The following is a 61,917-nucleotide window of genomic DNA, read 5'->3' as shown; positions in this document are numbered from 1 at the left end:
GGCTTGTCGGCAGTTCTTCCCCACCCAGAGTGGAGACACACGGCGCTGTAGGATGGGCCACGGCGAAGGAGAGCAGGGACACCGCGGGTGTCGCGCGTTATTAACGAAGAAGGGCGTCAGCCCAGTCGACGCGTGTACCGCGTTTGTTCAGAGCGAACTCGCCCAGTGGCAGAAACGAGCTCCAGCTGGAGAACGACGTCGCGTAGCTTCGAAGGACGTCTTCGAGGACGCGATTTACGCGCTCAGTCTGGCCGTCCGTTTCCGGATGGGCTGCTGTGGACATCATTAGATTCGAGCCCAGTAGCTCGAAGAGCTTTGACCAGAAGGCCGACGTGAAGCGCGGGTCGCGGTCGGAGACGATAGATTCGGGAAGGCCATGATGACGGAAGACAGCATCGAGGAAGTGCACCGCGGTATCTGCCGCGGTGATCGCATCCGACACCGGAATCAGGTGAACCATTTTGCTTAAGCGGTCTACGAATACCAAGACACCTGATCGTCCTTTAGCATCGGGTGGGAGCCCGAAGATGAAGTCCATCGACACCGAGCGCCAGGCCTCGGTGGCCACTGGTAGAGGACGCAAGGGAGCCTGCGAAGACGAGGCAGGTTTCACGCGCTGGCAGGTCTCGCAGGTGCACACCCACTTACGCACCCATTTGTACAGGTGTGGCCAATAAAAGTCGCGTGACACAGCGGCAAATGTCTTCTCGCGACCGAGATGAGCGCCCAGCGGGGCATCATGAAACTCATGGATAATCCGTGAGCGCAGATCGGGGTCGTTAGGGACAACGACACGTGGGGCATCGAAGTTGTCGATGTTGTACGCCAGCAACTCGTCCTCGAGACGATATCGGTGGATTTTGTTTCGTACAGAGCGGGAAAGGGCTCCCAGTGTGTCGGCGCTGGGAGAGCGCAGATGCTTCAGGATACTGGAGCACGTCGAGTCATGTTCGTAAGCAGCTCGGATCTCGTCGCGAAGTGGTATTACCGGGGAGACGCTCGTCAGGTTGACGCCTGACGCCTCGCACGTGGCACACTCGTCTATATCGTCTTCATCCAGCAAAGCTTGTCGACCCAATGCACCGCGTGGGTCGTAGTCGGGACGCCGAGACAAAGCGTCGGCGAGAATGTTGTTCTTGCCGGGCTTGTAGTGGACAACGAAGTTGTACTCAGAGAAGAACGAAAGCCAGCGGGCCATCCGCTGGGAGAGATGAGGACTCTTCATCGCTGTCCTCAGCGATGCATGATCGGTGTACACCGCGAAGGTATCCTCACCCAACAAGTACACTCTGAACTTGATCAGAGCGTAGCGCATTGCTAGGAGCTCTGCGTCGTGAACAGGGTAGTTGCGCTCCGCCGGCTTCATCTGCCTAGACTGGTAGCTTACGACACGCTCTCGATCTTCTTCATCGAATTGCATCAGCGGACAGCCGATGGCAAAATCGCTCGCGTCGCAGACGACGTGAAAAGGCTTCGAGTCATCCGGGAGCGCGAGGATTTGGGCCTCGGCGAGACTCTTCTTCACCGAGTCGAAGGCGGCTTGATGTGCGGAAGTCCACGACCACGACACATCTTTCTTCAACAACGAAGAGAGCGGCTGGATCAATCCGGCATAATTCTTCGTGTACTTGTGGAGATAATTTGCGAGACCCAGCCACTGACGCAGTTCAGTGGGATTTTGTGGCGTAGGCCACGCACATATCGACGACACTTTCTCGGGGTCGGCGCGGACGCCGTTCTTGCTCGCAAAGCAGCCAAGCACCGGAATCTCCGGCGCGCAGAATATACACTTCTTCAAGTTGGCATACAGCTTGTTTTCACGCATCACTTGGAAGACTTGCCTCAGATGCTTCAAGTGGACTTCAAGCGCGCTGAGGCCTCCCTCAGCGCGACTGTGTACGAAGATGTCATCGAAATAACTCGGTGCGAAGTCGCGGAGCGGGCGCAGCACATGGGATACCATGCGATTGAACGTGGCGGGAGCATTTTTCAACCCTTGCGGCATAACAAGCCACTCCCAGAGCATACCACTGGGAGTGCTTACCGCTGTGAGCGGTATATCGCTCAGCCTCATAAGGATTTGGTAGAACCAATCGGTCAAGTCGATGGCGCTGAAGACCTCACTACCCGACATTGCGTCGAGCACCATGTCCTTCCGAGGAATCGGCGTCTGGGCAGGGATGGTAGCGTCGTTCAGCTTGTTGAAGGCATGGACGATGCGCCATCCGCCCGTGGCTTTCTTAGCACAGAAGGTCGGACTGGCGTGCGGCGATGTGCTCTCACGCACATGACCCGCCTTGCGGCGGCTCTCGAAGAAGTCATCGATAGCTTGGACCTGATCTCGCGGGAGCGACCACTGCCGCGTCACACAATACTTCGAGCCAGGCACGAGATCGATCTCGTGGCGAATTCCTCGGTCAGCTGGCAACTCAGCTGGGAACTTATCCGGAAATACATCTTCATATTCGCGGGCGGTCTCGTAGACTAGATTGCCGGATTCGCGTAGCGCGTCCCAAGACTGCGCTGCGAAGCGCTCCTCGCGGGTCGACTTCGGCTCAGCGCTCTTTGGGCGCGAGGGAGCGTCGCCGTCACTGACTGCATTCACTTCGAGCGACGCCGAATCGGCGTCGGTGATCAGGCAAACCTGTTCGATTTCATCGTCCTTTGAGGCCGCGAAGGAAGTTCTTCCAGGAGAGACCTGGAAGTCGAGTGATCGACCCTGCCTCGCCAGGGCGGGTTTGCAAGCTCGCGTGTTCGTCGGCGGCCAGAGGTACCTTCCCACATACTCAAGCACGCAGACCGACTCCGTCGGTGAGCTGTCACTTGGTACGGGCTCTCGGCGAGGTTTCAGCCGACGCCGCTTCGACTTCCTCTTTTGCCGCCTCGAGTGCGAACTCGAGGATGATGAGTCGCTCTCGCTGGACGAGATGTCACCCCCCTCTAGCGGGAGCCCCTGCTCGACCACCGGCTCAATTGACGGGAGACCCTGCTCGACCGCCATTTCGTTCGTCTGCGGGAGCCCCTGCTCGACCGCCATCTCATTCGTCTGCGGGAGCCCCTGCTCGACCGCCGTCTCGTACATCTGTGGGAGCTCCTGCTCGACCGCCAGTTGGTCTTCATACCCGCGTCGCCGCGGGGACTCGTCAGTTAACAGCACTGCGCAAGCCGTGCAGAGAGGGCCATCGCTCACTCTGTGCACAACGTGCGTCGTGGATGACCGGCCCACGACGGTGACGTGAGGTCAATCCTTCTGGGCGACCAGGAGGTGCGTGAACACCTCGCTCACACCATAATCACTGCGGCGCTTGACCGACCGGGCCAACCAGTCAATCTCTGGTTGATAGCGCGTCAGCCACGGCATACCCAGGATGCAGTCAAACGCGTAATTCATCTCAATGACGAGGAAGTCGTCGTTGCTTCGGAAACCGTCGAACGTGTACGGAAGGGTAATCTCGCGCCGCGCGACGCGGCGTGATTTCCCATCGGCCAACTTGACAGCGACCTCCCCGCTACCTTTGCGGACAGTGATGTCCGACGGGAGTATCGACAAGCACGACGCGCGGAAGAAGTCGTTGGTGGCTCCTGAATCAAGGAGCACTCGCAGTGGTCGCCGGGCACCGGCGACATGAAGACTGACAATGATCAATCTTGAATCGCTCGGCGTGGTGGTGGGCATGAAAGAGTGCATGCAGCACAGGGGGCTAGGAGGTTGGGTTGCCACCGGGGAACCCTGACCTCCATTCCAGCTAGTAGGGCGCCCCGCACCTACTGACCCTGACCGTTTTTTTGGCTGGTCAGAACTCACGGGCTCGGCATCGACATGCGCAAGCACTAAAGCTGGCGCGCGGCACTCCGCCGCGCGATGACCGACCTTCCGACAGCGGAAGCAGGTGAGAGAACGATTGTTCCGAGCACCGCTCCGACGCGCTGCATAACGCTGACGATTGCTCGTCGCATCGATAGCGTCGATGTCCATGGGCTCGGGCGCAGAATCCCGAGTAGCGCGTGAGCGTATGACGCCGCAACCACGTAGTCCTCGCGTAGGGCGAGGGCGAATGCTCTTTGAGCGTAGAGGGGTCCGATCTTGTAAGGCAGTAGCGCGTCATGCCTTCGCGCATACCGAGCACGAATACATGAGCCTGAGAGGCCATATCGATCGGCTTAGACACGATGCACGACGCGAGGTGTCGTGTCTTCTGGACGTAGTCGCGCATAGTCATCGTGCCTTGCCGAAGGGCATGGAAGTCTGCCCGATTCGGGATTCATCTTGCGGCGGCTCGAACGCGAGCCGAAGGTCACTCTGGAGGGTATCCAGAGTGGGGAAGACGTTGGTATCGACAACCAACTTGCCGAGAGCCCATTCTTGGCTTTCCCAGACAGCCGCGAGAGGAGGAAATGGACCTTTGCGGAAGGCGCCTCGATCAACCTCGAGGCGATGGCGATGTCGATCTCTCGAAACCAGCGATTCAGCGGAAGTCGATCTTCTCCGGCACCGGAGTAGGTGGACGTCTCTAGCTTCACGACGTCATTCGTGGAGATACGCGAGGGAGTTGACACTCGCCGATTCGCATCGGCGAGCTCGCGTTCCATGAATTCTTGTGTCGCAACGCGCTGCTCGTCGGGCGTCGCTGAGCGCAGCAGCGACGTGACGACGGCTTTTCCGGACACCGCCGCAAGGCGGTGGAGAGCTTCCCACTCGATCCGAGTGAGATGGAGAAAGGCAGCGTGGTCGAGGTCTTGGCTCATGTCGAACTTGGTCGTTGGAAGGACTACAAAGTGCTACCAGGTGTAATGGGCCAGGTATTTACTCCGTTACTTGCTTACACTATAGTGTTGAGGAAGCTCGCAATAGGACAACTGAGTCTTAGGTTTAAGGAAAAATCAACTCTGACTTTATTTTAGGACCAAGGCCACAGCCCTGGTCACTCAAATACACGTCATAGTCCAATTGGCTAATAATGGGTCTGGCTCCCCATATATCAGTCAATGGCATGACAGCATTTCAGCACACGCTAGTCGTGTGCTGATGCACCTACTTTTGTAAAGAAATCTACCTACTTATGTAACGGAGGGGCCCATTACAGCCATCGCTCCCGAAGTGTACAAGTGTTCACTTCTCCCGGTTGATAACTGGATCATGCCGTGCAAGCCACGGCATGCCTAATATCAAGTCAAACTTATCGCCCAGCTCTAGAACGATAAGATCCTCCACAAACACCGGTGGTTGCACGAGAAGCGCGCGCGTACTACGCGCTTCTCCGTTCTTACCGTGGCACCTGTTGCCAATCGCACCTTCAAAACACTTCGACGTATTTTAACTTTCTCGAAGCTCAGCTTCTGGAGACTTCCCAGTCGAGCAAAGCTGTTCGACGAACCTGAGTCACCTAAAGCACGAAGCGATCCAGCTCTCTGCGACGTCACTTTCCGGATGACAAGATTTAGCTTGCCATCTTGCTTCTTGCAGCGAGAAACCCTCTCGCTGGGGGCTGCAGTCCTCATTGTCGCGTGTCCGCTGTAGCCACGCGCGACCGCAAACCAGTAGGGCGCCCCATGCCTACTGGTTCTGCACGTAGTTTTATTGTACGCGGCAATGCCCTGCATTGCCACGTTGGCCCCTGGCCGAGTACATAGGCGCTGTGCACTCACGCGCAAAGTGTCCGGTGAACCCATCGGTAACACCACACTTGTCCCCTAATAGCCCGTTGGCGTCCAACAGCAGAAGCATTCGAGAGGTCCAGATCCTATGGACCTCTCACTCTCATCTTCGGGCGTGCCATCCTCGGCACGCTCGCATGTAGCTTAGTCTGCTTCAGGCTAAACTCCTCTTGCTTCTCAGGAGCAATCGCAGCTTCGAGAGTACTTGGGTACTCTCGATCTTAACCGACCCATCCTTCAATCGATTCATGAACGTTACGATCTTTGTCGCCTCTTCGATCGGATTGGTCACGATGTAGGAGACTAAGTATCGCGCACGTTGTGCCCGTAAACATTAACGCCATGCTTACTTTGCTCCAGGTCGAGAAACTCCGCTCGCGACCAATACTCATTCTGAGAGAGATCAAATGCTTGTCTGAACCCCTCTTTGGATATCGCATACGTGCTAAAGCACGTATGATCTGTGAGCCGGCCATACGCCCAGCTCCTCGCTCGTCCGCCAAGACATGACATGGCGAACGCAACCTTCGACGATTCGTCAGTGATATGACGAGCCGTAATGGCAGTGACTTCGACAATCTATTGGAGAAGAGGCTAGCCCACTTTCCCCACATAAATTCTTACTTGCAGTTTCAACAGCTGCATGCGGGGTGTCGTCCAGGGCGACACTGTCGTAGCAGCAGCGGCATCGCCCTGCTCACTCACGATGTATCCCAGTGCAACACCGTTTTGCTCTGTCGGTGACAGCGTACGTAGCATTGTCGCTACGGCTGCCTCTCCCATGACTGTTGACAGTCTTTGGAGAGCTCTTACTCTGGATCCACCAGATGGGTACAGTCTGCACGCACAATGTGCGTGGCAGAAGCACTTGGGCTACGCATGGACGGATAACCGTCCATGGGTAGGATCTACGCCCCGTGTTTGTATTCCATACAAGCTCTTCAGTAAGTCGGCCATTGGACGGACTACAAAGTACTACCAGGTGTAATGGGCCTACTCTATGCCCACTACTTTGGCTTAAACGTCAGCGCACGTGTATGAGTAAGGGTAAGATGCGTTTCACTTAGATTTAATAAACGTTTGTCCGAAAGTACAGATTTACTTAAATAGGAAAGCAATGCCGATTTCTGGTAAAATTGAGAGCTGTTTATTTGTTTTTGATTCAGTTTTCCCCCTAATATACTATTCTAAATGAAAGGTATTTGCCAATGAAAGGTTGACAGAATCCTGCAATTCTAATTGGCTGAAGATATCGACTTTCAACCAATGAATGCATGCAGACCAATAGTCTGCCAAATGTAATCATTGGTGTGAGATACACCAATGGCTGTAGCCACATCTACATGTAGCCACTTGCGTAACCCCGTTACACGAGTCAAGGAGAAAAGCAGGACATGAAGATCAAGAAGTGATGGAAAACTTTGACCAGGGCTGGGAGCGAACGCAGGAGGAGGTTGATTAAGCAATTCAAAAGAGAAATGTGTACGCGGATCGGTTCTACCAACGCGATAACGAGTAGTGGTAGCTCGGGGTGATGCAGTTACCGGTACACCGTAAAATGAACGAGTCACTCCGTGCGAGGCTGGTCATTTTTCTCCGCAATTTCTTATAGCTTTTCGGAAGCAGGGTTGCAGTGGTCGCTTGTTAAGAAGCGTGGGCGGATTCCATCAAAAACGTGAGCTTGCCGACGAGCTGAACAACGTCAAATTGGTTGCGGTGGGTTTCGGCGATCAATTGACGCAAACCCAGCCTGAAGTGTATCGCTGACAGTGTCCACCGGACGCTTTTACCTTGTTCTTTAAGTCTGGCGCTCAGATTATTTCGTCGACTTCGCTGCTTTTCTTCTCTTTCGAGAGCGTATCAGAGCTGTCACCGCCGGACAAATCTGCTTCATTTTGGCCACTGCTAGTAGAGGTTTCAACGTTTAACTGAACCCCGAACGTGCTCCCCAAGCGTACAGAGGGAGTACTTAGACTCCGAACTCCATCCAAACTCTGGTCGTACTATATACTTTAAAGTGTATTGAATTTGTATGTGGCTCACACTAAAAATACGGCACACAAGTTCTCTCAAAATTACGCACTTTCAGATCCGCAATCAGCGAGAAAGCTTGCTTCGTGGTGAGGGTTTTATTCACTAATGTCGTTACGACTATGTTCCTGTTGACATTAGACGTACGAGGTGCTCGAGGAGGCACCACTGTGATCGCAGCTTCATTGATACCTGCTACGTCGCAATTGACAGCGGGGTATCGGTCTAATTCTCAACGCAGCTCACGATGAAACTTTGGTCGGTACTCAAGCTGGTGATATTTTCCCGGTTCGGCTAGTATTCAGCGCGTCTGCACGCCAGATTACTGTCCGAAAGCCACTCGAAAGCTGTCATTCAGGAAGTATACGCTCCAACGTGTCGGACCGCTTCTTTATCAACTCTTGAGAGTGCGCCACTCTTATCTGGGATGCATCGGATTACAGCGTTGCTACCCGCTGCTCCATCGGCAATGACATCCCTCTATTATTCTCTCATTTCAGGCTGGGCTGACGGATGTACTCGGTCTCATATCAGTACTTCGGTGAGTTCGCGTGGCCGATTGATTATGTGCACACTGGTGGGGTCGCAACACTTGTCTTAAGTCACAATCGGCGCTTCATCGTGTCAGCTGGAGTCGAAAGTGGAGTGCTTCGCGCAGCTCTACGCTTCCGGCGAGGAAGCCAATGACATCCCCGCAGTATGCACAGACCTTGAGCACCTAGAAAAGGCCATGAAAGCACTGATTGAATATAACACCGGTAGATAAGTACTATGAATACGCTTCGTAGCCGCTCAGACTTCTTATTTACTACATTATTTGCCATTGGAGGGTAGTGATGTATGTAAAACTAAGAAGCTGTACTTCGTTTTAATAATGAAGCCAACAATTTCCAGCATCGCGCAGCAATAAATTAATTGCTACGCGTTAATACCTCATCAGCTTAGCATGCATTCATGCATTATACTTTCCCTTCATCGAAGTGTCTACGCCAATTTTCACCAACAAAGACAAGATCTCGAACCAGTCAGTGCGCTCCGCTTAAGAGTTACAACATTTCCGCTCGTTGAGAAAGCGCGCTCGGATGGGACACTAGTCGCCACTGTGCCAAGCCACTTTCGCGCTAGGTTGCTCATATTGGAATACACGTTTTTGTGTACTCTCCACCATTGAAATGGATCCGTATCACTAACAACGGACTTCTTGACATCGGCAAGATACAATTTTAGCTCGTCAGCGCAGGCGATTTCCAAATTTGACGATCGTGGCTCAGCTTCATCTGGTCCATACATTTAGTCACGCATATTGAAGATAGCCCCTTGTGCTGGAAGCACCGGTGTAGTATGGCGCTGATTCGTCTCAAACCGGAACGGTGTGCTCTGTTCGCTATCAGCAAGATCCACCGCCGCACGCACAACGTTCTCACACGCCTGGGGGGCATCAGCTGGGCTTAAATGTGGCATTCGTTTTGTAACTCGAGGGTCCAAAAACGATATCCAAGTGAGATTGCTATTCTCAATTACACCGAATTGCTTTTTGAATAACTCTAGTAAAATCTTGCGACACTTGTTTATCATAAGAATAACTTCTTCGACGTATCTTTCATCACCTGCAGCGGCCCCGTGCGAAGAGAACAAGTCATCCCGACTTAGTCATTTCCGTATGCCAGATAGAGCTGGAAGAACCAACGAAATGGTTGGATAATTCTGACCACCCAGTTCTGAAATGACCTCTGAAAATGGATGGAGGAGAGTTGCTAGACACTTGATTGTCAGCCATTCAGCCGTCTTTGGCCTTCGCAGCTTCGCTTCCATGTCTTTGAACGCCTTGCGACCCTCTAAAGACTTGATGTGAGTAAAAAAAGCCACAAGCGCAGGCTCCAAGTCGATAAAGCGCTGGATCATCAGCAAACAGCTATTCCATCGCGTCGGGCAATCTACCTGTAGATTAACTGTTTTGTGATGTTTTATACCAAATTCCCGAACTTGAATTGCACCAAGACGATTACGACCCTTCGGCGATTTCCTGAAGTACACGGCTAGTGCTCGAAAGCATTGCACAATTCCGCGCACAATATCCATTTCATTTCGCTGGAGTGATGATATCGTTTCGTCTCGATATTGGTCCATGTCGCTGATAGCAAGCTCCCGTAGGTTCGTCATGGCTACTCGATCATCTTTAGACAGCTGTTCATCTTCTTCATTATCAGGAATGTTTTCGTCACTTTCCAATTCTACGTCGTCACTCCATAGAGGGGGTTGGCAGCTTCTTGGGCTTGCCTTCCCCTTAATCAGTGCACCAGCAACAACAAGATGAAGCGAGTGAGCGACGTATGCCATGCCAGTAGTTCCAAGAAGCTCAGCTGCTTTCACAATATTTGAGCCACTATCCCGGAGAAAGAGCGTGCAATAATCCTTTGAAAGAGACCCGTCTTCCATCATTGCAGAGTGCTGCAGCAATCGACTTTCCATCATGTATGCCGGGAAGCTCCCGCACCTCCAGAGTCCAGTTTTTCGAGCTGAAAACATTCTTTACGTAATGGATTGTGAGCGAAATGTAGCTACGCGCATTACGAGCAGTCCAAATATCACTCGTAAGTGAAAAGTAAGTGCAGCCCGTAGCTATATCATCTTGAATCCGTGTACGGAGATCAGCTGCAAGAATTAATATTTTGTGGCGGATCTGTGTGCGCTTGGGCAAATCCAATTTGACACGAGCGAGATCGTGAGTTATGTAGTAAACAAAAGCAATGAAGCCTTCGTCCTCGACGATAACAAATGGTCGGAAATGACATGCAATCCACTTGGCAAGAAGTCTGTTCACATGCTTTTGCTGATCTTTTGTAATCGGACGAATTGGAATCTTCTTTCCAGATTCGGCACACTGCGCACGAAAGCTCTTTTGGCTGTGGCTACCTGCGCTGACATGGTACCTAGCTTTCCCGCGCTCTTTATCCAAAATAAAAGCTGCGAGATCTCGAGAATGGTACTGCTCCATGTGCTCCTTAGCATAGCTTTTACCAACCCTAAAGTCCACAATCGACTTACACTTCAAGCAGTAGGCGTTTTTTGCGTCCGCGTTTGTAAGTTTCTCGTCAGAGACGCTGCAATCGTCTTTTGCGAGCAGCCGAATAAACTTCCAATGCTCTATCTTCTTTTGTCTCTTCATGACAAAGAGCCGCAACCCAGTCTCGCGAATGATGTCCCTCTCCAGCTCAGTGAAGTCGACTTGAACAGAAGGTTGAGGTGCCGGTGTCGAGCTCTGAGTAGAGGTCAAACGACTGTCAGCGTCATCTCCAGTCGCGTTGAACAAAAGCCGTCGCGGATGCCTGCGTGCAGATATGGGCAAAGATGGCGGACGCTCCTGTCGACGCCCTGGACGCTGAGGCGTCCGCCGAAGCTGCTGGCTATGCATCAGATAATAAAGTATAGCTGAGCTGCGATCATTTTCTCGAGATGTTAATCATTGTTTTTGTATGCCCAAACACCAATCGTATTTGGAGCTCAGTGGGGGCAAAGGGAGGGAGGAGGGAGCTCGGAGGGAGTTCGAGCCAAGCTCGAATAGCAGAGTACCACAGTAGTTCACGAACGTTCCCGCACGGAACGTTGGCACCACTAACTGCTAGACAAATCATCACCGACTACAGTGCCCAACTCGGTGAATGCCTCACCAATACATCCCGAATGGTGAGTTACACGTCACAACGTAATGACAGCTCTGCGCCCAAAGCTTCGCAGTACTGCGCCGCAGTCTGCGGAGATACATTGAGGGGTCACACGTGAGTGATTTTGCTTGTTTCTAGGCTGTCAAAGTCCGATGCAGCCGGCTTTAGAGACAAGAAAAATAAACGGGGGTATTTCTGGATATTTGCAAATTTCTTCGTTCTCATTGCTGTAGGAGTGGCTGTCACGGACGCGGTCCCCCAGTGGCCTTTAAACGAGATCGCTTTAATTTGTAGGCTGATCGAATGCTATTTAGCTTGTTCTTGAAATGTTTGACGGACGCCACCTGGGGCTCACCATTGCCCCATGTATGCTCAGCTAAAGCGCGTTGATGAAGCATATTGATAGTATCCATCCACATGTCTCGGATCGCCTTCGTGTCTGAGGCTTTCAAAGCAAACTTGTCCAGAATCAGCTTGTACTTATAGCGAGCCTCAACTGCCAGACCAGCAAGCTCAACAATCCAGCGCATACTTGTTCCTTGTTTGGTTTTTTCAGCAGCGGATTTTGAGCCTTTACAGGCCTTCTTGTTAGAGAGTTGTGCAGTGATGCCATCAGCTGCGCTTCACTTGGCTGAGGTGGGCTTACCCTTCTTGACCTTCCTGCTGTCTGAACAGCTAGCGACTGCATTATTGGTCCTGGAGCTAGTTTTGTTCGTTGCATTGTTGGTTCTGGGTGATGCATGGGAACCTTGACGCCCATTTTGAGTGTCATTGCTAGGCACTTGAGCTGGCGTAGTTAGCTGTGCAGAAATACATCAGCTTCGCGCTCTCTTTGGTGGTGAATCGTGAGCAAGCGTATATTGCAATGCGCCTTCTAGGTCGTGTATTACCTGCGAGCTTTCTTCCTAGAGCTGTTCTTTCATAGTGTGCGTAATAGGACGGCAACCCGAGCGATGGCGGGGGCTGGGAGGCTCCTGCTATGTGCACTCTACTCACATGATATTCGTCAGCTTGGTCAATGAGTAGAGAGGCAACCGTCGGTGATCACTGCAGCGATACAATGTCTGTTACGAGCTGTACTCGAGATGTGAAAGTTGCCATATCAGAAAGAACCTTTTAAACATAATGTTGCAGTGTGTAGTATCATAGGTGTTGTCAATAAAAGCTGGCTGGCCGATTTTTGGGTACATGTAGTTGCAAGTTGCAACTTGCAACTTCTCCTACCAGTTTTTTTTCTGTGTACCAAGAAGTCAGTGATCGATAATCTATCATTTTTTTATCTGGACAACAAAAAACGCTATTAATAATAGGGTGGTCGCGTTTCGTTTGACTGGAGTAAAGTATGGTAAAGGTAAATATATTGACACACTCCATGGCCAGTGACCAAAAAAAGTGGCAGTGAGTCACTGCCAATTTTAGATTAGATTTGCTGCGATTATGTGCGAATTGTCTCAGCTAAGTACGAATAGAAGCTCAAAGTCTTTCAAAAAGGATCCCGGGTAAGTGTGATATTTAGACAAAATCAAGTGGCAATCTGACGACGCAAGTTTCAACCACAGATAAAGTGTTTTAAAGGGCAGGAATACATGTACCTCGAACAGCAAAAACGCACCCGTACAATTTGCACATTGAAAATGTTTGAAAATATTATCGAGGGTGCCAAATCGTATCAAATAGTAGCTATTATTAGGGTTCTTCTGTCCGTTGTTCGGGTAAAGCGCTCGTGTGGTTGGAAAGTATGTTTGACTGGCCAATCAAATTAAATCTTCGCTTCCACTTTCTTGAAAAAGTGGAAGGCCAGTGAAGGTTAGTTATGATTGGTGGAAAACCATTACTTTCCAACCGTGATAACCCCTAATAAGACAGATAATATTAAGATCAATACTGAATCCCTAAACAGCAAAAACGGGGTACGCATTGTCATTGGCCCCTTTCAGCAAAACGTTGGAACCTCTAACCTGGAAGTTTTTTTCTAGGTTCGAGGGAAAACACTTTCAGCATACCACTTTTTTCTCCTCCAACCGCAAAAAAAGTCACTAAAAGTTCCAAGTAAACCTCGGTTCAGTGCCAAAGTTTTAGGGAGCGGAAGAGGTCCCTGAAACGTGGAACTTGTGAGACTGGATAGATTCTCCGTGGCACTCATTTTCACTCCCCCCCCTTCAGCCTGCGCATGGATAGCGGAGAGCCCGAGGCAGAGCCCCTGGGCTCTGCGGAACCTGCGTCTGTGCGAGCTCTAGAGCCTGCGATCTCTGACTTCAAGCGCAACTGGACCGACATCACGATCCTTGCTCTGGTGCGCGCGTGGCGCGCTGTGTACAGAAGTGGTCGAGCCAAGGACGAGAAGACGACGATGTTTAACGAGCGCATTTTCGTTGCTTACCAAGCTGCCGTCCCGTCGACTTAGCGTTCAAAGAAGGCAATAGAAGATAAACTCCAAGGACTGCTCAAGCACGTCTATTGCACGCAGAAGAGCTAAGCCAGCGCCGCCAGCAACATGATGAGCACATGACGCTATTGCGAGCTTTCTTGGACAAGCTCTAACGCATTTTGCCACGTTACGAGCGACGAAATGCCCACCACTGCTTTAGTTTTTCTCGTAAGTTGTTAGTCATAGCTGGCTCGAGCTCCGTTTGAGGCTGTGGGAATTTTCTTTCGTACTCCTGCAATACACTCTTTACTTCTTCTTCATCGATAGCGACAGTATCACTGTAGTCCATTAGGAAGTTTTGAATGATGCACAAAGCGTACACAATGTCTGGAGCAATCTCCGTGTCCAAATCGACCCCCCGGAGCAAAATGCGCCACCTACATTTGAGCTGTCCAAACGCACATTCTACACGGTAACGTGCGCGAGTAAGATGCTCGTTGAGGTCTTTGCAAAGTTCATCTTCTGTCTCCGCCAGCTCAAATGTTGTCACTAAGAAATTGGTATTTTGATAGCCAGAATCTCCTAGCAAAAACGGTGGCAGATTTACATGGGTGTCATCTCCAGTCGGTATCGCCACACTTGCCGCAGCCGCAGACACACTGGGAAACACCCGACCCAATGTGCTGTTGCGAAACACACGACTGTCACCTACGCGTCCTGGCCACTTGCAATCCAGGTCGCAAAACCTCCCCCTCCAATCGACAACGGCTTGCAATACTACACTATACCAGCATTTTCGATTGTAATACATGTCTCCATCATCGCTAGGTCGAGCAATAGGTATATGTGATCCATCAATACAGCCCACAATCTGTGGCACACCACACAACTCAGTAAAATGGGAAGCACATTGTACCAAAGGGGGGAAAGCTACTAAATCCGTGAGCTCTTGGCATACAATGGACGACACCTCGCGCACGATACCGGAGACTGTAGATGCAGCAGTCCGACGTTCATGGGCCGCGACCTCTTAGAATATATAGCCAGAATGATTGTGGAGAGCACGCAGCACCTCCAGGGGAAGATTTGCTGAACGCATGGGAAAAACAAAGCTTGGAACTTTTTTTTTTCAGGTTCCAGGTTATATTTTTGCTGAAAGGGGCCATTGGGTGTAGACCTGGAAAGCACGACTACTATGTACAAGTAGTACTTAGACGTGGGAACAAGCATCAATGAGTTAGCTATCTACTCCCTCGTGCAATGCCAACACGCGGGCAGATAATTTCAAGCATCCCCGGATCAAAAAGAGGGTAATCAAACGACGTCGTGATCTTAATATCGGACAAGCACACATCTATCCGACCTTACTCTTCGTCCGAGTCCTCCTCAGAGTCGTCGTCTTCGTCATCATCGTCAGACTCCTGTAGCCAGTCAATAAACTCTTGTATATCCTTCTTGGATGCAGCACCAACAGCATCCAAAGTTTCTTCCTCATCGACATTTGCCTGTTGGGCCTCGTGCCATTCCAGGATCACATCTTCCCCGACCCACTCCAGATCGTACACAGTCTGCAACAGAAATCGGAAGAGCGGGAGCCACAACGCCCGACGCTCCTCCGGCTCGGCACAGTATCCTTCGAGTGCGTCCACAATAGCCACTTGGTCCTCCTGTTCCACTAGACACCGTTTAATCACCGAGCTCCACTTCTGGAACTTGGCACGCACATCGCCCAGAATCGCCATCGCCGACTGTCCATTACCCGTCGGGATTAAGTCCAAGAGACCAGGCACAATGGCTCCAATCACCTCGGCGAATGACCGGTTCTGAGCGAACTTGAAGCTCTTAATCTCCATGAAAAGATCGTCCACGTTGTGTCCTGCCGCATCGCCAGTGTACACGTTCTCGCGGATAATCTGCTGGAACGGCACCTCCAACGCCGTCGCGTTAGCCTCAGCGAGAAGGTCATCTTCGTCCTCGTCTTCTTCCTCTGACGAGCTGAGCGTGTCCCATTCCTCCCAGCGGTGCATCTTCTTGGACACGACATCATTTGCTCCAATCAAAGTGCTCTTAAGCTTCTCCAGGCGACGTGCCTGTTTCTTGGCTTCGAGTTGCTCCTCGTCTTCGTCTTCGCTGTCCGAATCCACTTCAATGTCGTCCTCGTCCAGTGTCCAGATGCGTCCGACGCCGCCAACGCCAACCTCCTTCGGGTCCCACTGGATCGGCGTGTTATCTGTCGCTTGGTGCTCCTGTGTCGAAGCCTCCTCGTCTCCATCTGAGAAGAACCCATCGTCTTCTACCTGTACCAAACTCTTCGTCACCTTCGTGAACGGCGGCAACGTGAAGCCCTCGCCAATAACCACACCGAACGAGAGCACGCAGCCCTCACCAATGACAGCTCCGCGCTTCACCACCACGTTGTCACACAAGATGGCGTTCGTCACGACGGCGCCGTCTTCCACGACCACATTGGACCACAAGAAGCTCCCGTCGATCGTCACCTTCTCGCCGATCGCACAGTTCTTACCGACGGCGCTCTTCCGCACACGTGTGTGCTCTGCAATCGTCGTCCCCGCTCCCAAGATGCACTCGCGTTGGACGTCGCACGTCCTGGCCAGCGTCACATTGGCGTCTTTGTAGCGCATGCCACGCAGGTATTCGTAGTGGGTCACAGCTCCCGCGCCGAGATAATTGGCATCCGGGACCATTGGGAACACCCAGCGTTGCAGAATCGCCTGCGAGACGCCGGCGTACGTCCTGGGGTCCATCACTCTGGCTGCAAACTCGTCTGTAATGACCTTAACGAAGAACTTTTTGCCCAACTCGTAGTTCTGCACCTCGTTATGGAGGAAATCTCGTCTCAAATCTTGGTAGTCGAAGTCTTCGGCGAATTTGAGCAGCACTTCGGGGGAACAAATGTCCAAATAGCAGTCCAGGAGGTCACTACGTAGCGCGATCTGGGCGTGGTCCTCGAGAAACAGAGTCGCGAGACGTGTACTGCGACGATCGGGCTCGTCCTCGTACAGAACGAGCTGCGACGTGGCAGCGTCCACGCCCACAACCAGCTCGGCATCCAGCGGACGGACGCTCGTGGCGAAATTGGGTCGCAGTTCCTTAAAGATGCTCGTCATGATGCAGTTCGGGTCCGCCTTCTTGCGGCTCTTGTGTTCGGCGATCGCTGCCTGTAGGTCCACGTTGGCGACCACGTCGCCACTCATTAGGACGAACGGGTTGCTCTGAACCAACTGACGGCGGTCCAGTTCGCGAAGGGCGTCGCCGGCTGTGAGGCAGCTAGGACTACTGACGCACGTGACGTCCAGACGCTTTGCCACTTGCGACTCGTTGTCGATGAAGCGCTCGATGGCCTCGGCGTGGCCTGTGCAGAAGAGCAAAACTTCCTGGACACCCGACGCAGCGAGGAACTCGAGCGAGTATTCGAGCATTGGGACGTTGGCAAGCGGAAGAAGAACCTTTGGCAGCGTCAGTGTGATGGGGCGGAACGTCTCGGAGTACGAGTCGGCGAAGAGCACGGCCTGGAGCGGCGCCTCGCGACGAGTATCATCGCTGGCGGAAGCGCTCGGATTGCGGCGGGGCATATTGGATTGAGTGGCACCGACAAAGTTGGTGTCGCAATTATTGTCAAGTAGAATTCAAAATATAATTTTGAAACCAAATGATGAAGCCTTCTATTTTAGCTTTTTTTCTTTACAATACGAGTACCGGTATTAATATGCAGGGCCTGTGGCTCGGTTTAATACAATTTTGAAACCTTCACTTCTACTTCCAAACATTACTCGCCAGCGTTCGGGGATGCCACTACTTGGCTCGGCGTCGTGCTCGGCTTTCGATGTGTCGACTCGCAAGGTACCATCGCTGGCGCTGGTGCCTCGTGGATATCTGAACCATGCAGTGCGAGCCAAGAAGAAGGTAGCGGGCAGCATTAAACACTCAAAGCAGCAGAACCAGACTTCTGAGCGACCTCGAGACGAACCAGACGGCGCTTCTCCGTCTCCACCGCATCCTGCGCGGCGTGAATCAATCGGCGACACTTTCAAGGAATCAGACGACCAGCTGGAACCTCCACAGGAGTCCAAAGCGGGTAATGAAGAGGAGGGAGGAGAAGTTGACAACCACGAGGTCGCACAATCAGAGCTGAGACTTGGTGAGCGGTTTCTAAACATGATGGCGCTCATGGCTCGCCTTTCGACACAGTCCTTAGGAGACAACCAGGTGCCTACGCTAGCGAGTCCAAATCGTCCGATTGGCAGCTCGCTGCCCTTCAACACCGATAAACCGCTCTCAAGCACTCCTCAACGAACTCTCAGTGCTGCCACAACTTTGCCACCTCAGCAACAATCACCAATTAAGTCTTCTCCAACCTCACCCGTACACGCTGTACGCAAAGTAGCCAAGCGACTACCGCGTGCATTACAGGGTCCTCTCACTTTCGACATTTGCATGCTCCTACCTACTCCTTTAGACGAACGACAAAGCCCTTTGCGGTCGCCAGTTCGACGGAAGCGACTGCGAAAACGGGTGCGTCGTCGATTGCGCCGTCGATCTCGACGCTCTTGGCAGGCGTCGCATGCCTCGTGGCCACCTCATGCTTCGGCCGACTACATCGTGGATCATGCTCGGCAAGACATTGCAGGCATCAATGCTGCTCGCTTAGTGCAGCGTCTAGGCGTGAATACCCAGGCCCTTTCTCGAGCAAGCTCAATGCCTCTACCACCACTGAAGTGGAATAGCAGCAGCATCCTCCAGCCCAACGCGACGGATGAAGAAGACTATCAAGAAGCTCATCGTAGCGAGGACGACGAGCAAGAAAGTGACGGTGACAATCTAGAAAGCGACGTTGATGACGAAGACGAGGACAACGCCCTCACCTGTAACAACAATGATTTAGATAGCAACGAGGTGAGTTGGAGGGCTCATGATAACTGGTAGATTGACTCTGGTTGTGCATGGCTACTAACTCTATGTGGCACTTATCGTGACTACTCTGCGCAGACGCCTTTATCTACTGGCAACACTGAGGCGACGACAACTCCATCTATAAGCGAAGAGCAAGAAAGAGTTGCCGACACAACCTCAACCAGACGGCGACCGCTTTATCACCAGCCAGCTTGGATCTCGCCAGAGCTGCACACCTGGCTTGTCACGTCGGGGTTATTTGCGACCAAGCCACGCCACGAGTTGCTTTCCACTGACCTCTAAGCACGCTTCCACCTAAATATTAACACCACGGTCGCAGCCGTGGACTCGCATTTATTTCACTTCGTCCGCTTCTCATCGCGAACTTGTCGTCCTGTTGCTTTATGTTTTGCCGGACTTGTATGTGCCCGCCGGCGGTTTGTAGCAGTCGGGCAGCATTTTGCGCTGCACCTCGTTGAAGGCGAATTTGTCCGCCTTGGTGTTCATGAAGACGTTGCGACGACGCACACCATAGAGCCGCATGTTCGCACACAGCGCAGCACCTTGAGAGGCCTGCAGGTCAGCGCACAGCAGTCGCGCCTGCTCGAGCGTCACGGACATGGCCGTACGGTCCTTGCCGCTCTTGCAGCACGTCACCCGCGCTCCCCCAAGAGCTCGGCAGAAATCCGAGGAATCCATCAAGAGCGCCACGTTCTTCTTGTACTGACTCGTCGGAGAGCAAATGTGGTGCTCAATCTGCACCAGTAGATCGTCCAGAGCTTGCAGATCGTGGCGGTCGATGGCCATTGCAGCTTCGTCCGCGTCATCGATGGCAGAAGACGAGACGGAGCTGCTGGCTCGCAGTCGACGGCTTTGTCGTACACGGTTCTCCGTTTCTTCGGTTCGAAGCTGTCGATACAGAGTGTAGATTCGCTTCAGTTCGATCAGATTGTCCCGGTTCACACGCTCCTGTAGCTTGACAGCGCTGGACTTGTACGCGTGTACTAGACTCTGCTTCTCGTTGACTCCTTGGGAGAAGAGAACGCAGCGGATGTGAACGACACCGTCACCCGAGACGAGAGACGGTGGCAACACCGACACGTGCTCGTCATCGATGCCCATGGTAAGCAGCAAGCAGTTGTTGTCGTTCGCGTTGGATCCCGACGGTGTATACTTCTTCAAAGAGAAGAAAGTGCCTGTGGTTGTGTGTCGTCGGAACTGGATAAATACGTTGCGTAGCCACCGTGCGCCAGCGGCAAAGTCCTCCAGCATACCGTACTCTTTGCCCTGTGTACTCAACAGCGACTCAAAGTTCATAAGAAAGCCAAACGTCGGCGCCCGGTCGATCTGCGCTTGATGCAAGGCGCTCCCACTGAGCGCCAAGTCCAGCGACGCCAGTAAACAAGCCGCTGTGGCCGATAGAATCTGACTGCCGATCACAGTAAGACGGTCCTGCAGGTCCAGACGCAGCTTGAACGCTGCCAACGAGTCGTCCGTGGTCGCTGTCGTCTGCGTTGAAGATGCCGACACAGGCGATGTCGGACTCTGGATTTCCTCGTCGTTGCTGCTTTCCAGTAGAGACTCGTCTTCCGACGCACCGGTCGGGGTGACGGTCAAGATTGCAGCCGTAGACGGGAAGCCTCCGTTTGCGAAGCCCTTGGTGTGTGCTGCAGGGCAGCCCATAGTCATGGTGTGCCACACAAAAGGTCGAGACGAAAGAGGGACACTACGTCCCTGTTTGCTGCTGGTCGGAGGCTTGTACGTGCAGAGGAACTGGTCCTGCATGTTGGTGGGCAGAAACTGCCACAAGTTGAGGTTTTTGTACGTACTCCGCTTGAACGGAGCCACCGCTTCCGTCTCTGCTGTCGATGCTGCACTCGCCGCAGACGAATTGGAAGCTCCCAAGGACTCTCTTTCATTGGCCACAGAGACCGTACCAGCACGCTTAGCTGCCAAGAAGAACTTGCCATCCTTTTGCTCGTCCAGTAAGCGTTTTTCCTGTCGGATGAGGAACTGGCGCTGCTTGAGATACTCTTCCTGCTTCTTCCGCAAGAACTCCAGCTCCGTATTCAATCGCTCGACTTCACGAGGGGCAGCAAGCTTCGCGTGCAACTGCTTCTGTAGCCATCTTGTTCGTTCCAACGCTTGCTCTTCGAGGAAATCTAAATACGCAATCGGCAATGCAAAAGTACTTCGCGGCACTCGCAGAATCTCATCCACCGCCACAAAGCGAAGGTTGCCGTTCGGAGCCTCATTCAGAGCCCCCAACCCGGTACCAGTGAGGAACGTGTCGTTCTCCATAAACGTCCGCACGTCGCTGCCACGAATCGCACCGTAAAAGTCATTACGTGTTGCTGTAGCCATCTTGCCAGCCGTCTCGCGACCAGGAGCAAGCGTTGTGGGGATAAGATACTTGGCATTTGCCATGTCCACGCCTGTAGTCGGGAGCACGCTTTGTGGCGGCACTGACCGGAACGCTTGAACCACTAGATGTACACTCTCACTGTCACTAAATAGACTCGAAGACGACCCACTTCCGACGGGTAGAGGGCCACCCGGTTCTCCAACTTTCTTCTGTGGCATTGGATTGTTCGTAACAAGGGAATCTCTGGACGACGTACTGCGTTCTGTCACTGTCACTGCACACGGCGTCGAGCCTAACAACTGTCCATCCAGCAGACACCTCCCCACTCCAAAAGTGCCTTGAACATTACCCGGACTCTGCGAAAGTTGCGTCTTGCACAACGCCAGTCGGAGTTGGTCATATCGCTCCAGTTCCGCCGTCATAACAACCGAAAAGGGCACGGGAGCTGGATCCCCCGAGGTGCCACAAGCTGCTATACACGTGGCCACTAACGTCGTCAGTTTGACTGCATCGGTCACGCCAAGTTCCACAAGCGTGTTGCTACTGCGGATGTAGCCACTGACAGTGACGAAACAGCCCGTGCGGTCTTTATCCTTATCCAAATGTTCCACTGATTTTGCCAGTTTGCTGTGTCTGCCCATCATCACTGAGATTGACAAGTCATATAATCGACGCGGCGTGTTTTCCGGTGTTGCAGACCGCGTGGAGCCACTGGCACTGCTGCTAGTGAGTCGATGCGGGTTGTGGTGCCTCCTCGTGCTCATCTCCACGTCGTCCACCCCGCTAATTTCCGTGTCGTCCCAGTTCTGTGATGATGACGCACTCGCCTCCAATAAAGCAGAGACATTTTTTTCAGTGGGACGGAAAGTGTGTACGGCAGTCCCTCGCACTAGTGACGAACGACGACCGTCCATGGAAAAACTCGACACGGAATTGTTGACCGCGAATTTCGACGCTCGGATGGCGTCGGCCAGTTCTTGGCACGAATCGATCCACCGCTTCTGGTTCTCGCGGCTCTCGGCTTCCAGCAAGAGCGTGTGCGCATCGGTTCGGATCTGGAACCGGAACGGGGCGTGACCCCCGCCACTGCGGTCCAATACGATCGTGTCTTCGGTGACGGGGATCTCGCCTAACAGCTCCAATTTGTCCTCGGACGTGAAGTAACACAAACTCGGACAGTCGCTTCGAAGAATGAAAAACCTCGTTTTCCAGTTGCGTCGCCAGCTGCCCTGTTTCGTCAGTGTGCCAGCGCGAAGTACGTCGTCCGCAGTGAACGTCGACGGCGCTATAGGTCGCATTGGAGTGCGCTGTTTCATCCTGGACGCAGTTTTCGCTGCTTTACCGCGATGGCGTAACGCGCTGAGCACTTTGGAGCGCTCTTTCGTCTCGAACACCTCGTTGTGGAACTTGCCAAACGTACTGCACAGCGCTGTGGAACGCGCCGTCGTCCCTGTTCTCTGTTGCATCGGACACACGCAGTTTTGCCAGTTAGTTTCTTGTTTTTTTGCCACTTGGCAAATAATTCACGGATTTATTAAACTGAGACTTTACCACTCCGTCATTCAGGTCGATGGTGCCAACGGAGGATGACGTATTGTGCAGGTTGCTGAGGAAGTCGTCGTCATCGACGGCCATGATCTTTTGCGTCGGGTCTTCCATCGAGTGCGATACGGAACGCACAAAGGGCTGCGGGCCTTCGACCAGGAATGTGCGAAGGCTCAGCGGATACGAGTCGTAGATGGTGGCAGCTCCTTTGGCTGCAAGTCGCGCTCTCCCCACTGCCGCTGGAGACGCCATCGCAGCAGACGATAGCGATGACGCGAGCGAGCGTGCGATGGAGAAGGAAGAGTGCTAAAGGACCAGTGCCAGAAGGTAGACAGACGACCGACAGACACACAGGGAGAGAGGGATAGGCGTTTTTTGTCCGTCCCGTTTCTGACCCCTTTGTCTTGGAATTTGTAAGCAACGCATTCGTTCTTTTTGGACCAGCACACATTTTTATTCGAGACAATGGACTTCTTTTTTTTTCAGCAAAAAACCCTATGTGCACAGTACATACTGCGCGTGCAGCAACCGCGAGTAACACGTGCGCCTTTATTGAAGGCGGAGCAAAGCTCGGCGGTGGCCAGCATTATCGCTGGCTGCAAGAAGGTGGTGGACCAAGATGTACATTGCCTTCGAAATATCCAGCAGCGCAAAATAGGTAGACAAATGCACCCGTACCCACTTTCATGAAGCCTATTTTTCAACCTCCAGGCCGACACCTTTGGCTAACGTAAGTTATTTAAGGCTAACGTAAGTTATTTAATAGTGTAAGCTGGGGCGCCAAGCACCGCGCAGTGCAAGCATGAGAAGGGGTATCGATTCAGACGTCCGGTGCAGCCACGATGTGCAACTTCAATGTGCGCGCGAGGCGCCGACTTGCCCGAGGCGAGCGGTGGTCTCCACACTTGCGGATAACTGGAAGCAACTCGCGTCAATTGCTTTTATTATTATAGCGCTCTTCACTAGTCTGAAACGTCTTCCACAACGCGCGACGCGACTAGTCAACCCACCGAAACCGGATCTTCCGACGTTCATGTACACTTGCACCTTCAAACACCGGCAACAAAAAAGAAAAATAACGGTTATATTATGTCAACTTCAACTACGATGAACGTCTCAAGTATCACAGGCTCACTTGCCTCTGAAAGGCAACGGCAAAGTCCTCAAAGCTGACGACACCCTGTCCACTACGGTCCTTATCGGCAATCCAGCGCTGAATTTCCAAATCCGAGAGGCGACGACTTTGTCTAGCCATTTGCCCATCCATTGCTCGCCGCAAGTCGATAAAGCTGATGGCTCCGTCGCCATCCACGTCGTACTTTTTGAAAATCACTCGCAGCGCTTCATTTTGTGGTTTGGAATTCTTTTTCGCTATTTCACGGCCTTGTCGAGGCTTTCGAGGTCGATTACAGGACGCCGATAACCCACCATCAGAGCTGTTGCTTTCGAGGTCTCGTTTCCGTTTCCCCTCTTTTGCCGACTTGTTCTCTAAGGGTTTTCTTTTTGCACTACTTCGTCTTGAGAATTTTCGGTTTTCCTCCTGGGATGTACTTCTTTCCGGAAACGGTGAATACGCATCGGAGTCTAAAGCTTCGTCATCTGTTGCGTCTCTGCGCTTATCTCTTCCGTTTTGTGTGGATCGCTTTACGAGATGCAACGCCGATTCTGCATCAAAATTCAACCGAGTTTGGATAACGCTTGGGTTTTTCTTAGCTCGAGTTGAAGTTTGGCTCTCCGCCAAATCAGCCACTTTAACGGGTGAGACCGACACCAGAGACCTCTTCAACTTGCCTTTGTCTTCATCCGACCTCATTGTTCCCACTTTGACACTTGGTTGCTTCTGTATGCGATGACGTGATGCCGTCTCCGAGGAACGGTGCACCAGTTTGATGGGTTCACTTGCTTTCGTTGCCTTTCCGTGCCATTCTTTCCAGAACACGTCAACACGAGGTTCAGAGTTGCCTGGTCTTGTTTCCCGCGCCTGGTGAAAAGCAACAACCCAAGTTGGGACTCCCACTGCTTCGAGTTTGTCAAGGAATATCCGACTGGGACTTTGTGCTGAGAAGTCGACGCAGATACAAAACACCACTTGCATGACACGTTTGCACACAGCAACATGTTTCCTCGATAAATTACTGGAATGATTCAGTTTCCGTAAAAAAGCAGCTTCCTTCGCGACGATATCATGGTGCAATAACAGCCTAAACAACTCAGCAAAAAGCATCTGAATGTTTACACTCGTTTCACAGCGAGATGCTGCAGCTACCAGCACTTCCAGAAACATTACAGCTTCTAATCTTTGAAGGAGACTTGCGATTTGAGTTTCACTAGAGTGCGTGTTCAGACTGAGAAGGCGTGGTAATACCACAGAGCCCAAGAAATCCATGTCGAGGATTCGAGATGTGACCACGCGACTGTCGAAATAGAGCAACATCGACCAAAGTTTTTGCTTCTCTTCGATGTTTAAGATCGTATTCCATTCACCGTTTTCACTGGAATTATTTGCCAGCAAGTTGAGCACTTTTCCAATATCCACACAAGTGTTTAAAGTGGCAAAAGCCACTTCATCATATGTCCTAAGCTGTACAACGTTGGTCAGTAACTCCACGCCATTTTCAATGAGCGTTTCCGTTGTGTTGCCATTACATCTCGCTGCATTGGCCAGGTTTGTCATCCAGCAAATTAATTCTTGGAGCACATTTACCGGTTCGCCACTGTCTTCAGCCTTAAATGCTGTCAGTTCACCGATATCCTCTACCGAGAGCGCTGGATGAGAGATTATCGAGTGCAAAAGAGAAAACCCCGCGGTAACCACATCCCCTTGACGTCGCGAAATCTTCTCACGTTTATCCGCGGAAGACGAATGCAGCGTCACAGTTCGCCACGCAGTTTCCATCCAGCCCCAAATGTCTTTGCAAACCGGAACAAATGCACTCACACGAACTCTCGCCGAGGTTGCAGCGTGGTATGAGAAGAGCGTTTTGACGTACAGAATCACTTGCACCTGTTCATTGATTGTTCCATTCAGCTGCGTGATGTCTCTGGCCAGAGCGATAGCGTGGCTCACTTTCCCGTAGTCACTACTGGAAATGAGGTCTCGCTGGAAGGTCAAGTCACGAAGCGCCACCGTGGAATCCACAGCTTCTTCTCGAAATGTCCGAGATAGCAACAACGCTCGCATCAAGCCAACAGCTCGATTACTCGCAACACAAACTACCTCTTCTAGCAATAAGCGAAAGGGCGAACAATTACGGCAAAGACTAGATGGCATCGTAGTAAATACGCCCCACTTGGCGCAAGTGTCTTGGCCGAGTCGTTGGGCCTTATGAAAAACCTGATTCATCATATTTGCGTCCTTCACTTTCAAAAACGGCAGAGAATTTGAGTTGCCGTTCGCAATTATCAGGTGATCAACCCCCGCCACACGCCAGAATTGTGTCGTGTGGTCGCCGCCATAAAGGCAATTTACCAGCCACGACATCCCCACACAAAGGATTGCAACAAGAGGGTGCTGGCTTCTCGACGCACTGGACGCGCCACTTTCTCCTAGCACTTTGAGCATTTTAATCGCTGTGTCCAACACGCGTTTCACCTCAATTACTACGCTCTGAGTACACAAACGCAGGGCAAAAACTCGCTCTGGGCAGGAAAACGAATAGACAGCGGAATTCGAGCTCCGTAAGGGATCGAAGCGGAAGATGCGAGTACTGCAGTCGAGTAGCGACAACGCACCCAACACAATCTTCTCGTCGCTGTCGCGGAGAAGTGCACAGAGGAGGCGTTCAAACCGCAGGTCTTTCCATACATTTGCCACCAACGACCGAAGAAAAACCATGGGAAAGCTACGTTTCCGTTCGAAAAACGCAGGACCGAACAGCTGCTGAAGCGCGGCTAACCGGAACTTGGGGACGCTGACTCCACTCGTGAGTTTGAACTCAATCTCTTTCGTTTCGTAGACACATCGCAGATACTTGGCTGTCATTGGCGTTGCAATAGTACATCCATTTTTCATCAATTCCTCTTCTGCCAAACTGCTGGGAGTATGACGAGGCATTCGAGGATCGTGGTCACCCCACCAAAGATTCGTCTCGTCACTTGGTCCAGAAGAAGCGTCGTTTTCGACGATTGTGTAGCCAAACGGTGGGCGTCGGGAATCGAGCCACTGCAGCAAAGTTGCGTATTTACTTGTTCTCATCTCGATGCCTAATAAGTTTCGGAATAAAGGCTCACTCAGTCGCCATAGCACTGCGTTTTCAGCAGTGTCTAGTGAGGTTTCATTCGAGACGTTGGGTGGCACTTGTCCGCTTGCTCTACTCACCACACACTCGAGTATTTGCTGCACGGTTGCCATCAAAAGTGAGTGGCTTTGAAGCTCGTTAAAATCCGTATTTGTTTCCACAAGTTCAAGCGCGTCGGCAAAACTGTGTAAAAGCATGTCAACCGCCTTATGTCCGTTGTCTCGGTTTCCATGTTTTAAACTCTGCGTAAAGATCTGCAACGAGATTGCACAAAGCTGGTAAGGAACACGATTATCCACGAGATGACCCAATGTCGTTGCAAATATCCGAGTGCCAGGGGAATCCTTTTTCGATGTTTTCAGCTGGAAAAACCGTTCGAGAAGCACTGTCCAGTTCTTAACCACATGCAACAGGGTGTTTTTATTGCACGATTCGTCATCACATTCTTCAACACACACTCGAAGGTCTTGACTCAACTTGCGAAGCCGTCTCTCGAGTTCCACAAGAGTCATTAAATGTTTCGATAGTGTGTTTAAAACCTGTGATTCGTTCGATAAAACTTCGATTCCAGGACGTCCGACAAATGTCCAAAGTGATAAAATCCCTGGTCGAGAATTTGCTGGTTGTAAGCACAATAATCCAAGCGCGCAGAGTTTTTCAAGTGTCTCACCGTCTCGAGTTCCCACTCCACATGCAATAATTTGAGAAACACTGCTGAAATCCGTCAACCCCTGGAGTTTATCACTCTTACTAGCCACCAAGCGGAGGAGTTGCCTCCTCATGTTGCAGAGCGTTTCGTTGTCAAGGTCTCGTCCAACTGTGTCCACAGTAGATTCAACATTATCCTCGATACGATGCAGCAAAGTACGGACGAACACTCCAAGCGTTTGAGCCATTTCTCGATCGATTCGATCATCGTCCGCGCTCTCTCGGAACGCCCCACCCGAAAGTGAACACCAGCGAAGATCGCAGCTGTCCGGAGATACTAAGATCATGTCCAAGTTGACGTTTCCTCTCACACTGAATCGTTGACTGTGCATGGCAAGCAACGCCATCAAGACACGAAGACTCCACGACCAAAGCAGTGGCGTCCAGTAAGCAACAGACGAAGGGGACAGTCGGATGATTTCTAAACACTCGGCAAGAGACGTCCACCCGGTCAGCGACTCCACAACGACGCAACGAATCTCGTCGCTGTCGCCTCCACACACCAACGATCCATTGGCCGTAGGAAAAATTGGAGCGTTCATAGCATCGAGACATACAGGTAGGAAAAAGTCTCGAGCTCGTACATGCTGCAACTTGCGTAGGAACAAAAGCTCCTGTTTAAAACTGTTTCCCGCTTCCTCGTCACCATCCATGATCACGCATAGTACGGCTAACGGAACGCAATCTTCGTGGTCCTCTACTCTCCCACTAGCGTTCATCGCGAATCGATCTCGAGAACGAATAGAGTCGCATCGATTTTCGAGGGTTATCGACGATACCTTAAGGGCAACAGACGGTAGAGGGGTGTTGAGGAATCGCTGGAGCTGCTGTAAATCCTCCACCGTAGGCTGCAGAACGTCCACGTCTGCATTTCTAAAAGTATCGATCTGTAACGCGTTCTGACGTTGAGCTAGTTGCCGCAACTCCGTTTGCCACTTGCGAGTCTTCAACTGCATCGCGTACGATGCCTCAGGTTGACTCTGGTCGCTTTCAAGTAACTCGGTCACGTAGGAGCACAAACGAGACATTTTAGAGTCAAAGAAGCCCAAGAAATGGGTGCATTCCACGATAAACTCAGCCACAAACAGTGACGAATAAAGTGCATCCGTAGTTGCTTCAAGTGTCAAAAGAGTATCGTCTGGTCGCGTAGATCTCACAAATCGATGTAGCTGGTCCACGAGCCTTGGAAATGCGTTTCTATCGGATGCGTTGGTGAGACCAAGATCCACAAACAGCGCGCCTAGCTCTGCAGCTGTTACACTAGTGGCTTCCACGTGACGCACGATCAAGCCGAGCCTGTCCAAAGTGATACCCTGTTCACGATTAAGTTCCTCAGCGGCGGCCACTTCCTTCAGCACGCGATCAATCCAAGCAGCGAAACAAACGCAACCGCTATGCTCCCTCTTAATTAACTCGATAAGCGAAGAGAACTCGCTGGATGGCACTTGGCTTAGCAACTTTGAGAAAAAGTTCCCAACAGGATCAACGTGAATTTGTGACTCAAAATTTGCAAGCATCAAAGAATTTATCCCCCTCAGAAGACTGTCAGTCGTGTCATCTAAAGACCCGCCCTGTGCGATGATCTCTCGGATGTTGTCTTTCACATTCTGAACTAGTTTAAAACACTTGTTGCCCTGCACGCGCACTCGCTCTTTACGTGAAAAATCCTCTCGAAAGCGATGCACACGATCCGCCTCGAGTCGATAAGAGCTTTGCACAGATAACGCTCGTCTGGCGTGGTCTAGTTGGTGCTGCTCTGATTCAAATTCGCTGCCTCTCAAGTAGTTGAGCGCAAACTTCCAGATCTGGCATTGGGTCTGATCTGTAGCTCTTGATTTCACTACTGCGCCAACAACGACAACCGGAGGAGCGACTTGCGTTTCGTTTGCGTTGTTCTCTTGTTTTAAACACTGCGGCTGAGTCAGCTCCACCTGCTCGTCGTCTCCGTGTCTATAGAACATTTGCAGTTGGATAGCGACATTTTCATGATACGACGCTGCAAATTTCACAATTTCGTCTCGCGTTTTCCATAAAATTCCATGATTTTCAAGATCTTTGAAAAAATTGTTGACTGATTTTTGAGCAAAAATCCCACTGCGAGAAGGATGTAACGCAACGAGAAGCACTCGAATGATGCGGTGCTTCTGCAGCACCACTCGTCTTGCTGGGTTCTGCTCCACTCCACTTGTAGGCATTAAGAAAGTGTCAAATTCGAATGCAGAGTCCTCCAATGTCACCAGTCTCAAGTCGAAATTTTCAGCTACTTGTAACCCAAATAATCTCGCCATCGTCGAACAAGTAAAGGGCAAATTTCAGCGAATGAGGATGCAATGGCTGTAACACGGTCACTTGGATCATACTGGACTTGGCTTCACTGTATCCATCTCCAAGTGTCTGACAGCTAAGCGACTGTAGTTCTTCATTGCGCAACGGAATTCTAAGACACACCAAAGGAGAAATCGATGAATTTTGGTCATTGGCGGTTGACCAGACGATGATCGCCCCGTCTCGAGACGCGACAAAGAGCAGAGCAGCACAGACAGCAAGATGCACCGTAGTCGACGTCTTGGTATCTCCAAAGGTGAAAACTCGCTTCCTCTCCAATGCCTCGTCTGCTCGTGATCCTTGTGGTAAGATCCACATCCCAACGTGGCGATAGGATTTCGCTGAGGTCGTAGCGTACAGCTGCGTTCGAAATTCCCCAGAGGGCAACTGTGTGTCGACAATCTGGAACAAAAGCCGATAGTTGCTCGTCTGAGTCACCTGCAGGTTGATATGACACAGAATCTCTCCACTTCCAGCACACGCAAGCCATAAAATACGCTCACACCCCGTTAGAAACACGATCTTGGATCCATCCACTGCTACTTTAAAATACGTGACAATCCCACTGGAAGACACAGTGTCGCTCTGCTTCTTGTCTCGTAATGATGGCAGCTTTACTTCCACAGACTTCACCGCCACTTGGCGAATGGGACACACGCAATAGTTCGCCAAGCGGAAGAAGCGGAACGTCCCACTACCAGATTCCTGCAAGATCGACGAGTTGATACAAATAACCGAGTCCCACGCACAAAAGCTAACGAGCGCACTAGACGCTTCTGTCCGGCGTTTAAACCGACGAAGACGGGACGACGTGTCGGAAGATTCCAATCGATTGGCATCTATCCAAGCTCGCATAAAATTATTGCCACTTGACTCACACTTGTCGGTTGTATTCTTCGTTGAAAATAACACATTTGCCTTCGATTCCTAAGGAATATAAAACTATGATTAGCTGACGCGAATACAAGACATAGAGTCTCTATTAGAGACACAAACGCACCAGTACAGAACCGTTGCTCGAGAGATTCCAAATTTCCATCCTACCGTCAAAGTACAGAATCGCCAGTCGTGACGTGTGGGACCCGGATGCAACTTCGGCAACTTGTCCACTGCCAATCACACGCACTCTGTCCAATGGTGCAGGAAACATCTCGGGGGTCGACAAACGCTTGGTGTGTCTCACAAAGTACTCGATGTCAGGCCACGAGAGCAGAGCAGAGTGCTGGCTGTCGACAAAAAGTCGTTCCAAGTCTTGACACACACTGATGGTTCCCTCAAGCTCTTCCATGTCTATATGAACATCCTCAGATACAGTCACCATGTGGTCTTGGACGTCCTTGTACAGTACACTCGACGCAGTAACGCAGACGCTTGAGCGGATTTGTAGCCTTTCGTAAAAGTTGTGGAAGTTTCCAGTAAATTTGTGAAATGTCTTCTCAAAAACGTCAATGGAACTTTTACTCTGGCTTCGTTTTCCTCGTTAAAATTCCGTAGAAAACGTTGTGGAAGTCGAAAAATCGTCTGAAATTCTTCAAATGTCACCTGGGAGTCAGGGCTGCTTAACTCGGTTTCCTCCGTCTCTGACCGCAATAAGGAAAGGTAGGCATTCCGACGGACAATCTGCTTGATGTCGTGTAGAGAGAGACGCACGTTTTTGCCTGTTTGAACAAGTATACCCTCCCAATACGCTTGTAGTTTACAGATCGATAGTTCATCGTTTAGAATCGATACCCCAGTAGAGGAAGGGTCGTTAGTACAAGCTGCAAGGTACCGCATCGAGGGCCCCAGTTGCAAACTCGACGAAGCAATGGGAAGCATGTGAATGGGTTCAAACGAAGTCACCAGCGTAGCTTCAAGATTCGAGACAGTGGGAAATTTTTCCATAGGAATCGATGCCTTTTCCGCACTTCTCACCGCAATATCGACAATGATTTCTCGTACCATCGTCTAGCTCATAATGACCATCAAACAGTTAATAAAAATATTAAATAAAAATAAGTTTCGCAATAAATAAATCACCTGTGTATCGGATACCGCGAGACACTTGGCAAGCTCCGGTGGTGACAAAACAGTCGACACAAGCGCCTTCGCTGGATGGAAAAACCGTAAAGAAACTCCAACGCAAAGCTTCGTTAGACCTGGAGAGTGTTCGTCACTCGTGACCTTAACCACCATTCGCTCCTCGAGTAAGTTTGGAATCTCCGCTCCAATACGGATAAATGCCCCTCGCAGCACGAGCTGACGCGTTCGAACAACGATAAAATCGTCTCCCGCAGCGGCATCAGCTGCCAACATCATCGTGTGGCCATTCTACAATTTCAGTAAGAAAAAAAGTTAAAATAATAAAATATTACCATTTCTCCGATGCAATCAATTTTTTACTATACGGCTGGCGGTGGCTTGTTCGGTGCTCTCCGCTGCGTCGTTTTGCGGCCTTCTGCTCGTTCCTGTCCCTTAATAATTGTATTGGGCGATCGAAAAGTTCCAGTAGAACGTTGTCGAGTTAGCGTTCTCCTTGTCTTGTCACTAGACTTCACCCCACCACGAGGTAAATCGGTCAAAATCTCCTGCTCGATTGGGTCAATCGACGTCCTCGCGGACTGTGGTCGTGGCTTCAAAGGGGCTGAACTACCTTTCACTTTTCTGTACCCTCGGTTCGTCGAATTAACCTTTTCAGGCTGTTGGCGAGTTTTCGAGTGCAGCATTTGTTTCTTGTGTTCCAAGTGCTCTCTAGTACCGAAAATTGGCTTTGTGACAGTATGGCGTTGCTTTGGTAGATTTCGAGCATTTCGAGTGTTCGGATCCAACTTTTGAGGCTCAACGGTGGAGTCTTTTGAGGTTAATCTCTGATGCAGTATAGCCAGGCCAACTTCGAGTTCCAGTCGTCGTGCTCGTATTTCCGTTAGAGAACTATCCGGAGGAATAGCTAGCGTACCCGAATCGGTCTCTCGAAAGCCAATCGATAGAAAGAGCTCCAATCCACCTTGTACACAATTCACAATTTTTGTGAACGTGTTGGTAGCCGTATTAACCTCTCTGTAGCGAGAATTCTCGGGTTGATTCTCGACATTCCGCAGACACTTGACAGCTAGTTGGACGACACGCGCCCAGTTCTCCGAACTCCGTTCCATGGCCGAAATGGCTCTCGATACGGCGCTAATGTCACTCACAGAGGGGGTTTTCATACCACGATAATGTCCAGCCAGCATCGACGCAATAGTTTGGATTCTAGATACCGTAGCGGAATCCAGAGACGGGGGTACTTCTGAAACACTTTTGGACGTTCTAAAGCGTACTCGCTGCGGCTGAAGCTCGTAGTTTCTAGATTTTCCGTCGTCTGGATGCGAGGATCCTCGGAATCCAGCAAGACGAAGCAGCTCTCGGCCAGCTGCAAAGCGGAGAAGCTGGATTCCTATGGGGTCCTTGTCATTTATCAGCCATAACGCCGCATTCCCAGGCTCTTGGACGACGCAGTAGAGGCGGTTTATGACCCCTTCCAGTACTGCTGCAGCGACGACACAGCTCGTTTCCAAGCGCAGAGCTCCTACAGCCGACGAAATGGCTTCACACAGCGTAGGATCGACGTCATTATCTGCCAGAGAGGCCACTTGTTCACCGTTTTTATCTGTTTTCAGCTCGTACGGATGATCCAACAGAGGCCCAAGAGCTGCCACGAAGTCGTGAGTATCCACTTTTCCGTCCTTCCCGATGTCGAACGCGTCAAATCTCGACCAAGCTGGAAGCGAAGAAGAGATTCCATACACGCGCGAAAAATCTGCTTCGAGTAAAAATCCATTGTGCTCTACATCCATTGCGTCGAATACATCGCGCATCATGGCGATCTGTTGTCTTTGGATACTAGACTTGTTGAACGTCTCGATGGCGTTGGTCCCCGTACGGATACATCTTCACAAGCGCGGTATCTAGTGTAGTGTCACTTTGGATTTTTTCACTAGTAATAATATCTCGTGTAGTATTTTGAGATTGCGAGAAATGGCCAACGATATCGTGAAGATAGCGCATCTCATCGTCCAAAAGACTGTCGATCTCTTGCTTCCGACGCCACAGAAACCACTCCATCTGACTGCTGACACTGGAAAACGCAAAATTTGACAAACTGGCAGATATTTGTGACTCCTCTTTCGATTTTTTCGCTGTCATGCCAGTTCCTCTAAGTGTGAACACGTTTCCATGTGAAGTTTGCATGAGCTCAAATCCAATAGACCCCATCAATTCCGTAGCGTAAGGTAAATATCCAATTTGGCGCTGAAAAGTGCTGTTGGCTTCTCGGATCCGCCAACATCTCGAATCCTTTGGATTTTTCAAGATATTTTCGACATACGACGACAGATTCTGCAACGTCGTCTGACACTCCTCCAGTGTAAAGCGACAGCCTTCGTGCTCACTCGCTTTGGATATTCTCTGCAGAATCGAGCTGAGACTTTCGACCCCGTCGAAAAGTGACAACTCGCCATCCAGTTGGATACATTTCTCCCGTATCGAGTCCAGCGTGGATTTTTCGAGTGCACTGACGCGTTTTCCTTCAAAATTCCGCGCACCTCGTAGCTCGTAATGTGTTTTCAGGTGTTCGACGAAGCCTACCGCCTCTAATAGACTCGTTGCGCCATCAAAACGCCCAATCTTCTGCTGGAAAGCGGCGTTATCGGCTCGGATTCTCCAATAATCTGCGTTATTCGGGAAGCGCAAAATTTTCACACAAATATTCCTGACCAGTCCGATAATCCGCCGTACATCTGATAAATCCACACGCATTCTCATTTTATCCACCGCATTCCGGATAGTCGGTGCAGACGTCAGTTCATCAATAATAAATCCACAGCTTCCGTAGATTTCCACTAACGAGACAGCTCCGGAGCGTTTTCGAAGTGTCGTCAGCGCAGGTTCCAACCGAGACGGGTCAGCGGATACTTTAGCGGCAAATGCAGATAACTGCGACGTGTCTAGCAGCCGTTCTTCCTGTGGATTCTCACTATCCGTACTTAATAGCGACTCGAAGGCTTGTCGAAATCCAAGAATTAAATCCGCTTGGGCTTGAGTTCTCCCAACAGAGAGACGACGTACTAGATCTCCGTGACGCTTACAAACAATGTCACCGTTCGAGAACAAACACGACGCAACAAACGCAATCGGCCTCAGCTCAACTGCGCCACTATAACGTGCAGTAGTTGGATTTTCGGATCCATAAAGTTGGTAATAACAGCATAAAAACTCGGCCAGTACCAGCGTGTGATGAGGGTACAGTTGCTGTTGTTGTAAGTACACGTCCAGCGGTTTATTGGGCACCGCCTGCCGTGCCACGTGCTCGAAGATTTGTCCCAGTTCGGACACTCGAATGCGCGACGGGATCATGTTCGGCAGCGCGTGGTCGTGGAAATTCCTCTGGAGCGTCTCAAAAATCCGAAATCCTAATTTCTGCTGCCACAATTCTAATTGCCGTTTAGTCTCGTGATACGAAGCGAATCTTCCTTCCAGCACCGTCGCGACACTTTGCTCCATCCGGAGCTTTCCGAGTCGACATTTCGCGTACGCAAACGCTAACATGAGTGTTTTAAACTCAAAGTGACGATGGGTTCGGAGGTCGTCGTGGGTTGCGAACCACTCGGTTAGCAGGTGGCGGACTGAGTGGCTGTCGTCGCTGGATTTTGTACATTTGGAGGCGGATACGAACTCTTCCACGAGCGAGATTATCCGACTGCGAGAGATTTTACCAGATTTTTTCACATCGTTCTCCTTGAACCTTTTCTTGTAGTTTCGCAGGGAACTGGAATCAAAAAGGCGTTTTAACACCTGTAAAAGATACGAAAAATGGTAAAAACAACGAAACGGATGTTGTAACCAACTACGTGTACCTTGTCCACTTTGTTCCTCTTGCTGCTTGACTTGGACGATCCGGAACCACTTTTGGAACTGGAGGAGGAGGAACCCGAACTGGAACTGTCATCCCCACGAAGAAGCTGCAGCTTCGGTTTCTTCTTTAGAACACCTTCCTCAAAAAGCTACGTCGGGAAAAGCGTTAGTCGTTTTCCGGATCCCTTTCCTAAGGATTAGGTAGAGAGTACGAACCGTCATTGCAAGCTGCTCCAGTAGAAACAGAGATTCCGTGCCGATCCCACTGTTTGTAAACACTGTTAATAATCCTTGCGAAGATGTGATTAACAGAGTGGTGTCTGTACCCTTTCAGCTTTCGTTTCTTTCCCCGTCGTGGAGCACTCCTCGTTCCTGAACTTCCGTCCGATTCGGACTCTTCCTTCTTCTTTTTACTCGACTTTAGCGCTTCTGAAGGCGCATCTTCCTCCACTACCCCATCGCTGTATCGAATCTATCAACCCGATGAAATCTAATTATCAAACTGTAGAATACTAAAAAGAATCCTGGATAAAAACGTACCGTGTAAGTTCCATCCGAATTTTTCTCGAGCACCGTCGCCTTTGTCCACTTCTCAGTCATCCGCGGCCTGGACAGTCGACTCGAACGTCTCCAGCTACTCAGAACGCGTTCGTGACGCCGGAAACTCGGACCTTCTTTGGTCTTCATGTGTTTTCGACTGGGTGGTTCATCTTCGGAATCTTCCGAATCGGAACACTGTACTAAAAGTTTTCCCGCCACCCTCTTAGCCGTGTCACCATTGTCGTACTTAACGTCACAGCTTCCATCCGAATGCATCTTCCGAACGACCCCAATTCGTCGCATCTTTGAATCCTCCGCGTTCCGATACGTAACTCGGGCTCCTTTCTGAATCGGAACGCGTTTCTCGTGATCCGAAGAATCCGACGATGAGAGATTTTTCTTCTTTGGCTTCGACTTAGATATAGAAGGTTCTGGATCCGAATCCGAAGAGTATTTAGCTGACGTCGCCTTGATCTTCTTTGTCGTTTCGCATCTTTCCTGGCTTCCACCAATCTTCCGAATGTCTGCAATACGAACATGTCTCTCCGAGGCTCCGACGTCGTAGTCCACGTCGTACGTGCCATCCGACCTCGTCCGTACGATTGCTCCTCGATGAAACTTTCCCTTCTGTTTGAAATTTGCTTCCACAGCGTCTCCAGCCTTGAATATGACGCTCTTGTTGGTCTCACCATCCGAATCCGAGTCTCCGAAGATATCTTCCTTGTCCGAGCTCGCCTTCGCCTCCACCTTCTTCGGTTTAGCGCCAGGAATCGACTCTATAGCTGAGCTTTTCACTCGTTGTTCCACGTCACCATCATCAAACTCAATGTCGTACGTGCCATCCACTCGGACCTTACGGATTTTACCGGGGAAGCTTTTGGAACCGCCTTTATATTTCGCACTCACCTTATCCCCAACAGTAAAACTTTCCGGCTTCTTGTCGTCTGCTTCATCATGTGACAAAGTGGTGTCCTTAGCTTCGATGTACGAGCTTTCAACGTACATTTCACTGTCCCCATCGTCGTATTTTACATCATACGTGCCGTCCGATCTCACACGGGATATTTTACCGGAAAATAGCTTCGCTCCCTTCTTATATCGCGCTTTAACCACGTCGCCAACCTCAAAGCGTTTCGCTTTACTTGCAGCTTTTATTGCAGTCTCCGTCTCCGCACTAACGATAAGAGAAGCATCCACGTGAGTTTCCGAGTCTCCGTCGTCGTACGCAACGTCGTAGGTTCCATCCGAGCGGAGACGCGATATCTTACCGGTAAAATATTTCGTTCCTTTCTTGTACTTCGCCTTGATAACATCTCCGACTGCGAATCCGCTTTTCTTTTTGGCTAAATTATCCTCAATCGCTTTCGGTTTGATGCGAGAACGAGGCACGCGTCGCTCCGAGTCTCCGTCGTTAAATGTGACGTCGTACGTGTTATCGGAATGTACGCGAGATATCTTACCAGGGAACATCTTGGCCCCGTTCTTGTAGCTCGCTTCTATACAATCCCCCACTTTTAACGTAATTTTGGACGGTTCTTGCTCTCTTTCGTCCAGTTCGATGTCCTTGGCCGCAACTCTCTTCTCCTTGTCGCCATCTTCGTATCGGACATCGCACGAGCCGTCACGGTGAACTGCCGTGACCTCCCCATGGATCATCTGACTCCCCTTGTTATATCGAGCACGCACTTTATCTCCCACTTTTGGATTCTTCTTTGAACCAGATTTTTCATCATCGTCGTCACTTTTTATACTTTCTGGAACTTGGATTTTGTCGATATCAACGCGCATCTCGACATCTCCGTCGCTGTATGCGATGTCGTATGTCCCGTCGCTGCGTACTCGCGTGATTGTACCAGCAAATAGTTTCGTGCCTTTCTTGTATCTGGCCTTGACGTTATCGCCGACTTTCAAGGTAGTTTTTTTCGGTTTTTCATCGTGGATTTCGGATTCTTCAGACTGGATTAAATCCACTGGAACGTGAGTGTCTTTGTCGCCGTCGTCGAAGGCGACGTCGTACGTTCCATCGCTTCGCACACGAGAGATTTTACCTCGAAAGAGCTTGTTTCCTCGCTGGAAAGGAGCTTTCACAACGTCTCCTACTTTGAATGTCTTTTTCTTCGGTTTATCTTCGCTCTCATCGCGTTGGATAAAATCCATGTCAACGCGCTCTTCGACATCGCCGTCTTCGTACTTGATATCAAACGTGCCATCCATCCGCTCACGGGTGATTGTTCCTTTAATGTAACGTGTGCCACGCTTATACTTCGCCTTCACAGTGTCACCTACACGCAGTGACTTTGTCGAGCTCATGGATTTTGGATTTTCTAAAGATTTTGTGGATATTTGCTTCTCGTCTTCGACCGCTTCGATCAAACTCGAATCCACGCGAAGTTCCGAGTCCCCGTCGTCATATTTGATATCGTACGTCCCGTTCATGTGACCTTTGGCGATCTTTCCAGGGAACAACTTCTTCCCTTTACCATAAAAAGCTTTCACTCGATCCCCAACGATAAATTTCTTCTTTGTAATCGTCGGCTTCTTCTTGTCTTCGTCGGAATCCGCAAACAGATTTTCTTCGTCTTCCTTAACTTGGATCTGCGTAGCGTCCACATGAGTCTCGATCTCGCCGTCGTCATAGTCAATATCATAGGTTCCATCTGAGCGTACACGACGGATTTTACCCGGGAATAAACGCCTCCCCTTCTTATAATACGCCTGCACTTTCGTCCCCACTGCGAGGTTTTTCGACGACGTTTTTCCGGATTTCTCATCCTCATCACTCTCGTTTTCCACGTTACTCGTGGCTTCGATATGTTCCGTCTTCACCCTCTTCTCTTCGTCTCCATCGTCGTACAGAATATCGTACGTTTCGTCACTATGAACACGTTTAATCTTCCCTAAGAACAGCCTTTTCCCACCTTTATAGCGAGCTTTTACACTTTGACCCACTCGGAATTTGTCACGTTTCGGCGTTTTATCCAGTTTCGACGTCGATTCGACATCTGCCGGCGCCATCTTCTTCTCGATCTCGCCGTCGAAATACTCGACGTCGTACGTGCCGTCTCGATTTACGTTAGCGATTCTACCAGGGAACCATCGACTGCCTCCATTGCATCTCGCTTTAACGAGATCCCCGACTTCCAGCGTCTTCGCCTTCTCAAATGTTTTAACCGACATAGAAGCGAGTTTCGTGGGTTTTACGGGGGATCCACTTTCGCCAAGTCGAATGATAGGCGACTTCTTCTCCTTCGTGTCGCTCATATCTTTGGCCTCTTCCACGTCTTCTAGCGGCACATTCTTCTTCAATGTTCCATTGTTGAGCTTGACCACGCACGTGTTGGAGGACGCTCGGATCTGGATCAACACACCCATATCCTTCGAGCCCACAAGGCCCACCAACATGCCCGTCTTGAGCGTCATGATGAACCGACGGAGCGATCTTCACGAGTGTTTCGAGTCGAGACAAGTCGCGGTTAACTTAACATTCCCAGAGATCCGTTACGACCTCGACCACTATTCCTGGCCGACTTTTCTCGACTATCGATTCCAGTATTGACGTACCCATGCTGCCGCCGGGAAGTATCAAACCGATGGACCCTCTCAGCGCGTCACTGAGCCACGTTCCTCGACAGAAAACCGCAGTCGAGCCCATGCATCGTACCGGCACATCGCCGGACAAGTTCCAGACAGTTCGAGACAATTTGTTGAATTCCTCGTCCTTTTCTGGCTTTACAACTCGTCGACTGCAGTCTCAAGTCGTGCCCGAGAGCCCGGCGGATAAACGCGCAAGAGAAAGCTCCGTGTCCAGAGCCACAGCTGTGAACGAGCTCATTCTGTTCCTTAAAATCATGGACGAAGTGGCCATCCACCACATCACACTGTACTTTATCAATATCAACACTCTGGCTGTGATTCTCAAGATGGAACAGTCGTTCGCAAAGTACTACGCTAGCTCGCAGCGTAAACTGTACTTACGCGGCCTGCTGACGCTGATTGGCTTCATGATCTCGACGTTCGTGTACGACTACGTTGTACTCTGGGAAGACTACAGTGTCGGTACGAATGCCACTGCAGACGGCGTGGTGCGCACTAAACTGCCGAAATTCACGATAGTGGTGGTGTTAAAACTCGCGGTTGTGCTGCCGTTACTGTTTTTAACGTTTTTTCGAGCGAGGAAACACCCTTATCACGAAGATTTTAAGCTCACGTGGATCTGCATCTTCGTGGTGGCTTGCTACCCGGTCGTGTACAATAAAATCACAAACGACTATGGCGTGTCGTGGGTCTGTCTCGTCATCATGTACGTCTACAGCTGCACGCCCATCCGGTTCTTTCCCGTGTCGATTTTCTGTCTTGGATACTTAGCAACGTACGTCGTGGTTATGCTCGCGTACGTCCCTGGCAGTGACAGTTCGTCTGCGTCCTCTAGCCGACAAGAAATCGCCAATGAGACGCTCTACGCGTGTCTGTTTTTCTTCTTGATCTTACTTCCAAGCCAGTCTCGAGAGTTCGCTATTCGTGTGAGCTACATGAGTGAACTTATGGTTTTATTACAACAAGAACAGCTGAAAATGGAGGAAACCAGATCCAAAGCGTTACTTAACAGTATGTTGCCCGAATCGATAGTCGTGCAGCTGCAATGTGGACGAGAGCTTATCGCGGATGAATACGCAGAAGCGACGGTTTTATTCGCTGAAGTGTGCGACTTTGACCTCTTCTCGTCCAAATTGCAACCTCAACAAGTCGTCGAGTTACTTAACATTTTATTTTACAAATTCGACAAACTTGTAGATGTCCATCACGTGCATAAAGTGGAGACGATTGGGGCCGTCTACATGGTCGTCGGAGGCTGTCCCGATGTGATCCATAACCACGCTGAGCTCGTCGCAAATTTGGCGTTAGATATGATCCGATGCATTCCTGAAGTTAGTGCGAAAATTGCACGTAAAAATTGGGGCCATATGGTCACGAATCTTAATATTCGAGTGGGGATAAACACTGGGGGGCTGATGGCTGGTGTGGTGGGGATCCGGAACCCTCGCTTCAAGTTGTTTGGAGACACGGTGAACGTTGCTTCACGTATGGAGACGACGAATTTACCAGGCCAGATTCAGATCACGGAGGCGACTCATAACGCCATTTACCACAAGTTTCACACTGCGTTAAGAGGTAAAGTGTTCGTCAAAGGAAGAGGAGAGATGGACACGTATTTCTTACGTGGCAAGGGCGGATACATCGTACCACCAGCGTCAGTAGTTACGAGGGAACAAGGTACATCCGACGTGGTTGTGGACCCTTCTCCGAGTACTCCTACTACAGGAAGAAGACGCACGACTCGACTACCCGTGTCCAACATTAACGCTATCCCGGAACACACCAAAACTGATACATCCGATACCACGAAATCTAATCCTAGTGAGGAAACTCTAGCCCCTCTACCAACGACCTCAAAGACACCGAACGCGCGCCAACCGAGACGCACGAGTCGATTGGGAGCTCTCGACGCTGCGAATAAACAAAAAACCATGGCCGACTTACTGTCTCTAGCCCCAGCAGCTGGACGGAAACCCTCCATCATGCAGCTACCGGAAGGCACGAAGCTTCCGCCAATTCCAGACACTTCAATGGCATCTTCGCCCCCCCAATCGCTACTCGCGTTAGCTGACCAGCCTCCGTCACCCTCAGCACCTTCACGTCTAGCTCAACGACGAGGAACCGTGAGTGCGCTTAGAAACCACAGTTTGAGTCAAATTGCCACTGTACGTAGATCACTCTTCCGAGAAAATATCTTCGATATCGTCGAAGATATCGACGCGAACGGAGACCCTGGAAACGACGAAAACTCCGCTTTCAGTGCCACAATCATGACGCTACCCAAGGGATTAACGCGTACCGAGGTGTTGTTCCGAGTTCACGGCAATCGCCCAGGCTTCCGTAGCTTAACGAAAGAAGCTTTCGAGTTCGAGGAAAGTTACCGGGTGGAAAATCGAGCTCGCTGGCTGCGCTTCCTCCGCTTATCCGTGACGGTCTTCCTGGTCCTAAAACCGTTTTTGACGCTCTACCAGACCATCCGCCTGTCCACGGTGCGCTCTTTCGACGAGAGTCAGCTCATTTTTCTACTCAACTTCTGCATCATGTACCCCGTCATGCTGGCTTTTCTACTGCACAGTTTTTCGCCAGCTTTCAGCAATTACGAACAAGTCGCGTCGGTGGTGGTCGTCTGGGTCGTGGCAATGATATTGTGCACAGAAAGTCTGCTGACCAACTCTCTGGGCCACGCCTACATGAGTGCACTGGCGCTGTATCAATGCTACTTTGCGAACGTATCCTTCCTGCTTCGCGTGATTAATGGCTTTGAAATTTTAGCGTTATATTTACTCGCTAATCTCCTGATCGCGCCGTACTTTGGATGGGAAATCAACGTCACGCAGCTCCGTGTGTTGCGCAATGCGCTCTACATTTTCATGTTCTTTGCGGGCCAAGCGTGGGTCGTGTTTAATTCCGAGTTTAAACAACGTATCAACCATTATCGCGACATTACGCTCAACTCGCAGAAGCAGAAACTCGTGGAAGAAGAGGCTCGAATCACCAAATTGTTGCTGAATTTACTACCGGAGACTATCGTGCACAAGCTCAAGGAGGACCCACAAACCACCATCGCAGATTTTTTTGATAACGTGACTGTGTTATTCACCGATATGGTGAATTTCACCGCCTATTCGTCCAAAGTTTCGGCTATGGAGCTCGTACAGTTCCTCAACGATATGTATACACGCTTCGATACGATCGCAGAGCGAGAGGTGCTGTATAAAGTGGAGATTATCGGAGACGCCTATTTTGTGGTGGGTGGGTGTCCCATAGTGAAAACCAATAATGCATTAGCGGTGGTGACTGCTGCCACCGACATGTTCGCAGCGCTGCCGCTGTTGAGATGTAACTGTGGTGTACCAGACCTGAATATCCGGATTGGGGTACACTCGGGTCCAGTGTTGGCAGGCGTCGTGGGCAGTAAAGACCCTCGGTATCATCTTTTCGGTGATACGGTGAGCATTGCGCACTTCTTGGAGAGTAGCGGTGTACCTGGCCGCATTCATATCAGCGAGAGCACGTGGGCTAGTATGAACAAGGAGACCCCCGGACATGGCTTCAAAGTCGAGTATCATACGCTGCTGTCTATCAACGGCAGCTCCAAGAAACTACGCACGTACTTCGTACTCTGAGTCAGCGCCATATTTAAGAACAGCAACTCACCAACAAGTTAACTCGTACAGGCCTGTGACGAAGGAATATCTTGCGGTTATAGTGTCTCCCGTCGCAGATTGACTAAACAAAGCAACCCCCGCCTCATTATCGACCTGAACATGATACATGTAGTATAAATAGTACCATTGTCACTTGGCTGCCTTGGGTTTTATACATGTACGAGCAATCAACAAATGCGACAGTGAGCTCTGCAACAAAACTCGTGAGACCAGACTGACGTGGCACACCCCTTACAAATTTCTAGTGCTGCGCCAGCATTGGCGTGTCACTACTCGGAAACCTAGTCCTAGCTAACTAGTATCCGTACTTGGTGCACTATACGCTCGTCCGATTGACTTGCGTTCCCTCTCCTTGTTTTAATAATGGCACGTGCTCCTGCGCCCAGATGAGAATCCTGAGACGAGACTCCTGCGCCCAATCACGCCCACCAGAAGCCCAAGCGTGCCCATCAGGAACACAAACAGCTCCCAAACGTAGCCCAGATCATTAAAGCCAGTTAGGACGCTATACACCCTCATCGTATACCCGGATAGAGCGGTGCCGTACTTAGACGGGTCTGTGGTGAGACTTAGCGTTGGGAGACACAGAGCTCGCCCATACATGTACTAGAGTCGCAAGGATCACTTGTCGAGATTTAATTATCGCCGGATGTGTCCTTCACTGTTTTCTTAATATAACACCACTGTGACGGGGTGACTCAGCACGTTGCGCTAGAGGAACGTTATCCTCCGAGAGTATGAGAATCCTGAGACGAGACTCCTGTTCCCTATCACGCCCACTTTAAGCCCAAGCGAGCCCAGTAAGGAAAACAAACTAGCTCCCAAACGGAGTACAGATCTATGTAAAGCCAGTTAGGGGGCTATACACCCTCATCGTATACCCGGATAGATGCGGTGTCGTACTTAGACGGGTCTGTGGTGAATGACTTAGCGTTGGGAGTACCACAGAGCTCGCCCTATGACATGTACTAGAGTCGCAAGGATCACTTGTCGAGATTTAATTATCGCCGGATGTGTCCTTCACTGTTTTCTTAATAGTAACAACCACAATTATCATAACGACCAGAACAAAATGTATTACGCTTAAACTAAGTCTATTTTCCTTGCTCAAGCTTGCATGCACATGTGCAAGTATCTGTATCTCAAACACTGTAAAAAAATTTTTGTCTAGGTGACCAAGTGGCTCACCTCCACAGAACACTTCAAACGCCAGTAGGACGTAAACACCGCAGTTGTAGCTGTCCACTTGAACGCCAAGTCCGGACTCGTACGTGTGTACTCGTGGCCGCGGTCTTGCTAACTGTGGTAGTAGCATGATCAGTGTCTGGGCCACGGCACGAAAACTAATCAAATGGGAAGATGAACTACAGTCTTAGATAGCTACACTCCCTTTCTCGAGGTTCATCATCACAGAGCACCAATGGTTCCCGTTGCAATTCACAGGGAACAAAAAAATCTCCTTCGAAAAGCCTGCCAGATTTCTGCGTATAGTTTCGGGGTCCGCCAAGATTTTTCCGTCCACTACGACCCCCAGGGTTTTCGAGTCGAATATAGTCACGTTGGGATTGAGGCCGAACCTCTTGGAAAACACCAAGTGCATTATTTCGTAGGATAAACACTCTTTCGCAGTAAGGTCCAGCACTTGTGCCTATTAAGCCAACATAACAATGCATTAGTATAATTATTTTTCAAAAGTATAGTAAGACGATTGATACGTACCTGCGCTGAAAAGAGAGGAATAGCCTTGAGTTTTTCCGGTAGTTCAGGATCATCTTCTATCGAATATGTTGAAGCGTTTAAACGCGAGAAGTCTAGCTGCTTCAACCAATTCAACGTGCTGTCGATCTTCTTCAACGTTTCGTGGGCACGGTGCCATTTTTTCATAAGGGCGATTGTCGAGTTTGCAAAGACACCTAGCCCAACAATCTTAAGCGCAATATCGAGTTCTCGTACTCCAGCGTGTTTCTTCTGGTAGGCACTCACCTTGGCCATACACTTCTTAATCAAATCCATTGAGAACACTCTGCTTATGTCCTCAGGTCTCATCAGCGGTTTGCTTGCAGGCAACTTTGCAATTTCGTAAGCGATGATTGGTTTGGGCTTTGTTAGGAATTTGAAGAGGCTGAAGTGGGTCAACTTTTTATGCGAAGAATTTAGGTTGCAGCTCCATCGAGAATTTCATACAGCGCTTGGAGACGGAGTTTGCTCTTGTGCATATCCAAATCTTCTTGAACCATCGTGATTGCCAGGTTTCGTTTAGCCTTGACAGCTTTGGGCTTTTGTTTCGGCCGCCCTCTTGGTTTAGGTGGACTTTGGATCTCAAAGGAATCGTTAGAATCTTCTAGATTGACAGATCGTCCTTGAGCTGTGTTGGCCTCAAGAGGCGTACCAACCTGGGTGGACTCGTGAACCTGGTCGGTTTGAGTTGTCAACCGATCGCAACTCATTCCGATCCGGTCTGTTCCAGAGCCCAACTGATCCGTTCCAGAGCCCAACTGATCCGTTCCAGAGCCCAACTGGGGCGTTGCTGATGTGATGGTTGTGGATCGAGCGAGCAGTAGTAATTCTCAAAACAAAGATAGGAACGGATTCATCCTTTACTTGGACACACGCGTTGATCGATAATAGAAATGAATACAATTAAATATCTTGTAAGCCAAAACTGAACATACTGGCACATATTTTGCCCAACTGGCGAGATGCGTGCCCAGCTCAAATCCATAACGCCCAACTCGGCCCAGATATCGTACCTGAGCACCACACTCCATTGCTCTGGATTGCAGCCTCTTCCTTTTCCCTTTCCCTCGCGGCTTGTATACCCCCGAATGCGTGCAGATAAACGTTTTGCCGTAGTTCTCCCACTCGACCGGCAACAAGGGTTGCTTGGAGCCCGACGAGCGGATCTTGTTGTTTCTGGAAGCAACCGTGTTGTTCGCTCGGACGCGAAAGTTCTGTACAGATAATAGTGTGAGTTCTGAAGTCAGTATACGAGCACAGTCGATTCCATCTCCATCGTTATCATACCTGGTACGTTGCCTTCATGTATTCGACCAAATACGCGTCCAAATCGTCCCACGATTCGAATTCAAAACGCTCCAGGCGCGGGGCTACCACTTCAAGCTGCATGTCATCATGTTCGGCGTCCTGAACGCTCCTGGGACGATCCAATTGCTCTGACCGCCCCTGCTTGGACTTCGACGTCCCGATGTTTGTGGTGCTCGATACCTCTTCAGAAGAATCCACCCATTCCCCATCACTGGAGACGGCCGATGCACTGTACTCCGAGACACTACTCCCCATACTGCTGCTGTGCTGCCGGAGGGGCGTTCTCACTAGCGCCTTGACGCGCAGGTCGCGGGGCATTTTTACGCTCTGCTCGAAATGAGTGGTGTTTGAGGGGTATACAGTACAGTATACACTACACCTCCGGACGGATATCGCGAGAGCCAGTCGAAAAATTTGATCCGGTATAACCCAAACCCAGTTGGGCGCAGTACTCACTCTCTTTAATAAAAGGGCGAAATTTCGACTATGCATTTATAATTTATTAGAACCGGTATTGCTTTTAGTTGAAGAGCTTTATATTCGCTCGTTTAAGGTTGGCTGCTTTGTTGCTCAAAAGAATACATGTGTATAGTTTTACGGCTCGTGAAAGTTAAAACTTTAGAGAAGTGGGCCTCCAGCTGTGGAAGCGCAAAAAACAGCAAACCCGCAACAGTACGCAAACTGACAACTATTAAAAATTACGAATTGGTATTACAAAAAGACAGTGAGTATTTCACCCGACTAGATTACCCTTCCCCTGCACAATCCCCGGCTCCTTTCCGATGAGCTACATCCGTACGGCGTATATTGCGTATACCCGTTGGAATCAGTGCGCTGCCAGCCCCAAAACTTCGAAAGGGGGAGCGGGAACCGTACGGGGCTGAATGGATCTCCGCGTGCGTGCAGCCCATAAGCGGCCGCTGACGGGGGCCGCTGCGTTAAAAGAGAGCGACAGTGGTGAGTCTGAGAGATCCCAGGACTCCCAGGACGACATCTGGTTGCCAACGCCCGCCGCAAGTAGTGCTGATTCGGCGAAAGACGGCTCGTCGGGGGCTCGGAGTGTTTCAGACGTTCCGGAGTCTACTAGCAGCACAAGCGAAAGTGGTGGACCCAGTCGTGTGTTGGCCGCATCGCCAAACAAGGTTGAGTTTTCGTCGTGGGAAGCCTTTGACCAGTACTTGGCGGCCTATTCAGCCCAAACATTTCAGGTAACGATGAGAACGTTGAGATCATTGTATTTTTCTCGTTAGGTGCTTACCAATTCTGTTTGTGTATCAACGATAGGTCTTCTGGAGTCGCAGTAACACCACAGTGTCTGAGCGCAACGAGCGAATTCGAAAACAGCATTCAAAGGCACCACTAATCCCCAAGTCTTGGGTGCAGTATTCCAGAACATTCATCTGCACTCACGCTGGATCCTATAAGTCTCAAGCCTCGAAGAGACTACGTCAAGAGACTCGAGCGAAGGGTTGCCAGGCAAAGGCAAGTATTCTTTGGTCGGGTCTAGTCGGGTGTAATCTGATGCTAATCGGGTAATCATGTTACGTAGATAAATGCTTGTGTGCAGTTAGTTGACTCGGCCAACCAGACATTTGCAGTATGAATCACACGCTGTCGGCTGGAGCATAGCCATCGGCAAAAATGAAAACTCTTTCAGAGCCCACTCTTCCAAGCGGGTAGCGCTGACTGATGGCGCCATACAAACTGTTGACGTGCTCCGTCGGTATGGGGCCAAGAAGACAGGTATTTTGAGGTTCATCACAGACAAGTATAATAGCAATCCGAACTCGCAAGACGTACACAACTTGGTTCGCAAACTGAAAGCGCGAGAGATAAAAGACGGTTCATCCTCAAGCGAGAAGCGCCTGAAAAAAATGGATGAAGGAGTTCGGCGACAAAACCGGTAATGCTGGTCGAATATTTCTTGACGATATCAACAAGAAGGTAAATGACCTGTTTGCTACAATTTTGGGCAAATTATTTAGATAACCTGTTTTTATTCTCCAGAAAGTAACTACGTATATCACGCTCCAGACCAGACATATGCGATTACTGTACGAACAGTTCCCTGAAGCTCTACTGATTGATGCCACGCACAGAACTAATCGATCCAAGTACAAAGTATTTTCTTTTATGGCTCATGATACCTTTGGCAAGGGACAGTTTATCCAACACGCGCTTCTTCAGAATGAGCAGTACGCTACGTTGCTCACGGCCCTGAAAGAATTCAAGTCAAACAATCCGGCGTGGTCGAGGCTGCAATGTGTACTGGTGGACAAAGATTTTACGGAGCTCTCTGTCTTGAAAGAAGCTTTTACTAGTGTGACTGTGCTGCTATGTCAGTTCCATGTGTTGAAGTATCTACGCGAAGAAATTGCATCTGCGGATTATGGATTCTAGAAGACCCAGAAGGAGCAGCTTGGAGGGGCGGTGAGCTTGCTTGTGTATGCGAAGACGAAGGCGGAATACGAGAAGCACTTCAAGTATATGATCCATCTTGCTTCGATTGGGTTCTCTGCTACAACGCCTACTGACGTGGCGTCAAGCGACGCTCAGCCAGCGGTGGAACTTAGTGGAGCTGCCGTAGTCGGGAGTGAGTCGGGTGGAGTCGAGAGTGAGTCGGGTGCAGTCGGGTCTCCCGTCGGGAGTGCGTCGGCATCGGACGTTGAGCACCCATTTGTTGCGTACTTTCGGAGGAATTGGGATAATTGTCGTGGACAGTGGTGTGCGTATAAACGTCAGAATACTGTCACACTTGGTAACAATACGAACAATCGGCTGGAAGCTTCGTGGAAACAACTCAAGGAATGGGTGGACTCCTTCATGGCAGTGGACGAATGCATTGCGTCCATAATGTACTACCAAACTCTGCAAGAAAAATTGTCTCTCTCGGAGATCTACAAAACTGTGGTCGTGCACCATCCTGAGTATGACAGTGAGATGTCCTTGGTTGCAAACATTGTGAGCGAACACGCGTGTGAGCTCATCCACATGCATTATTCGTATGCCCTTGGATCGACTGCGTATATCTTTTACGAATGTTGCCCTGGGGTGTATTTCATCAAGAGTGTGTGTGAAGATGATGACGCACTGGATGAGCTTAATGCTGAATATTGTGTCACCAAGCGCGACTGGTCTTGCTCATGTTTGTTTATGAGCACGCGTTTGTTATTATGCCGACGCGTTTTCTTCCTTCGCAAAGCTCTTGGTCAAGAAACAATTATCCCGACGCTACTATTAAACAAGCGGTGGTTGGTTTCAAACGTTCGTTCAGCACTGGAAAATAGCACTTCAAGTAGTGCTGAAAATGAGCCCAGCTCATTTGAGGTGAAGACTGTTCTTCCTGGGCGCGAGCGCCCTTGGGATTCGATTCGAAAGTTCCGAGAAGCATTGCCCATTGCCTCGGAGATCTGTGACGCGATGGCTGGTCTAGGTATGACCCAGTATCGACAGGCAATGCAATATCTCCAAGAAGTGGTTGGTCGGTTCAAGGATGGTAAATTTGAAGATCCTATTCAAGAAACAAACCAGCTGGAGCTTTCGCAAACGAGTGGGCAGCTTTTCGATATTTGGTGCCTCTTACACAAGTATGTAGTACTACCCACGCACCAGAGACTGCTGTTGGGAGGAAACCACGTCAGCCACTTCTCACTGGCCATGCCCACAGCACGAGTGGCGATGAGTTGCTTACCGATCTAGTATCAGAACCTGAAGAAGTCGGCCTATTCAACGAGCCAAGTGGCGTTTCACCGCAGTCGGGCCAATCGGGTGCAGTCAAGTCTGAGTCTGAGCCTCCACATGAATCGGGCCAATCAGTCCCAGTCGGGTCTGAGTCGAGGACTTCGCGAACTCTTCCAACAGCAACCGAAGATACGACGTTCGTTATTGCGAGCCCACCACGATCGAGAGGACGCCTAAAGCAATCTGCTAAAGCGAAGAAGGCGGCACGTAAGAAGGCGGTTGCTGTTGCTCAAGAAGACTCTGAGCTTCATTCGTTGAACCTGAGCCTAGCATCCGTAGAAACCGCACTGTCGGGCGAAGCTACCTGTGCATCTGCGGCTGCAGTTCTCTACAAGTTTAAGGTGCTTGAGTACGGCACTAAGTTCAAGGCCCCGACCATACGAACGATACCATCGCTACCACCAACCAAGCCTATTATCCCTCCAGCCTCCATCACGCGCATACCGCGTCCTGAACAAATCAGCATCTGCAACCAAAACGTCACAGCATTCCAGTCAAAGCACAAAGGTACTGCCGAAAAAGATCTGGTCGTCGATATACCTGGCTTCGGCGTGTACTTGACAAGCACGATGCGGACTATGAAGTCTTTGCACACTGCGATGAAGACCATCAACCAAGTGGGAAAAAAATGACGAAGTGGGTGAACACCGTCGACTTTTCATTGCCTATGTCATCCTCATTTCGGGTGCAAGAGCAGCCAGACGTGACGACGAAAGCAAAAGCGATTCCTGTGTCTTCCAGAAAGGTGTAAAAACCCATCTCTTGCCTGCTTCATCAAATTAATCTGATTAACTATTGTATAATATGCAGGCAGCAATTCTGGACCTTGTAGGTAAAACATGCCTTAGTGAAGACACCATGAACATCGTTATGGCTAAACTGTTTGGATCACGAAGTGATGTAATCATCGTGGATCCAAGTATAATCGGCTCTGTTGAAGGCGAAGCAATGCCAGGGATTGCCGCCGTTTTTGCTGATGTTTTCGCCAGTGTCACGAATGAGAAAATCTTCATCCCCGTATGCTGCAGTAAAAACCATTGGTGCGACATATCGTTGGACCTGGAAATGGCGGAGGCGGCTGTCTACGATCCAATGGGCTCGACCTATGCAATTAAAGTCCGAGCACTCACGGAGGCCCTTCTAGTGCAGCTACCAGACTACGCCCCACAAAAGTTTCAAGTCCGCCCGTACCATACAGACCTTGGGGTTCAAGTCGACAGCTATAATTGTGGACTACGTCCTTGTGGCGTTTGAAGAGATTGCCGGTGCAAAATGTCTCTGCATGCTATCCAGAAAGGAACTTCAGTATCTACGTTACAGATACATTTGCATGTGCGCTTAGTTAACACTTTAAACAAGTCAATCTTTGTGTTTGCCCTTACAGTTTGTACGTACCGCCACACATTATCAGCGTAGAACACTCTGCAGAATCCCGCAAAGACTCTTCACACGCTCAGTGCTAAGTCTTTCGCATCCGAATAAACGTATAGCAGCCATGCGCTTCACACGATTGCTCAGCTGGCTCTTATATTGAGTCGGGCACTGTCGGTCATCGATCGGATGTAGTTGGGGACCGTGAGCCTGGCTCTTTCACATGAATCGGGCGAAATAACGAGTGCCTTACAAAAAACGACCAGGTGAAAGTGATTGCTCACTAAAATAGCAGCACTGTGACCGTGTACCGGTAATACAATGAAAACGGTCTTGTTTTTTAGCTAAATACAATCAGAAACTTTGCTAGTAATTAAAGTACGTAACGTTAGTGCAAAATCAATCCATGCTATCTCAGCCTACGAAGCTCCATTCCTTTTTATAATTAACAAGATTAAGAATTTTCAGCAACATGTGAGCTCTTAACTCAATGAGAAATTTATTTTTAGAAATCTAAACCTTTTTCATACACGAGCTGCCACGAATCTGAGCTGGTAAATACTCTTCAGGTATCCGTAGCGGAAACGAAAGAAAGCTTGAGATTTTCCTCCTTGCAAGTAAATCGGATGTATCTTCGTTTGTTTGTGTGGCTGTTCGTTCGTTTGTATGGCGTTTGTCGACAAAACAATGCCAGTGCATCGTCCACCCCTGAATTATCCGGATAGAAAAAATCTGCTTCAACTGTATACCATCCTCATCCGGACCCAGAATCGAAACGGCATCCTCACGCTCAAGTCTTACTATGAGCTTGGACGCGTCCTCCCCCGTAGCTAACGACGCTGACGGCAGTAGCAGCCCCTTGTCCCTCAACTCCCCCATCAACGTACGCGTGGAGGCCGCCAACGCCCCCAAGACGCCGCTGTTGAACGTGCACGAGGAAGCGGAGCATCTGTATCCGGCCGTCATCGAGTGGTCTCGCCCCTGTGAATCCGTCGGCGTCACCGGCAGCTTCAACAAGTACGCACCCACACTACCATAACATTGTACCCAACAATTTCGTTTCTAACTTGATATTTTATACAGTTGGGGCTCTCAGATCCTTCTCAAAAAGCAGAAAACCACGGAGAATGAGCCCCCTCTCTTCAGTGTCAAACTGTGGCTACCTGTAGGTACTCACCTGTTCAAATTCTGCGTAGACGGGGCTTGGCAATACGATCCGGAGGTGACGTTCGCCCCGGACGAGTACGGAAACCTCAACAACTTTATCAAGATCGCCCCCAACGCGGATCCTCAGACCAAGGAGAAGCCTCTGCAACGTACTATCCGTACCATCATCCGCGACGCTAATGAAGGGCTGCCCGTCATGAACCCTATAGCCAGTGAGGAGCTCATGAAGCTTCGTCTACAGAACTCCCCGGTGCAGAAAGCGCGCTCTCCCAGCTCCAAGATACGCCACCAAAAGCGACCGGACCCGACCACCCGGTCGACGCCCCTTACAGCGCCTCGTCAACCGCAAGAGATGGAGGACTCTGAGTACGGAATCGAGGTGAGTGAGCGGCGTATGAGCAGCCACAACGTCACACTGCCGCGACCTCGAGCGGGGACGTTGACGCGGTCTAAGAGCGAAGAAAACCTCAGTCACGCCGCGTCCGGCTCGACCTTAGTCGCTGCAGACGTGGCGACCGCAGCTACGCCCAAGTACACGAACTACATCGATGACATCGCCACGTCCGTGCTGTTAGCAGCCACGACGCAGCATTTTGGCGGCGATTTAGTGACGCACGAGCACAACACTCGCGCGCAGTTAGGTGGCCATCGCTCCGTGCTGGTTCGAGGCCCCCACACGGCCAAGCAGACGGCTCCGCAGCAACGGAGTGGCGGCAAACTCATGATCTTCCTGGTGGGGCTTCCTGGCCGCGGGAAGACGTACATTGGCCACATTCTAGCGCGTCACTTGACGTGGATGGGACACCAGTCGCGCACGTTTAACACGGGCGAATACCGCCGCCGACTGGTGGGTTCCAACGTGAACCACGCGTTCTGGGACCCGTTCAACGAGGAATCCTTCCAGATCCGCACGGAGCTGTCAAAACAGTGTCTGGAGGACTCGATCGCGGCGCTGGAGAGCAATGACTGCGACTGCGTCATCTTTGACGCCACCAACGTCACGCGTAAGCGTCGCCAGATGCTGCTGAACGAGGTGCATGAGCGCTACAAGTGCGAGATGATGTTCATCGAGTCGGTGTGCGACGATCCGGACCTCATCGCGTCTTCGATCAACGAGATGAAGCTCAACTCGGCCGACTATGCTGGTCAGACGATGGAGGAGGCAGCTGCAGACTACAACAACCGCATCAACCACTACCAGTCGCTGTACGAACCGCTCGCTGCTGACCTGGAGGGCGCGCCGTTCATCAAGATCATCGATGTGGGACGCCAGATCTTCTGTAACCAGGTGTACGGCTACTTGCAGTCGCGTATCATGTTCCTGATGGCCAATCTGAACCTCAAGCCACGTCCGATCTGGCTCAGTCGTCACGGCGAGAGCATGTACAACACACAGAAGCGTATTGGAGGTGACGCGCCGCTGAGTCCGCTTGGAGTGCAGTACGCGGAGCAGCTGGACCGGTTTATCGACGCGTACTACCCCACGCCGGACACAGAACTCGCCGTCTGGACGTCGACCATGCTGCGTACAGGAATGACGGTCGAGCGTATTGCCGCCCGTGGGCGCTCAATTGTCAAGTGGAAACAGCTAGACGAGATCGATGCCGGTATCTGCGACGGTATGACGTACGAGCAAGTGGCCGAGGAGATGCCGGAGGAGTATCTGGCGCGTAAGAACAACAAGCTGCACTACCGGTACCCGCGTGGCGAGTCGTACCAGGACGTGATCCACCGTCTCGAACCGGTAATCACTGAGCTCATGCGGATGGACCAGCCCGTGCTCATCGTGGCGCACCAGGCGATCCTGCGTGTGCTGTACGCGTACCTGACCAACAAGTCTCCGTACGAATGCCCCACTCTTAACATCCCATTGCACGTGGTCATTCAGGTGACACCCAAGGCCTACAAGTGCGAGGAAGTGTGGCACCGCCCCATGTAAAAGCGGAGCAGAAAAGCTCAGTCAGATCCGTCGATCTAGTCTCTTAATTCTGTCTCCAGACCTAGATAATACACCTCTAATCGATTCTTGTTGGTGCCGAAAGTTTGCTCGTCCAGTCTGTACTGCAGTTTGGTGTCTGTATCCACGAACGCCAAGAACTTGTCGATGCCGTCCTGGTTACGCCGCTCGACGCCCATGAGGACAATGCACTTCGGGTACGCTAAGCACAGCAGCTCCATTGTCTGCGCCAGTGCGCGCCACGACGTGCCGTACAGCGGCTCGTAGATGCAGTCGCACGACAGCACCACGTCCACCTTCTCGTCGGGATATTGAGCCAAATACTCGTTCGTCTGCTGCACGCCCCAGCTCAATGGTCTCGCTACGATCCCTCCTTTCTCGTCGCCATCTTCCTCGCCGTTTGGAAGATTCAGGACCTCCGCGTTGGCAGCCAGGTTGACGTGCATCAGTCGCAACAGCTCGTCCTGTTCCGTTAGGATCACGTGCTTAGCACCTGCAACTCGCGCTGCCATACCCGGCACGCCGCTGCATTCAAAACGCAATGTATTATTATCGTTATTAGTTGCCGCTTCAATTGAATAACTTTAAAGTTGAACGCACATTCCAGCGCCCAGTTCGATGACACGCAGCGAATTGCTCGGATCTTCGAGTTGCTGGCGATAATCCGTCAGGAAACGACGGGCCAAGTGCACGGCGGCATCCCACAGCAGCGTACCCGCCCAAGCGGCACCGGAGAACAATGGGGCGAGCTCATCGGCTTGCTACAAGACGATAGTTGGGTCAGATGTGGCTTCAGAGACACTGAAAAGTTACAAGTAACACTAGTTCGCCTCAAACGAAGTATCGTTCGTACCATTAGCAGGGTCAAATTCAGATCTTTGCCGTTCACTCGCACGCGTGTGAACTCCTCCACCTTGTCCACATTCTCCTCGGGGAAGACTTGTACAGCCGCCATCTTCGACCACCCAATTCCGTGAATAAAAACCGCCGCGATTTTCTGAGTACCGTAGCGAAACAGTTTAGTCTCTTGTCCTCACGTACAAACCTCAAGTGAAATCACTTTCGCGAGGGATTGAATTTACGTGTTTAGTCAAGGATTTTCCATCCGAAGAACCGAAATTCCTGAATGGCGCACTGGTGGCGACGCGACGAGCTGCAGGCGCTACTGCAGGCGTGGGAGCAGACGCTTGACCCGCCTCGCGACCGTGACGAGCTCACGGAGCTGGAGCTACAGCGTCTGTATGCAAAGTTTGACGCGTTGCGGCCGCGTGACGGCGCGTCAGTGCCCGCCCAAGAGGTGGAAACACAACGTCAGCGTTTGGTGCGAACCTTCCTGTTCCTACGCGCGTTCAACGGCGAGAGTACGCGCGCTGGACGCCCCACCTGGTTCCAACTACGGACGCAGCAACAGGATAGTCTACGTCGTATGAACGGCCGACTGGGGGAGCTGGCAACCGTGGCTCCGGATGAGTACGAACTACTCCGTCGGATCTGCGAGGATGCGCCCCCGCCACCCCCTGTCCAGACGGAAACGCCCCAAATACAGCCTCAAAGACAGGAACGCCCCATGGTGGACGAGATGAAGGCGGCAGCTGAGGCACTCGCGGGTTTGCCCATGTTCCGTCCGAACGAGACGCCACAGCTGTCACCCTTGTTGTCACCCGTTGCCACAGTGCGTAAAGAAACCTCTGAAAGCGAATCTAAACGAGAGGCAACTTCGGACTCCGACGGGTTGTCGGAAAATGAGTCGGAGGACGAGTATACACCGAGGAAAAGCCGGAAGACAGACACGGACACGGACTACACGCCACCCAAAGCTAAGGGCAAGAGTAAGGTCAAGATGACGTCCAAATGGTCGAAACGAGACGAGCAGCGACTCTTGTCGGCGTGGCACGAGGTGGTCACGATACTGGCGGACAATGGGTACGCCGGGTCTTTCGCTTCCCGGAACGAGGGGCTCCGGTTAAACTCTCTGATCCACCAACGGTATGCCGAGCTGTGCGGCGACAACAGTACTCCCCGTACGAACCAGTCCACAGGTGCTAAGAAACATGCCATCGTGATGGCGTTCCGAGCTCTACGGAATGTCCTCCGCACATTGGCGTCGCAGAGTGATCGTCCGAATTGGTTCGGAATGACCCCTGCGGAACGGATGGACTTACAGAAAAGATTCGGACACCATAACGAACAGGCTGTCTTCATTGAGAAGGAAATGTACCAGCGACTCGTCCAGATTGACAAGGCACAGCAGATCGTGCTAACTCCGACTGCGGATGCACCACGCGCGCCTGCAACACTGGACGAACTTCTCGGACGGACAAAAATGGGGATTCGAAAGAAAATGGGAAGGAAACCCACTAAGGACAAATACTCGTCGGGCCCGCCCAAAGGCTTCGTTATTGCAGAGAAATCGTCCGAAGAATCGGAAGAGGAATCGTCGGATGACGCCGCGTCAATCCGGAATGAAAGATCCGAAAATTTAAGCCGAAGTGCAAATTCTCAGCCTCGGTCAAAGAAACTGGCAGCTGATGACATCCAGACGACTTCTTTCCTTAAACGTCGTCGCACCGGATTAAGTGATGCCAAGTGGATGACGCGATTGTTGGATACTCAGACGCAGCGGTTTGAGGCATTGCTCACCGAGTTCCAGGAGGAAAGGCGACAAGAACGTCAACACAACGTGGAGATTATCCTCGAAGCGCTGAAGCTGCGCAGTGCGTCCGCTCAGAAAGCGGATCAGCCGTCACCGTTCGTCGAAGCGTTGGTGGAGAAGCAACGTCAGCATCTACTCGGTCTGTTTAACCAATTGCAGGAAGAACGTTCCCAAGAACGCGAGCAAGCGCGCGTGCTGCTGCGAGAGCTAGGGACTTCTCGTCTCGTCCAAGATCAAGAACACAAAGATTGACTGAGTAAGTGCGTGGATTAATCAGGAAGAATCCTTTTAGTAGTAACTAGTCGCTCCAATTTCGACGTTGCATTGAATCCTTTCACCCTATAGGACAATTGTCAAGCATCAAGTACCCCACTTCCAATCCTTAAAAATCATTCGGAACAAAACCAAATATAGAGTATCTTTTCACTTGATGTTTGTACGCTCGATCATTTTTCGACAAATCGGATCCGTAGCCAGTGAGATTTTCAGAAGCCTCAGTGTTGACGCCCCGTCACTTCCAGACCCCCCCCCGTCGTCACTATCAGCGTCTGTAAGAGCGTAGACATGCCATCCGCTTATGCCAGTGCTCGTGTCAACTCGGCATGGGACAGAGAGGAATTGCTCCATCTGATTGAGGCCTGGGAGGAAGTCGTGGACGACCCGAAGGACCGGCTACTGCTCTCCACGGGGGAACGCGCCACGCTGCACGCGCGGTTCTGCGCCATCTCGGGCTCGAACAAACGCAGTTTATCGTCGGTAACCCGTCAGCATCATCGACTGTGCACGTCGTACCGCCTCATTGTGTCCACCAACAAGAAAAACCTCAAAAAAGGAGCCCTCGGGTGGTTCGATCTGTCGGCCGCCGAGCAGCACGAACTGCGTCGGGTGCACACGAAAAAGGAGAAGGGGATGACTGTACTGAGTGTGGAGCTCTTCCGCCGACTCGACCGCTTCTGTGGCAGCAACGGTGGCTCGAAAGCCCCACAGCAGACGAAGAGGAAGGAGCCGAAACAGTTGAAACGTAGCAAGAAAAACGTCGAACCGGAAGAGGAAGCGGACGCTGTCGACACTCCGAAAAGCGCGTGGACGACACGCGATTGGGCGTTATTTGTCGACGCATGGCAAGAAGCTGTGGACGACTTTATCGACTACGGCAACGAGCCGGACGAGAAGGTTAAGTTGCCCAACTGGCTGATCCGCCAGAAGTTCGTGGCTCTTGGAGGCCCGCAGGATACGACGGTGGGGTCCATTACGGCCAAGAAACGCTGTATCATTCATTCGTACAACTTCATCCGCCAATGTGTCACTCAGCTGGAAGAGCTGGACGGCTCGGATTGGTTCGACCACACGTTCAACGAGCGATTCCGCTTGCAACGGAAGCTCGTGAGCCCCAAGTCCAGTCAACGTGTGGGCTGTGAGATCGACCGTGAGACGTACAATAAGATACGAGCTGTACTCGCGAAGGAGGAGGTACTGGGGAGAGTGACGGTCTCGGGGCACAAACGGAAGCGTGGCCAGAAGAAACCTCGCAACGCGTCGGTATCGTCGGAGGATTCGCTGGATTCAGCGCCGCGGTCGCCCAGTCCCTCGCGTTCCGACGCGTCTGACGCGGAGGATGTAGAATCGAAGAGTTCGGTTGCTGACGTCAACGACGAGGATGCGCACGTTGATGAACAGGTCGTGGAAGCGTTGCTAGAGGCCCAGAATGCCCGCTTCGAGCAACTTATGCACGATCTGCGTGAAGAGAGGATGGAGGAACGCAAACAGAACCAAGCAATGTTGCTGGAGATCCTGCACCAACGCAACCCGCCGGAAGATCCCAATCAGAATGTGGACTTTATGGAATCTTTGGTGGGGAAGCAACAAGAACAACTTATGGATCTATTCGCACAGATGCACAAGGAGCGGCAACAGGAGAGAGAAGACTTCCACGCCTTGCTGCGTCAACTGCACGCGCGGTCGTAGCGAGTAGTAAATGAGTAAGCTTAGCTTCAATACATGTACCCACAACGTTATTGAGAAGTTTTCATGGGACGGGGCTATAGGATCAATGAATGTTCGTGTCACTTTGGCATTTCGAGAGCGAACGCACCATGCCGAACGTTACTTCCTGGACCGAAGTGGAGGTTAACATCTTGATTCAAACGTGGGCCGAGGTGGAGGCCAAGTACCCTCTGCTGCGATGTCCACGTGGGTCCGTCACGCTCCACTCGAAGATGTACGCGCTGTACTCGAAGCGATGTCCCTTTGTTCGATCGTCTACAGCTGTCAACCGGATGAAGAATCACATGCGCATCTTCATTCTGTTTGTGCACAAGTTTGATGAAAGCAGTCGACAGAGAGGAGAGCGACTGTGGTTTGATTACAACCCGAAAGAACGTCGAGCTAACGCACCGATGAGACTACGCGGTCTGGCGACGACAGTGAACCAAAAGAGCTATGCGAGGCTTATGACGATGGAGAGAGCTCAGAGATGGCTGGTGGGTTCATCGGAGGAAAGCCAACAAGGTGACGACGGAATGCTTCGATCAGAGACGCGCTTGATGCCTCCAGTGTCGGCCGGCAGGGCTTCGACCGGCGACGAGTTGTCGCTATCGTCTGAGGTGAGCACCCCGTGCACCGAGCAAGGAGTTGATAAGGGTGAGAGCCACACATTCGTCGAAGCACCACGACACTCTCGTAGCAGCTCTTACAGCCCGTCTTCGTCCTTTGATGAGGAGAGTGAAATGTCCGCTTCTTCTTCACCGAAAATGGCTAACCCCCGTGAAAAATTCAGGAAACTAGAGCTACCAGAGCATCGAGATTGCCACATTCTCTTGGAGAATGTGATGAAGCTGCAAGACGAGAAAATGCGCCAGGCTGTTAGTAAACTACGAGCAGATGTGGCAGACGAAGTCCAACGCCTCTGAGATGCTACTCTCAATCATACGCAACCAGTTTGAAGACGCGGAGAGTAGCGGAGACGTCGCGTTTGTGACCAAAGTGCTGGATATGCAGACCCAGCAGATTCAAGAGCGATTCGACCAATTCCAAGAGAAACAGACACGCCAAGACGCAGCCCACCGTGCGCTTATCGGGTAACTACATGATTTTTTAGTAAAAATTACTTTTTGCTCTCTTTAAGAAAATTGAAAAAGAAAAACTTTTTTTATCAGAAGTTTTTTGTGTCTTGTCAAATTCCATCTCTGTCAAACGACACAGTTAAGATCATTTTTTGGCTAGCAAACATCATGCCGAATGTAACTTCGTGGACGGAGACAGAGATCACCGCGATCATTGACTCATGGAGCGAAGTGGAGACTAAGCATCCTTTATTGAGCAGTGAGCATGGCAAAAACAGACAAAATCTTCACGCGAAGATGTACGCGCTGTACTCGCAACGAATCGCGTATCCGCGAACGTCTTGTTCCGTCCAAAATTGCAAGCAAACTATTCGCGAGTTCGTCTTGTTTGTGGGTAGTTACGACAAGGAGCGACTGGAGGACGGAGGGCGACTGTGGTTTGATCTCAGCTTTCGAGAGCGTCATCAACGTCGTGGGTTGGTGCCACGTAGACCCCGAGGCTTGGCCACGTCTCTGAATAAAGAAGCCTATACCAAGTTGCTGAAAATGGAGCGAGCTCAGAGGTGGCTGGCTGGAAACTCACTAGCGAAGATGGAGGAAGAGCATCAAGAGACGCGAGGTGAGCAGCTCAAGTCGAGTTTTATCTCACCCGTCCAACCTGGCCTCGATTCTGAGCGTAGAGTCGGCTCGTTTGGAGTCTCAACTATGGGTGATTTCTATCCCCTGCCCGAGGCTGTTGCGGATCAAGAAGACGCGATGGAGGAGAAGAGTCACAGTCAAGTACAGGACCGCTCTGATACCAGTACGTGCAGTTTGTACTCCGAAGACGAAGACTCGCTGCGATCTAGTACACCCGAATCGCTAATTAGAGTGCAAGACACGAAGGAAATTAAGACAGATGCAGGGCTGCGACCATCGTTAAAACACCGAGATTGCAAGCTGCTTCTTGAAAGAATGATGGCGTTTCAGAACAGGACGAAACGTCGAGCTGTGGCCAAGCTGCGAGCGGGGATTGAAAGCGAGATCCAACGCAACTCCGAGATGTTGCTGTCGATCGTGAGCAGCCAATCTGAGGACCCCGAAAGCAGGAAAGACGTCGCGTTCCTGACGAAAGTGCTGAGTATGCAGAGGCAGCAGGTGCAAGATCGATTCGATCAATTCGAAGCCGAACGAATTCACGAAGAAGCGGCCAACCGGGCTCTTGTAAGCCAGCGCTAAAGTTCATATTGAAGGTGAAGGTAGTCAACTAATTTTTCGTTTTTTTTCTAATTAAAAAATGTTTTTTTTGCTCAATCCTTTTCCCATTTTCTGCTTCTTGAACACGTCGCGAGAATGAAAGATCGAACTATCTCCATCTGGAATGGACAGAAAAGGAGACGACGAAGCTAATTGAAGTCTGGAGCACCGTGGAGTCCAGCTCGAAGATTCGCCGACCTAGCAAAT

The 61,917-nt window shown here is 50.9% G+C and overlaps 12 protein-coding genes across 12 annotated transcripts; 5 read left to right on the top strand and 7 right to left on the bottom strand.

The window, feature by feature from the left end:
* Window positions 1-15,025: 15,025 nt before the first annotated feature.
* PITG_09932 (translation initiation factor eIF-2B subunit epsilon, putative) lies at window positions 15,026-17,309 on the bottom strand (the record flags this gene model as incomplete). Its single annotated transcript, XM_002902433.1, has 1 exon — window positions 15,026-17,309. The coding sequence occupies one exon, from the start codon at window positions 17,307-17,309 to the stop codon at window positions 15,081-15,083; it is 2,229 nt and encodes a 742-aa protein (XP_002902479.1).
* An 862-nt stretch (window positions 17,310-18,171) lies between these two features.
* On the top strand, window positions 18,172-18,930 carry PITG_09931 (uncharacterized protein; the record flags this gene model as incomplete). Its single annotated transcript, XM_002902432.1, has 3 exons — window positions 18,172-18,452; window positions 18,661-18,670; window positions 18,781-18,930. 3 exons carry the CDS (start codon window positions 18,172-18,174, stop codon window positions 18,928-18,930), a joined length of 441 nt encoding a protein of 146 aa, XP_002902478.1.
* Window positions 18,931-19,029: 99 nt separating this feature from the next.
* PITG_09930 (type II inositol-3,4-bisphosphate 4-phosphatase, putative) lies at window positions 19,030-22,843 on the bottom strand (the record flags this gene model as incomplete). The annotated part of the gene is made up of 2 exons (XM_002902431.1): window positions 19,030-22,449; window positions 22,544-22,843. 2 exons carry the CDS (start codon window positions 22,787-22,789, stop codon window positions 19,030-19,032), a joined length of 3,666 nt encoding a protein of 1,221 aa, XP_002902477.1.
* A 2,565-nt stretch (window positions 22,844-25,408) lies between these two features.
* On the bottom strand, window positions 25,409-26,099 carry PITG_09929 (uncharacterized protein; the record flags this gene model as incomplete). The annotated part of the gene is made up of 4 exons (XM_002902430.1): window positions 25,409-25,447; window positions 25,524-25,633; window positions 25,739-25,826; window positions 25,872-26,099. 4 exons carry the CDS (start codon window positions 26,097-26,099, stop codon window positions 25,409-25,411), a joined length of 465 nt encoding a protein of 154 aa, XP_002902476.1.
* Window positions 26,100-26,319: 220 nt separating this feature from the next.
* On the bottom strand, window positions 26,320-26,888 carry PITG_09928 (uncharacterized protein; the record flags this gene model as incomplete). The annotated part of the gene is made up of 2 exons (XM_002902429.1): window positions 26,320-26,332; window positions 26,401-26,888. The coding sequence occupies 2 exons, from the start codon at window positions 26,886-26,888 to the stop codon at window positions 26,320-26,322; spliced, it is 501 nt and encodes a 166-aa protein (XP_002902475.1).
* Window positions 26,889-34,037: 7,149 nt separating this feature from the next.
* On the bottom strand, window positions 34,038-39,636 carry PITG_09927 (uncharacterized protein; the record flags this gene model as incomplete). The annotated part of the gene is made up of 7 exons (XM_002902428.1): window positions 34,038-34,094; window positions 34,147-35,616; window positions 35,679-35,825; window positions 35,893-35,941; window positions 36,003-36,148; window positions 36,217-39,154; window positions 39,206-39,636. The coding sequence occupies 7 exons, from the start codon at window positions 39,634-39,636 to the stop codon at window positions 34,038-34,040; spliced, it is 5,238 nt and encodes a 1,745-aa protein (XP_002902474.1).
* A 143-nt stretch (window positions 39,637-39,779) lies between these two features.
* Window positions 39,780-43,436, top strand: PITG_09926 (guanylate cyclase, putative; the record flags this gene model as incomplete). The annotated part of the gene is made up of 2 exons (XM_002902427.1): window positions 39,780-39,905; window positions 39,966-43,436. The coding sequence occupies 2 exons, from the start codon at window positions 39,780-39,782 to the stop codon at window positions 43,434-43,436; spliced, it is 3,597 nt and encodes a 1,198-aa protein (XP_002902473.1).
* A 3,913-nt stretch (window positions 43,437-47,349) lies between these two features.
* On the bottom strand, window positions 47,350-48,063 carry PITG_09924 (uncharacterized protein; the record flags this gene model as incomplete). Its single annotated transcript, XM_002902426.1, has 2 exons — window positions 47,350-47,709; window positions 47,971-48,063. 2 exons carry the CDS (start codon window positions 48,061-48,063, stop codon window positions 47,350-47,352), a joined length of 453 nt encoding a protein of 150 aa, XP_002902472.1.
* A 4,374-nt stretch (window positions 48,064-52,437) lies between these two features.
* Window positions 52,438-54,770, top strand: PITG_09923 (6-phosphofructo-2-kinase/fructose-2,6-biphosphatase, putative; the record flags this gene model as incomplete). The annotated part of the gene is made up of 2 exons (XM_002902425.1): window positions 52,438-52,652; window positions 52,719-54,770. 2 exons carry the CDS (start codon window positions 52,438-52,440, stop codon window positions 54,739-54,741), a joined length of 2,238 nt encoding a protein of 745 aa, XP_002902471.1.
* Window positions 54,771-54,776: 6 nt separating this feature from the next.
* Window positions 54,777-55,714, bottom strand: PITG_09922 (uncharacterized protein; the record flags this gene model as incomplete). The annotated part of the gene is made up of 3 exons (XM_002902424.1): window positions 54,777-55,284; window positions 55,360-55,520; window positions 55,613-55,714. 3 exons carry the CDS (start codon window positions 55,712-55,714, stop codon window positions 54,777-54,779), a joined length of 771 nt encoding a protein of 256 aa, XP_002902470.1.
* Window positions 55,715-55,885: 171 nt separating this feature from the next.
* On the top strand, window positions 55,886-57,664 carry PITG_09921 (uncharacterized protein; the record flags this gene model as incomplete). The annotated part of the gene is made up of 4 exons (XM_002902423.1): window positions 55,886-56,215; window positions 56,318-56,422; window positions 56,543-57,267; window positions 57,337-57,664. The coding sequence occupies 4 exons, from the start codon at window positions 55,886-55,888 to the stop codon at window positions 57,662-57,664; spliced, it is 1,488 nt and encodes a 495-aa protein (XP_002902469.1).
* A 312-nt stretch (window positions 57,665-57,976) lies between these two features.
* On the top strand, window positions 57,977-59,377 carry PITG_09920 (uncharacterized protein; the record flags this gene model as incomplete). Its single annotated transcript, XM_002902422.1, has 3 exons — window positions 57,977-58,327; window positions 58,442-59,003; window positions 59,100-59,377. 3 exons carry the CDS (start codon window positions 57,977-57,979, stop codon window positions 59,375-59,377), a joined length of 1,191 nt encoding a protein of 396 aa, XP_002902468.1.
* Window positions 59,378-61,917: the final 2,540 nt, after the last annotated feature.

The sequence above is a fragment of the Phytophthora infestans genome, genomic scaffold, assembly GCF_000142945.1.
Source record: "Phytophthora infestans T30-4 supercont1.17 genomic scaffold, whole genome shotgun sequence".
In the NCBI taxonomy this organism is placed as follows: domain Eukaryota; phylum Oomycota; class Peronosporomycetes; order Peronosporales; family Peronosporaceae; genus Phytophthora; species Phytophthora infestans.
This window is presented reverse-complemented; position numbering and strand designations above follow the sequence as displayed.